We start from the raw sequence: 71,085 nt of genomic DNA, 5'->3' as shown, positions 1-71,085 counted from the left end.
CCTTAGCTTCTTTAGTTAGTCAAGTCAACCTGATGTCAATTACACATAGAACCTATGCCTATAGCATAACCCTAACCTATGAATCACTTGGTGATTATAAGTAGAGCCCATGCTTATGTTTCCAATTGTTGAATATAAGAAAAACCTAGTGCTAAACTATATACTTAAACCCATGTGTGGTGATCAACCACTTATCCTCGGAAACCAAAACCAAACCATGATGAGAATAACATCCACTCTAGGTATTTCAAAGATAGAATTAATATAATAATAGTAGTAAACTTAGAATATATTTAACCTGAGTCACAATTCGTTAACCAATAGACGAGCACATAAAATAATAAGCAAGTGACCACATTATCAAAGAAGAAATTAAGTAATAAGGTCAACTCTAAGTTGTTTTCTCATAAAAAAGGAATACATGTAAATACCCTTATATGTTAATAAGAAATCTTATAAACCTTAATAAAATATTCTTAGAGCCAAGTGAGTAATAGATTGAATTATCATCATTAAGAAACCTATTTGAAAAGTTAACTATATTTAAATGCAAGTGTACAACCAATATGGTTAAGCACATAATCAAGACCTACTCATACTTCTACCATGAAAAAGAAAGCAAGTTAGAATTAATTCTACAAGAATAGGGGAATTAAAATAAGTACATAAAATCATGTCTAATTGAAAATTAAAATAAAGCTTAAATATATTAAATACTTGTTCTGAACAACAAAACCATGTAATTATCATTACTATTAAGTCCTAATTAAAATAGGTAAAAACATCTGCAAGCAGAATTGAATTCAAATTTGAATCCAAAAATGAAATTGAAAACAGAAAATAAAAATAGAAAAAGAAAAGAGAGGAGAGAGGACTTACCAGACTTACCTGGCCATGCAGCCCACGGAGCAGCCACCGATCAGCCCACCAGCAGCCCAGCATCCAAGCCCAGCACCACCTCCATTGCAGCCTGGCCCAGCCCACCATACCCCTTCATTGAAATATCAATGAGAGGAGGTCGTCCTCATCCCCTTCCTCGCGCATGGACGACAGCACGACGCCGTGGCCAGCTTCTCCTCGTCGCTGTCGACATCTCCTCGCTCGGCTGTGTGACGAGGCGTGCTCCCGAGCCATATAAAGACCCTGGACGAACCCTAGCCTCGATTTCCTTCCCTCTCTGCTCCAATTTCTCCCCATGCCGAAACCCTAGCTGAGCCGGTCATCCCCTATCGTCGTTGATTGGAGCAACCCCAAGCCTCGCCGTGGCCACCATGAGCATCGCCGTCCTCGACTTGCTCTCCCTGCAAGAGGAATCGAGCCGTCGCGCTCGGAATCGTCTCCATTGAGCTCGTCCTCCCCGACGCCGGGAGCGACCAATTCCGGTGATGCCGACCACCATTGACCTCACCGTCAAGCCCTACGTGCTCCTGGTGAGCCCCTGATTCTCGTAGCATGCCTATCCTGCTCGATTGCATCCCGTAGCCTTGCCGCACCGATCACCTGCGAGCTCCGCCGCTCGGCCTCGCCGTCGACCAAGCTCTGTCGACCATTAGGAAGCGATGCCACCACCATTAGGTTCACCTCGCTGCCCTCTTTCGATTGAGCACACGCGCACGCTCGCGGGAGCACCCCAACGCCGGCACCGTCCTTGTCTGGCCGCCGGTGGAGCACATGGTTGCCACGTTGGCAATTTTGACCTTGGTCAAAGCCACGTGGTAGCCAACGTGGCTACTGGCCCACCAGTCAGTCACTGTAGTTAGGTCTGTACCGGGTACATTTAGCATTTTGATTTTAATTCAAATTCCATAAATTGCTGAAACTTTGCAAGAATAAATAAAATTCATTTCAATTCATAAAAATATAAATGAGATATCAAAATGCTCCTAAAAATAAACTCTACACAATAAAAATATAATATAATTTTTTTATTTTAAATAAAAATTTAATTGTTTAACCTTTATTATTTAAGCCTTTTCTTTTATCCTAAATTCAATTAAAATTCAATAATTAGGAAAACTTTCTAAAATAAATAAAAACTAGTAAGTAAATAAAGAAAATACTAAAACTAATTTTCTTTTATCATTATTTTATTAAATCCTAATTAGAAGGATTTAAACCTGAATAATATTTATCTTAAATATTAATCTTCTGAAAATAATAAAATGCCAAGTCCACTATTATTTTTATTTCAAAGTTATTAATAAACTCAACTTTATAATCAAGTTATTAACTTAAAAACTATATGAAAAATAGGAAACCCTAATTCCGTATTGAATAAAACCATAATCTTATCATTTCATGTGAGAACTCTAAAACCTTAAATCCTATCAAGAACCCCAACTCTATGTGAACCTAAAATTGCTTCTAAACCTAAACCCTAGGTTATAAAATGTAATCATGTTACTTCCTTTTGACTTATAGATCCATAATTAGCAACTAAATACATGTTCATGTCCTCATAAAATAATAGAGGCCCTATCACTAATAAGTTGGTATTCCATGTATGCATATCAATAAAACCTAAATAATCAAGTAGGACCAACTAAATGTAAACCCTAGTTCCTATACTCAAAGTTATCACCCTTAACTATCCATATATAGCATCACACCATTGTGATTAACTCTAATAGAAACCATGTCCAAAATTTTGCATTACATATCCATATTCCACTAAAACCTACAAGTACTAAAGAATTATGAACTATCCTATTTATGAACCAACTATTCTTTACTTAGTGGATCAAATAGGAAACCCTAGACACCATAAGACCTAATTGAAATACTTATTATTACTTCAGTAATATGTTCTTCAAAAGTTATTCTTTTGAATTAGATTAAGAGTAGTCATCAACCCTGCCTAATAGGACCTATAGACAATAGTCGGCTATCACCAGTAAGATATACCAACCATGGTAGTAACCATGTATAATTGATTACTTAAGATGCTTATGCTTAACTAACACCATACAAACTCTAAATGCTGATGAATCCAACTTTGTTGTGATCCATCTAATCTTTACTCCAGAAACTAATTGGAACCATAGTAAACCATAGAACCCCACAAACCTAATTATCATACTTGTTCTTAATTAAAGAACATGTTCTTCAAAAGTTATTATTTTGAAGTATATAATAAGTAATCATCAACCATGCACTAAAGGACTTAAAATTAACAACTGCTCTTTACTTACAATGCAACTACCATATCCTATAGTACCAAAACCAACAATTGTTCTTTACATGTTAAGATTATGCCAACTACTTTTCCTTGTGTGCTAAATTGATTACTGTGTCTTATTATACCACTTGTTTATGATACTAAGATAACCAAACCCTAATAAGAACCTTGTTTGTGGAACCACTCTAAAAGTGAAACACACCCTAAAGAAATCATTCCAACTCACTAATCCTAAATCATCGGGGTTAGGTTACACTTAGAATGATTGCATCTCATACTTATGCATTATAGCATATTTGCCAATCTTTTAAATATTGTCCTTACCGGACGATGATGCTATTTCAGAATTTGGAGTTATTGCATATCGAAGACCTTGCCTACATAATCTTGCAGTCAAGAAAGGCAAGTTCATCGCTTGCTCATGTCACTTTGAGTATTTTTATCAAATTACTTGCAAAGTACTATACTTATCACTCTTGCATGAAAAGCAAAAATACTATTTTCATAACTATGAATATGACTATGTGGTGGGCAATGGAACCATGGTATGACTATGGTGGAGGTTCCATTGCAAAGGGTTTATATCCATCTAGGATTAACAACCAATGTCGTCCAGTGATTCTTGTGCCGTAAGACCCGTGTTAACCATAAGATCTGGAGTGGGATGGAGTAGTCAGTTGTGTTTCTTCCTCTCGTACATCAACGGATGCGCTTACCGTAGCAGTTGTATCTTGCGAGAACAACCGGAGGGGTGGGGAACCTTTAAGTCTCCACGGTAATGCGGTCTATGATGGGTTACAGCAGACCGGCAAAGGTATCGAGGTGGTGATACCTGATATTAGTCGAGGTCGGATGGTATCCAATGGATACGCTGACCGGCGAGGACCCAAGATCGGAACTGCAACAAAGGGTGGGTGTGCGAGGTCGCGGAGAAACGCAATGATTGGCTAGGACCTTATACCGGGCCTCACACCACGGAAGTGTGGACAGGTTGCGCGCCCGGTTCGCACCAAGGTTAAGATCTCTTATGGGTAAAGCAACACACCTCTGCAGAGTGTATCAAATCGTGACCTGTCACTCCCTGTTCCGGGTTATGGAACTGCGAACGCGGCCGAAAAGGAACTCCATGAAGTTCTAGACACCCGGTGAAGGCCGACGGACATAGTTCTTCAGAATAAAAGCAACCTTTTGAAGAAATGATTACAAAAACCTGCATTGCCTTGGACTTTCTGGTCTATGGTTGTAGCTAGTGCATTAAACACCTCTTTCCTATAATGAACTTGTTGAGTACGCTCGTACTCATCCCTCTTTAAATTCCCTGCTTAGATATGGAGGCATCGAAGGAGGATCTACAGTGTAACTCAAAGGCTGAGGAGTCAACAACTACTTCAAGAGACAGGATTCTGCCAGACGAGTCAAACACCACATCCACCATGGAGAAAACCTAGATTAGCAGTAGAAGAGAACTAGCTCCATAATCCTAGCTCCTAATTAGCTAGAACCTAATCTTAGCCTCTATAGCTAGTCAAATCCTCTATAGATAGAGTTAGTAACAAGTTAGGCTACGTGTTATTCTTCTGGAGTTTATTTGCAAGTTTGACCTCATTGTAAAGTAGGAGGCTGTGCTGATCTTCTGTAAAAGAGTCTGTGTGTAATTCTATAGACATGCCTTGGACCCGCAAATGTTTCTGTTGTACCACTCTGAGGGATGTAATACTAGTGGAACGGTGTTTCATTGGTGTTATGTCAGCGACTTGCATACTACACCATGCAGTAGTATTCTGGGTCACCACAGCTATTCGGTTTAACGTACACCTGGGACAATCAACAATCTGGTGCCAATGTGAAAGCAAGACTGGATAGAGCCTTTGGCAATCAAGCCCTGGCACAGTTATTTTATGTGATCAAAGTGCATCATATTAGTGTAGTCGAATCTGATCATAGTCTTTTGATGACGGGGTTGAGGCAGCGACAGTTGCCACGTAAGCCAAACCATAGTTTCAAGTACAAAATGTGTGGCAAACGCATAGTGATCACTGGTAGAAAAACAGGCTTCCGGTGAGCCCCATAAGTCACGAAGCTATAGGAACCGCGACTAATGGGACCTTTAGTCGCGGTTCGGGAGGCGAACCGCGACCAAAGGCCTGGGCCCAGGGCGCTCGGTGGCCTGCTGGTGCACGTGGGGGGCTTTAGTCGCGGTTGGCCTGGCCAACCGCGACTAAAGGTGCCCGAAGGCCTTTAGTCGCGGTTGGCCAGGACAACCGGGACTAAAGCCCCTCCCCTATATATACCCATCCAGCAGCCAACACTTAGCCATTTGGAGCCATTCTCTTTACAAACTTCACAAGTGGGTGTTAGGTTTGCTTTTGGTTCCTCTTATGCACATAAGGTGTTTGATGAAATGCCCCAAGAGCATGAAACAAACATGATATGAAGTGTTGGAGCCACACTTGAGCTTTCTCATTTATTTTTTCCTCCTCGATCGCGGTTAGCAACTTGAACCTTTGATGTGTCATTGATAAAATATGCATGTGTGTAGTTCATTGTTTAATTTATATTGTTTGTAGCTAGTTAGTTTAACAAATGCATGATGGTTAATTATATATTTTATATTATAATAATGCAGATGAATCGACAATGGATGTACGGTAACCGACTCTTCGGCGAGTTCAGTACGGGTTTGAAAGATTTCCTCGTAGTGGCTAATGCGAACAAGCAGGGGGGTTTTGTTATCTGTCCATGTGTTAACTGTAAGAATCAGAAGGGTTACTCTTCCTCAAGAGATGTTCACATGCACCTGCTTCGGCACGGTTTCATGCCAAGCTATAATTGTTGGACCAAGCATGGAGAAAGAGGGGTTATAATGGAAGAAGATGAAGAAGGGGATGATTTCATCGATGAATGCTATCTTGCTCATTTCGGTGATACTTTCATGGAGGATGCTGAAGGTGAAGGGGAAGGTGAAGGGGAAGGTGAAGAAGAGGCACGTGATGATCCCGTTGATGATCTTGGTCGGACCATTGCTGATGCACGGAGACGCTGCGAAACTGAAAAAGAGAGGGAGAATTTGGATCGCATGTTAGAGGATCACGGAAGGCGCCTGTACCGGATGCGATGATGGTCTGAAAAAGCTGGGCTGCACACTGGATTTGCTGAAATGGAAGGCACAGCAGGTGTAGCTGACTCGGCATTTGAAAACTTGCTGAAAATGTTGAAGAATATGTTTCCAAAGAATAACGAGTTGCCCGCCGATGCGTACGAAGCAAAGAAGGTTGTCTGCCCTCTAGGTTTAGAGGTTACGAAGATACATGCATGCATCAACGATCGCATCCTCTACCGCGGTGAATACGAGAATTTGAATGAATGCCCGGTATGCACCGCATTGCGTTATAAGATCGAGGCGATGACCCTGGTGACGATGTTGAGGGCCGAAACCCAGAAGAGGGTTCCCGCCAAGGTGATGTGGTATGCTCCTATAATACCACGGTTGAAACGTCTGTTCAGGAACAAAGAGCATGCCAAGTTGTTGCGATGGCACAAAGAGGACCGTAAGTCGGACGGGGAGTTGAGACACCCCGCAGATGGAATGCAATGGAGAAAGATCGACAGAGAGTTCAAAGATTTTGCAGCTGACGCAAGGAACATAAGATTTGGTCTAAGTACGGATGGCATGAATCCTTTTGGCGAGCGAGCTCCAGCCATAGTACTGGCCCGTGACTCTATGCATCTACAACCTTCCTCCTTGGTTGTGCATGAAGCGGAAGTTCATTATGATGCCAGTGCTCATCCAAGGTCCGAAGCAACCCGGCAACGACATCGATGTGTACCTAAGGCCATTAGTTGATGAACTTTTCCAGGTGTGGGGCAGACCTGGTGTCCGTGTGTGGGATGAGCACAAAGAAGAGGAATTAGACCTACGAGCCTTGCTTTGCGTAACCATCAACGATGGGCCTGCACTGAGGAACCATGCGGGACTGTCAAATAAGGGATACAATGCATGCACGCACCGCTTACATGAGACCTGAAAGTGTACATTTACCAAATTGTAAGAAGAACGTGTACCTTGGGCATCGTCGATTTCTTCCAAAAGGTCATCCAAGAAGAAAGAAAGGCAAGCATTACAACGGCAAGGCAGATCACCGGCCGAAGCCTGCGGAACACACCTGGTGCTGAGGTATTTGATATGGTCAAGGATTTGAAAGTCATCTTTGGAAAGGGTCTGGCGGACAATCGGTTCCGAAGGGAGCCGACGGGCACGCAGCCATGTGGAAGAAGAAATCTATATTCTGGGAGCTAGAATATTGGAAAGTCCTAGAAGTCCGCTCTGCAATCGATGTGATGCACGTTACGAAGAATATTTGCGTGAACATCCTAAGCTTCTTGGGCGTGTATGGGAAGTCAAATGATACAAAGGAAGCACGGCAGGACCAGCAAAGTTTGAAAGGCCCTGATGACCGGCATCCGGAACGGTTTCAAGGTCGTGCCGCCTACGCTCGACCAAAGAAGAGAAGGTCATCTTTTTTGAATGCCCGAGCGGTATGAAGGTCCCGTCAGATTCTCGTCCAATATAAAGGGAATAATAAACATGGCGGAGAAAAAGTTCCAAAACCTGAAGTCTCACGACCGCCACGTGATTATGACGCAATTGCTTCCGATTGCTTTGAGGGGCTCCTGCCGGAAAATGTTCGAGTAGCCATTGTGAAGCTATGTGCATTCCTCAATGCAATCTCTCGTAAGGTAATCAATCCGAGAAGTTCTACCACGGTTACGAACGATGTGATCCAATGTCTTGTCAGTTTCGAGTTGGTGTTCCCGCCATCCTTCTTCAATATTATGACGCACCTCCTGGTTCACCTAGTCGATGAGATTTCCATTCTCGGTCCTGTATTTCTACACAATATGTTCCCCTTCGAGAGGTTCATGGGAATATTAAAGAAATATGTTCGTAACCGTGCTAGGCCAGAAGGAAGCATCGCCAAGGGCTATGGAAATGAGGAGGTAATTGAGTTTTGTGTTGACTTTGTTCCTGACCTTAAGCCGATTGGTCTTCCTCAATCGCGGCACGAGGGGAGACTAAGTGGAAAAGGCACGATCGGAAGGAAATCAACGATATGTATGGACGGCCATTCTCTGACTGAAGCACACCACACAGTTCTGACCAATTCCAGCTTGGTGGCTCCGTACTTTGAGAAACACAAGAATAGTTTACGCTCGGACAACCCTGGGAAGCCTGAATCCTGGATTAGGAAGGCCCGCATGGAGACTTTCGGCAGTTGGTTGAGAAAACATTTAATGAGTGACGATCATGTTGTAGATCAGCTGTACATGTTGGCCAAGACACCATCTTCGACTATAACGACTTTCCAAGGGTAGGAGATAAATGGGAATACATTTTACACGATCGCCCAAGATAAAAAGAGCACCAACCAAAACAGCCGCTTTGATGCAGCAACCGAGAATGGGCAAAAGGTCACATATTATGGTTACATAGAGGAGATATGGGAACTTGACTATGGACCCTCCTTTAGGGTCCCTTTGTTCCGGTGCAAATGGTTCAAGCTAACAGGAGGTGGGGTAAAGGTGGACCAGCAATACGGAATGACAATGGTGGATTTCAACAATCTTGGTTACCTTGACGAACCATTCGTCCTAGCAAAAGATGTCGCTCAGGTTTTCTATGTGAAGGACATGAGTAGCAAACCGAGGAAACGGAAAGATAAGAAAACGATCAGTACATCATGCGATGATCCAAAGCGCCACATTGTTCTTTCAGGGAAAAGAAACATCGTGGGAGTGGAGGACAAGACAGACATGTCAGAAGATTATAATATGTTTGCTAAAATTCCGCCCTTCAAAGTGAACACCGACCCAAGCATTAAGTTAAATGGATACGGCACAATCGTAAGCAAGCAGGGACACAAGGGAAGAAATGATGTGTAATAATTTATTGTACCAAACTTTGTTGAATGAATCATGTGAATTATATTACCCGTGATGTGTTTGGTGTCCATTTTCGAATGATTCAATTGACTCGAGATAGCACTGATGATACATGAAATTTGGAGTGATTCAGTCATACTCCTGCATACAGGAAATTTGGAGTGACTACTAAGTCATACTCCTGCATTCATGAAATTTGGAGTGACTAAGTCATACTCCTGCATACAGGAAATTTGGAGTGACTAAGTCATACTCCTGCATACATGAAATTTGGAGTGATTTAGTCATACTCCTGCCTAGGCGTATAATATGCATACTCGTAGTCTTCATAGCCGCCGCCGTTGTACTGGTAGTCGTCGCCTTCTAAGTTGCCGGCGTCGTCGTCATTCTTGTCGTCGGCTGTCGTCGGGCGGCGCTCGTGGCTCGAATCGAGGGTAGCGCGGGCGGGGATATCACCGGCCGTGATGTAGTCCATGACGCTCTGCGAGTCCGGCCGTACCACCATAGCCGACGGCCGGCCTCGTGGAAGTTTCCGGGAGGCGGACCGTCCTCCTCATACACGGCGAGCGCCCCCTCACGCCCCTTGATGAAGAAGGCGTCCCAAGTATGCTGGTTATCGGGATGCCGGCGGGATTCATCCGCTGCTCCGGCGTGAGGTCGAGGTAGTAGTGGTTCGTGATGGCCGCCGGCGCGCGGTACTCGAGGGACGGGAGGGACCGGCACGCCGCCGGCGCTTAGGCTCCAGCCGGCAGGGACGCGGTAGCCCGGTGGGCAAGGGTAGTTCGAGGCGCAAAGCTCCTCCACCTGCTGGTAGGTTAGAGTGGGTGCGGTGGAAGCCATGAGAGAGTGATGAGAGATTGTAGAGATGTGATAATGCTGGCCAAGCCGGACTACCTATATGTAGTGACAAATGGCGGGAAAAATGGGAGCGGGAAGACAGGAGGCGGGAAGAAAGAGGCGGGAAGAAAGTGGCGGGAAGAAAGAGGCGGGAAGAAAGTGGCGGGAAGAAAGTGGCGGGAAGAAAGAGGCGGGAAGAAAGTGGCGGGAAGAAAGTGGCGGGAAGAAAGAATTTTTTGATATATTATTTTTCTGATTTTTTTTGATATATTATTTGTATTTTTAAGAATTTGAATTGAATTAGTTTTATTTTTTTTGATTTTTTTGATATATTATTTGTATTTTTAAGAATTTGAATTGAATAAGTTTTATTTTTCTGATTTTTTTGATATATTATTTGTATTTTTAAGAATTTGAATTGTATTAGTTTTATTTTTCTGATTTTTTTGATATATTATTTGTATTTTTAACATTTAGAAATGAATTAGTTTTATTTTCCTGATTTTTTTGATATATTATTTGTATTTTTAAGAATTTGAATTGAATTAGTTTTATTTTCCTGAATTTTTTGATATATTACTTGTATTTTTAAGATTTTTAAATGAATTAGTTTTATTTTTCTGATTTTTGTGATTTTGAAAAAGAAAAGTATTTTCAAAAATACCTTTAGTCGCGGTTGGCCGCTGCGCGCGGGAACTGAAAAACCCGCCGAAATACCCTTTACCCTTTAGTCGCGGGTCGCCTCCCCAACCGCGACTAATGGGGGGGGGGGGCTATAAATAATTGCGCCCGAACCGTCGCCTCCATTCTCGTCTTCTCCGCTCGATTTCTCTGCCAGACGACGCCGCCGATCGACGCCGCCGCCCCACCCCGCCGCCAACGACGACGCCGCGCCGCGCGCTCCCGCCGCCCTCTTCTCTTCTCGCGTCGACGTCCTGTCTCGCACCGCGTGTACGTCTCGACGACGCCGTCGTCCTTCTCTCTCGCGCGCGCGCGCGCCGCCGCCCGGCTGTCGCGCGTTCTTCGATCTCTCCGACGTATACGTGTAGACCGCCGCCCGCACGCGCCGCACACGCCCGCCGGCCGCGCGCCGTTGTTTTTTGACCGCGCGCCGCCGCCTTCTGGCCGCCGGCCGGTCGACCGCCGGCCGCACGCCGCACGCGCCGTACGGATCGAAGAGGGAAGGAAGAAGGAGAAAAGGGCGCGCCAGGGGCACCTGGCCGTCCCTTTTTTTGTTTTTTTTTTGTTTTTTTAATTTTTAACTAAGTACACATAACAAAAAAAGTACTTAACAAAATAAAGTACCGCAATTAAAAAGAAGTACTTAACAAAAAAAAAATTACTTAACAAAAAAAGTCCCTTTTATTTTCTTGTTAATTTTAACTTAATTCACTTAATTACCAATAAAATTAACTTAATGAACTTAATTAACCTAAAAATTAACTTAATGATTCTTAGTTAACTTAGTGAACAAAAATAAATAAAAGTTACCGCAACTTAGTGAACAAAAATAATTAACTTAATGAACTCACCGCAACGATGACGACCGCCACCGCCACCATGTGGCGTATACGTTGTTCCCAAAAATAGTATAACAAACGAACCACCGACAGAGAGAGAGAAACGTGCGCACACCGACGCGCCGCGCGTATACGGAGGGTGGCGAGGGGCGGCGCACAACTTTGTGCGCCGCCCCCTCGCCGCCCCCTCCGTATATGCGTGGGGTAGTCGGTGTTTCTCTTTGATCTCCTCTCTCTTGCCTTTTCGCCACCGCCCCTTTCGCCACCGCCACCGCCACCGTCCTTTCGCCACCGCAGCCCCGTTTCGCCACTGCCGCCCCCCTTTCGCCACCGCCCCCTTCTTCACTTAATTAATTTGTTTTGACTACATGTTTTCAGGACTGACATATGGCGGACGATAGAGCTGACCCGATTCTGGACAACTATGATCCGGACCTTGAAGACCATATGTTCGGCATCATAAAAGGCGATATTCTATATGTGCCGACCGGACAAGAAGAAGATGATATCTCTTCTTATCTGAACCTTGAGGGTGAAGATGAAGGGCGCCGTCAGCAAGATGATGCCGAAGAAACGTCGATAAACGACGATCTTCAATTGGAAGTAGCAACCACCTCCGGCGCCGAGGTATATATATACATTGAGCCTACGGTGATACAAACTAAGCGATTTGAATAAATATGTGTGTACTAACGCGCGCGACTCTCTTTCTTATTTTAGCCCTCGGCCGGATCGTCGAAAAAATCGAGTACGTCGTCAAAGCGTGGCGCAACCAAGACGATGAAACCAAACGAAACATGCACCATCGAGGTTGTCGAGGAAGCAACCGGCAGGCCGCTGGAGCCCAGCAAGAACGCCACCAAGTTTATCAGCCAATGCGGAGCCGTTGTTAGAGACAACGTCTCGATCACCGTCCAGGAGTGGAATGAGCCAAAGAAGGCACGTCTTGGTTTCACTTTTGTCGATAAGAGAACAAAAAAAGATTGCTTCAACAAGCTTATGGAACATTTTGTTCTACCTCCGGAATACCGCAAATACGATGAGAAGGGTAACAAGATTCAGGAAAACAAGGAGAGGTGCAAGCTAGTCAAACAGTTCGCTCTTTCTAAGATGTCCAACGCATTCCGGAAATACAAGCAAAATCTAGCCCATGACTTTGTCAAGCAGGGCAAGACTCCGGATTTCAAAGGACAATATGAGAAACTGCAACATGATTGGCCAGAAATTGTGAAGCAAAAGAAATCGGAGCAGTTCCTTGAAATATCGAAAAAAATAAGGATAATGCGGCCAAGAAGGAGTACAATCATATTATGGGGCCAGGAGGGTATCGCTTTTGGCAGCCTAGGTGGGAGAAGATGGAGAACGAGCTGAGGGCGCGAGGAATCCGTCGGACTACGGTGGCAGGGGACCCAAGGGCCAAAAGTGGTGGTACGGGCATGGGGGATCGGCGAACCCGGAGACAGGGGAGTGTGTTTATCGGGGCAAAATAATTAAACCCACCCAAAAGCTTATTGAGGCAATGAGGGATGCTCAAGAGGGGAGGATCAAGTTCAACAGAGAGAACGACGCCCTGACAAAAGCCCTCGGGAATCCTGAACACGGAGGACGTGTACGAGGCATGGGGCCCATTCCGTGGAAAGTAGGGTTCCCCAGACGATGACCCGTACGGTTACGAAGCCGTAAGAGAAAGATGGATCGGGATGCGAGATGTTGTGGCGCGATTGGTAACGGAAATGGATGTGATGAAGAAAACCGTGAGTGTACTAGTAGCCGAAAGAGATGCAGCTCGGGCGCAGCATGAAGATCATCCAATGGATCTCGGAAACCAGCAGCAGAGAAGAAGCAGCGTGGCTTCCACGGAGGCCTCACCGGCTGGTGCACCGACGATCGAAATTACTGCACCGGAGCCTCTGGTGGTCGAAATTACTGCACCGGAGACTCCTCTCTACCCCGTGGACGATATAAATGAGATGAAAGCATGTCATCTGTATTATCCTATCGGGAACATGTCCATGAAGGTAGCCATCGGCAGTGCTTTACCACCTGGAGCACTCCACCACAACAACCCCATTCAAGATGGCTATGCTCGTGTCACGGTGGAGGAGATAGTCCAAGGGTTTGAGGACCTGGACATTGACATTGCTACACCTGAAGGGGCGAAAAGACTTGGAGATGTCAAGCGCCGATTCATTCTATGGCGAGAAGAAGTTTATCAAGTTTCCGGGCGAGGCGCCAACAAGTCCACCCCCTACGGTGGTGGTGGTGGCGGCGGTGGCGGTGGTGGTGGTGGTGCTTCACCTACACCTCCTTCACGTCGCCCGACGCCGCCCCCAATTCACCTCCGGCGGGTAGCAGCCGCCCCCTAGTCCGCCCGGGCGGGTGCGAACGCCGCCCCCAATCCACCTACGGCGAAGAAGCAGAAGCAGCAGTCCTAGATTATTAACCCGGACCCTTACGTACCTAAGAAAACAAAGGTACCGGAGCCATCACTGAAGCCTCTCCCCACGAGGCCTTGGGAACGTAGTGCTGAGGAAGTCGACGCACACGCGGCTGCTGATTTAGAGAAATGGAAGGCGGCCTGCAAGAAGAAAAGAGAGCCCGAGCCCAAGCCGCATTTTCGATGAGCAAAAGAAGTGGGCTAAGTCATTTTTGAACGCACCGTCCCAAGCCGCGAAGAATCGCTCGACGACTATGCACGTGAACTAAAGAATCGACACGCATATTCAAGGAGAAGAATGAGGAGGCCGATAAAGCGGAATTACAAAGTGCACAAAGCGGGAAACGAGTTGTTGCCCAGCTCGGGGAACAAAGTAAACAATCGATTGCCCCGCTTATAGTGACAGCCGCCGGTCCGGATGCCCCCGAAATCATAGAAGCTGCGGCAGCACAGGGATTGACTGTAACGAGTGCCAGAGAACAAGCGGCCAACTTAGGTATTACTCTTCGTGAACTGTTAGGCCTTGATGAGGCGCCAGTGAAGGAGGTAGTACTTACATATGTGAAGAATGGGCCTCTCGTCGAGCCTGCGCAGGAAGAGGATCTACCTCCACAAATGAAAGGTCTGCTGAACTGGTACAAGGGTTACATAAAACATAAAAACGCCAAAGATTATATTTATGCGGAAGTTGGATATGAGCATCACTTCAAACAATACCGTGTACAAATTCATCTGAGTGAATTGTTCCAGCTTTTCAATCTGCGCGAGCTCGACAAATCTATCATCAGTTGCTACGTTCTGTAAGTGATTTATTTCTACCCCATCTCGTTCATATTGCCTGCACTATATATATATATATGTCCTAACTATATTGTTGTGTCCGCTATTATACATGCAGATTGAAGATTAAGGAATGCAGAGTAAGGAGCATCCATGATGTTGGGTTCATTGACCCACACATCGTTAATGGATATACGTTAAAGCATCACCCCGCCGACGTGGAGAAAGACCTGTGGCGGTTTCTTGATAAGCAGGAACTCAAAAGTGATATTCTATTTCCTTACCATTTTGGGTGAGTGTTTATGTCTTGAGCACATTCTCTTTTGTTTACTCCATGCATGGTATGTGGCCGGCTAATCGATGAGTTATGCATGACGTACTGTGCATGTATCGTGTCCGCAGGTTCCACTGGATTCTGCTAGTAATTAAAGTTGACAAATCAGAATGTCTCATCCACGACTCTCTGGATATGGATAAGGCGGAGTGGGCCGACATGAGACAAATGATTCAAAAGTAATTGTTTTCATTCATTTGCGCTCTATATCGATTGGCCTATTTCGTTCATTTCCTAATTAAGCTTCAAGTAATTAACTAATAACTCTCTTGTTCATTTAATTTTCTTTGCCTCGTAGGGTTTGGAGACGGTTCGCAGATACAAAGGTCGGTGAATTCAAGAAAGAGCTAAATTTCATGCGGTCAAAGGCTAAGAATGGTAGCGATATGCAGCCACCGGGAACCAATCTGTGTGGATACTATGTCTGTGAGATGATCCGGAGATACACCTCTGAGCGCGTTCCGAGTGATCTCAATGCTCAGAGGAATAACCTCCGGTCGATGCTTAGTCCAGAAGCTCGCTTCCGACCACTTCAAGAGGAACTAGCTGGATGGTTCAGGAGGGAAGTCCTCCATCCTAAAGGAGAACACCATTGCGACGACGTAGAACTATACATGCATTAAATTATGTATGGAAACTTGTTCAAACTTGTATATGGTCATAAAATGATATTGAATATATATTGTATATTCCTCTTGAATTCTTTTTGGTTCTAATTTCAAATTTGTTTGAAATTGTACATTCATATGCATGTATATATGTAGTACCGTAGAATATGTGAAACTCCTTCAAAATTACAATAAAGCACAAAAGAAATAAAACAATATACAAATTAAACAGAAAATATGTTTAGGGGGGGGGGGGCAGGTTTAGGGGGGGCCTAAAACCCTAAACCTGCGGCGGCCTTTAGTCGCGGTTGGCCAGAAGAACCGCGACTAAAGGTCCTCCGCCCGGACGGCCGCCTGGCGCCCACGTGGACGGGCCTTTAGTCGCGGTTCCTTACTTTGGTCGCGGTTGCGCAACCGCGACTAATGGCAGTTGCGAACCGCGACCAAAGGCCCTTTTTCCACCAGTGATTATGATCGAGTGGTGGCTGACATGTGGAGAGTGGAGGAAGTGAGTCTAGGCATGCAGGGTTTTGCGGCTAATCTTCACCGTGTGCAAACTGGTTTGCAAGCCTGGGGTTCGAAGACATTCGGAAATTTCAAAAAGAAATTGGCCGATCTAAGAAAGAACTTGGAGAGAGTTAGGTGCGGTTCTTTGGGCCGCAGCCCATCGGACGAGATGCAACGCCTCGCGAGCGAATTAAGGAGGTTTTGTATCGCAAGGAGGTCTGGATTAATCAGCGTTCACGGGTGACGTGCTTGAAGGTAGGAGATCGCAACACGGGGTTTTTCCATGCACGAGTGGCGCAGCTTAAACGAATGAATAGAATTACCACCTTAGAGCGAAGTGATGGAAGTATGTGTGACGATGAAGAATCAGTTAATGCTGAAATACAAGGATTCTATGATAACTTGTATACTTCACAAGGTGCGCCAGTTATGGAGAAATTACTAAACATTGTCCCTGAAAAACTAAATGAACCGGCCAGGGAACTATTGCAGGAGGAGTACAAGGAAGAGGAGGTGCGGTGTGCACTATTCCAAGTGCACCCGTCAAAAGCCTCGGGCGTAGATGGTTTTACTACTGGGTTTTTCCAACGGCATTGGAATATAGTTCGAGTTGTTTTGGGTGTACTGAATGGCGGGGAATGGCTACCTTACATGAATGACACGGTGATTGTTTTGATACCAAAGGTACGACACCCCCAGTCCATAAAACAGTTCCGGCCAATTTCTCTATGTATTATTATCTATAAGCTTCGTGCAAAGGTGGTGGCTAATCGGATTCGTCATTGATTGGAGGAGATTATCAGTAAAGAGCAAAGTGCATTTGTTCCGGGACGTCTAATCACGGACAATGCACTCGTTGCCTTGGAGTGTGTTCATACAATGAAGAGGAACAAGCGAGTGAAGAGAGGTCTCTGTGCAATTAAGCTAGATATGATGAAGGCTTATGATCGGGATGAGTGACCGTTTTTGGAGGCTATGATGTTGAAGCTTGGCTTTCCAGTTCGTATGGTGCAGTTGATCATGAGTTGCATTAGATCTGTTAAGTTTTCAGTGAAGGTTAATGGTGAGCTACTGCCACAATTTACACCGTCGAGGGGCCTCCGTCAGGGAGATCCAATGTCACCTTACCTATTTTTGTTGTGTTCAGAGGGTCTGTCAATTTTGTTGAATCATTTTCAGTGGGGTCCCATCAACAAAGGTATCCGTGTGTGTCACAGGGCACCTTGGATCACACATCTTTTATTCGCTGATGATAGCTTGATATTCATCAATGCGACAGTTGGAAGTGCCCAAAGGCTAAATGAGATCTTGCGCATCTATAATGCAGCGTCAGGGTAGCTGGATAACAGGGAGAAAAGTTCCATTTTTCTTTACCCCATGTACAGGTGATGCACAGAAGGAAGCAGTGAAGCAAGAGATGATATTCTTGTTGAAGCTTTGTGTGAACGATATCTAGGCTTACCAACAGCAGTGGGACGGTTGTCAAGTGGAGAATTTGAATTTATAACAGAGGGAATGAAGAGTAATATGAATGGCTGTGCCAGGATGCTCTCATATCCAGGAAAGGAGGTCTGGTTAAAATCTGTGGTACAAGCTAAATCCACGTATTGTATGAGTATTTTTAAGATGTCCAAGGGTACGAGCAAAAAGTTTTCCTCGCTGTTATCAAGGTTTTGGTGGAGTGGGAACTTGGATAAGAGGTCGATGCACTGGATTGCTTGGGATAAAATGTCTATTCCAAAAGGCCGAGGTGGGACGGGCTTTCGCGATTTTGAGTTGTTTAATCTCGCTCTTCTGGGGAAGCAAGGTTGGAGATTAATGGCAGAGCCGGGCTTGTTATGTGCTCAGGTGCTGCGGAGTAGATATTTTCATGACAGGGATTTCTTGTCGGCTACGGTTCCAAGAACGGCCTCTCGTACATGGCGTTCGATAGTGGTAGGCAAAGAGGCTTTGAAGACTAGAATTATTAAAAGGAATGGCTCGGGTACTTCAGTGTAAATTTGGAATGATATCTGGATGCCAGGAGTGCAACATATGAAATCTATCGGCCATAAAAGTGATAGCACAACCGAGATGGTCAGTGATCTGATAGATCATTTGAACCATTCATGGAATTTGGAGGAGATCGAGAAGAATCTCTTCCCCATTGATGCGGAGATAGTTCGTCAAATTCCGTTGAGAAATATCGAGGATGAGGATTGGATGGCTTGGGCCTTGGAAAAATCAGGAGTCTACTCGGTACGGTCGGCTTACCAAGCACTAGTGGATGAACGGATGATCAGGGACGAGACTTTGTCGTCTGATGATAGAGCTCAAGTTGGAGGAAACTTTGGAGGCTTTCGGTGACACCCAAGGTTAGCGCGTTTTGGTGGATAGTTTTACGAGGCATTGTACCAGATTATACGACTCTTACCCAGCGGCATGTCAAAGAAATAGCAACCCGTGGGATATGCAAAGCAGCTCTGTTACATGCACTAGTTGAATGTGCTCAAGCTCGTCAATTTCTGTTGGCAGAAAAGAAGGTGTTTCACCTTCAATTTCCGAGGATCCATCCTCAGTCGTGAGCGTCTGACATTTTATGTGAAAGTTGGTTCTCGTCGAAGGAGCAAGCCCAACTGACTCAGTACTAGCAGTGATCTGGGATTCCAGGAACAAGATAGTGCATGTGACTGCTGGTTATGACCCATGCAAGTGTGTGGAGAGCATCGAGAAGGATCTACTCGAGATTGCATTACCAAAACAGAAGGCAAAAGTGGTGTCGCCGAAACCATTGTGTCAGTGGCAACCGCCGGCTGTAGGTGTGATAAAGCTTAACTCTGATGGTGCCATCAGTGAAAAAGAAGGACGAGCAGGAAGTGGGGGAGTAGCTCGTGATACTCTGATCGTATGTAATTCTGGGTGTTTTAAGCTATAATATAATAAAGGTTGTGTTCTCCAAAAAATAAAAGCTCCTTATTCGGTTGGAATTGCTCTCCGCGTACCTCTTCGGGCGAGCGAGGATAGAACTCGATCTTCCACAACCGTGAGCGAGCGCCCGCCCGCTCGACCTCAGCAAGCCGGCGGCGGCAGCAGCAGTGAGTCCTCCCCACCCTCCTCTTCATCTCCCCTACCCCACCCTCCTCCCCTTTTTTTCCCGGCGTCCTCGTAGGAGAGCTTCACAGACGGCGTTCGCCCCTTCATGACCCCGCCCCAAACCCTAGGTCGACCAGGCAGGATTGGAACGGCGGCGAGAGGGCAAGCGGTTGCGATAGGTGCAGCAGCGCCGGGAGGTTAATGGCCTCTCCCCTGGACCTCGCCAACCCGGCCTCTGCCCTGGCGCTCGCTCGCCCGACCGGCCTCTCCCTCTCTGTTCTCTTTATTTTCTGCCAATGCCCTTGCTATTCTCTATCGAAGGCGGAACAGGAACGTCAACATTGGAATAATCTGCTCTTCGGCATAGGCTTGCTGGCGTACGCGACGACATCAACGTGGATCGTAAAGTAATACTCAGTCAGTCTAATGGAGTGATGGTCTGTAGTATATGTCAGAGGATTACACAACAGAGCACCGATTTTAGTATGTAGTGATGGTGTGTAAATTTTAATGTTCGGACAGTATAAACATTCTAATTTTTCATACTTGTACACAAGTTTATATTGTCCAAAATCAACAAAACATTCAATTCCACGGTTTGTACATCCATACATGAATTAGAATTGGGTGCCAACATTTGATTCCAACAACAAATACCTTGCACACCCAAACAACATAGTAATTTGAATTGGAGGCATTTCCTGTCCATCTTGGATTTGGTATTCCATTTTGATTCAATTCCGAGTCTCATTCTGTGCATCCAAACACAGCGATATAGATTTGAGGTTTAGCCTGTGTGAGGCCCATCAACGTATTAAATTTCTATCTCAACAAAGCCCACAAGAGCCCCACGAAGAAACGACCCTGCCAGCTTCGGTACCTCTCTTCTCTCTGAGCAGCTGAGCGCTCGCCGCCGGGCCATCGCCGCCGACGGCGACTCGCCGCCCTCTCCTCCGCCCCCCGCCCCCTCTCGCGCATGTCCACCGCTCCCCGCCTCTACCCCGCGTAATCGCCTCCGCGTCTTCCTCTCCTCCTCCTCAGCTGGCCTGCGTCGCCTCCCGGGCTCCCGCCACGCCGCCGCCGCCTGCTGACTGCCAGCTGCGCGCCCGCGCCGCCACACCGGTGCCCCGTCTCCGCGCCGGAACCTGAACGCAGCGGGCCAGCAGCTGCGCCCCTCCAGTCCTGCCGCCCGCCGACGACTGACCAAGCCCTAGAGTAATTTCTAACACACATCCACACCATTTGTTCCTCTTGCAATCTGTATGCCTTGAAGACTTGGGCTGGACTACATTTCGTTATCAATTCCATGCTATACAAATAGAATGAAGGTGTAGTTCAATCCACCAGTGCCACAGTAACCAGCCAGTCACCGGCTCCACAACATGGACGAATTTCACAACTCCACAAACAGAGCAACCGCTAACAAGATCGCCTACATAGGAGCTTCGATCTACATTCATTAAGCATCGAGTTTAAGCTCTGCGTTTATTTTATTTTACGCTTCGACGAGAGGGTTTTTTCGGGGTAGTTTGCAGGCGCTTAGTTTTTGGCCCGGGGCTTAATCCTGGTTCCACCTTCTAGAGTCCTAGTTCAAGTTTGCGGGGTGGGTTTCTAGTTGTTCCGTAGATGATATCAGTCCAGCACATCTTAACATCTTTTGTTTGTGATTTATAAGTAACGCGGACTTGTGGCTCTCGGGTGCAACGCACCCCCATAGACCAAAAAAATTATAGTAATTTGAAAAAGTCAAAAAAAAATTTAAATCTTCCTGAAAATCAAAGATGATCAAGTTTGTACTCGTAAAAAAATGTTTGGACACGAAATGATTCCCATGGACTCCAGGGCAAAAAAGACAAAATTATGACGAATATAAAGTGAATAGTACCTGGTCATGGGGCGTTTCAAGTTTGTTTTTTTTATCCAGGATACAATAAAAGTAATTTCCTAGGAAAATATTTTGTTTCAAGTACAATACCTGATCATCTTTGATTTCCAAAAAAAAAACTAAAATTTTTAAAACTTTTTTTAATATATATTTTTATTTTTCCAAGTATGGGGGTGCGTTGCACCCGAGAGCTCCTTTGTATTTCCCATTTATAAGGTACTTTCATGTAGTGCAGCTTGCTGATCTAGTAAGGGCCACTTCTTTTGGGCTTCTAGAGCTGCTTCTAAGTGCCAAACCGGAGAAGCCCAGAAGCTTTTGTTCTAGCTTTTGGAGGCTTTCCACCAAAATAAGCAGCCCAAACAAGCCAAAGGGCTCAGCTGCGCGTTGGGCTTCTACAAAAACCAACCAGACGTTTTCCTTCAGATGGGGAAAAGCACCGTTTTTGTGCTTCCCGAGCTTCCCGAACCGAGCAGTTCTCTTCTTTTTCCCCAGTCGCGACCCAGCAGCGACCAGAGCTCGCTAGGGTTGCCCCAGCCGCCGCACCCATTGCCGCCGCACCACGTCGCCGCCGCCGCCGCACCACCGTGCCTCCCCCTCGCCTCCCTAGCCGCCTCCCGTCGCCTCTGCTCGCCTCCTCGACGCCCCCCCTCTCCGCTCCCATCCGCGACCCCCTGTCGTTCCCATCCCGTCGCCGCCGCTCCCATCCGCGACTGCCCCGTCGACGACCACCTCGCCTCCGCTCCCGTCCTCCACGGCCACGACCGGCCCGTCCTCGACCGCGCAGCAGCAGCACCCCACAGCCCCGCCGCTGGTCAGCTAGGTGAGGACAAATCCAGGCCGAGGCTGCCGTTTTCTGCCATGATTTGTTGTTTCAATTCGTGATTCGATTTGTACAGTGTGTATGAATGAAGTTAGTGGATGATCTGCTGCTAGATATTGCTTCCATATAGATGAAGTCAGTGCAAGAATTTTTGGTGTGTGTTACAGTGTTAGTGCTAGATGATATGCTAGCAGTCAGTACATATTTTTGTGTGTGTCTGCTTGTTTGCTTACCACATTATGATTAGGTAGATTGTATTTCGTATAGTAATTGTGTAGTTTCTTGTGTGTTATAGCTTGTGTCCCTCATTTCCATGGAGAAGGCAATTTGGGATGCACACTACCTTGGCTTTTTTTGCGACATTTGTATGGAGGAAGTCAATGCAAACAATTACCTTGCCTAGTGATCATGTGTCGGGTGAACTACACACAAGAGGCATGAACGGAACACGTGACGACATTGCCAACACGTTGTTCATTTCTAGACAACGGAGGAATTAGCTAGTATAATGTAGTGGAAATGTATTTTGGACAAATATATTCCCAATGGTTATGTATGACAATTGTATGGCGACTTGAATTTTAGATGCATATTCTATTTATTACACGTGAAGCATCGACAGTACAACTTTTTATAAATGTAAGGGTGTTTCAGACAATTCAACAGGTTTATACAGACAGATAATTCTGGTTTGCCAAAGACTTCCACTCAGAAAGCAGCTTCCTAAACAAAGCCTTTCTCAAGACAAAGACCCACAAACGTACCACAGCCAGCCACAACAAACAGGCCATGAGCCCTTTGGCTCGTTTGGGCTGCTTATTTTGGTGGAAAGCCTCCAAAAGCTAGAACAAAAGCCTCCAAACACACTCTAGAAGGTGGAACCAGGATTAAGCCCCGGGCCTGCAGGGAACAAGCAAGGTAGGCGAAAAGACTAGGTTTATTTCGCGCCACCACCATCACCGGCGTACCCAGCGGGTGGGCCGGGGGGCCGTGGCCCACCCAGAAATCTGGCAAAAAAAAATTAGATACCCCTAATCTGGCCCAAGGAAGAAACGATGGAACAACCCAAAAGGCCAAAAAACGTCCAGGGCTCGAGGTCGAGTGACGGAGGCACGGAGCGACCGAGCGAAACCTACCTACGTGCTCTGCGGCGGCGCGGCCTCCGGCCTCCGCGGCTCCGGCGCTCCGCCCCTTGCGTCGTTGCCTCCGGCCTCCGCGGGCCGCGGCTCCACCCTCCGCTCTCCAGACTCCGTCCCTCTCCTGGCTGGCTGGCTCCTCTTCCTCTCCCCTGGCCCTGGTCCCTCATCTCGCCGTCACCGGATTCGCGGCGGTCGGCCAGCCACTGTCCGCCGCCGCAGCCAGGAAGACACCAACCCTCCACCACCGTACAGCATCCAGGCTCCAGCAGCAGGTAGCAGCATCACTGTTTGGCTCTTTGGGGAAGAATCAAGAATATGTGACTATATTTTGTTAAATTTCTGTCCATAGTGTCAATCTATAAATATTTATGTCCATAGTTTGTTAAATTCAATTTGTTATATCTCTGTCCATGATTTGTTAAATAAATTTGTTAAATCTCTGTCCTTAGACCATAGTTATAGTTTGGCACTTGTGCACATTTGATATATGTATTGAACTTCAATGTTGACGTCTTATATATTGTTCATTTCGCAAACGTTTTTCGCAATTTGGATGGTGCAATTTTTTTTTTTGAGGTGTGCCCCCCCCTCCAATTTTTTCCTGCGTCCGCCACTGCCTCCAACCTCGAAACAAGCAGTGAACTTTCCTATCAGTTATCAGAACCACGCCCTAGCACACAACAATAAGTGTACCGCAAAAAGTAGGTGCTCGAAGACACTCCATCGCTGTACAATTCTGGCCGAGAAGGGACCAGTTTCCCGAGCTTCTCCGAAAGTTAGCCGTCCCCCTCGAGTTGAGTTCATTTTACAGGAAATGCCACCCCGAAGGGGCTTGGTCACCGAACGAAAAGGAAAAAAAGAAAAAGAAAACGGAACCATCCCAAATCGTGGACGAGCCCGTGCTCGCTAGGGTTCCACCACCGCTGGTCGCGCCGTCGGCCCCGCCGCTCCACCAGCGCCGGCCCCGCCGCTGTCCTCCACGGTCGCAGCCGGCCCCGCCCTAGCCGCTACCGGACCCGCCGCTCCACCAGCGCCGGCCCCGCCATCGCCACCAGCGCCTGCCCCGCCGCTGTCCTCTACGGTCGCAGTCGGCCCCGCCCTATCCGCTACAGCCCCCGCCCGCTCGCGGCCGCATCTACACCTGCAGCACGGACTGGTGTCGCTGGCGAGGGCAAGTTCCATCCGCCGCCTCTGCCGCTGGCCAATCCATCTTTGGAGCTCCGCCCTCCAGTAAGCGCGACCACACAAGCTGCATCCCTCCACCTGCTAGTACCTCGTCACTCCGACTTTGATTTTGTGAAATTTGTGGTGCGTGGAGTGCAAACTTTGGGCCGGTGCCTCACTGCATTGATGATGTGATCAATAATTTGGCAGGGAAACCACAAACTACAGTGTAAGCATTGCAACTTTCTTCTGTTATAACCATTTTACATAGAATGGCATCACAGGAATGGCCTGGTTCTCATTTTCATGCTTACATATGTGTAGAACAAGCAACAATACAATATTAAGTATTGACAAAGTCACAATTGAATCTTAGGGGCTTTATAGTCTTTACGCAGCACAACACAAAAAGATAGCTCAATTTTTATAAGCCGAAAACAAGTGTCCAAGACAGTTTCTCAGAGCTTCTCCCCACCGGTGTTCATAAGCCGGCTTCTCTATAAGCATAAGCTCAAAAGAAGTGTCCCTAATTCTAGTGCTGAATCTGACGGGTAGTTTCATCTACTTCTTATGCCAAGTTAGGCACTAGCTGATCTAGCAAGTTCCAGTTTCGGAACATTAAGATGCCTCAGTCAGGTGATGGTGGTGGCGCGAAATAACCTAGTCTTTTCGCCTACCTTGCTTGTTCCCTGCAGGCGCTGCAAAGATGCCTCAGGTGATGGTGGTGGCGCGAAACTTCATGGACATGGTGGCTGCGCTGCCTGCCTCCAAACTCGACATGCTATATGATTCCGCCTTCATCTGCGAGGCCGTGCTCAGGTCTCCGATCCACCAGCTATGCATCGCATTTTTCAGGTCTTGTTGCTGTCATTGGGACTTTTCACACCTTCACTTCTGCAGGTCGTTCCCACCGCTGGCAAAGAAGTATGTGCTTCGAATCTTTGTACGATGTCGTGTGCCGTGCTGCTGCAGCTATTGAGGAGTGGGTGCTGGATGAGTATGCCTCGAAGCACAAGGTTGCCATCGATAGGCTGGTCCAGCTTAGGGTCTTTGTCGAAGTACGTGATAGGTAAGATCTCATCCGCCTCCATCCAGTGCTGGGTATTGATGACTGAAACTTTCGAGCAGACCATTTAATCATCCTGGATTTGACCAACTAGCAGTGCACCGGATAATTAGACTCAAAAGCTAGGTAGAACTATGTTGTTTGTTTTACCCTAGTGAGAGAGTGGCTGCGATGGCACATGTTGTATTTTTTTGGCAGACAGGGCGATTTGATCTGTCATGCATACCAAGTTTCTGAAACATTTTCAGAACATCGATTCTTCATTTGCCTCTATTGAAATAAAATCTAATTAGAGGTAGTAAACGATTTCTTGCCCCGTATTTTTTCAATCTCCAGTGTTTTCCCTTGATATTTTAGGTCTCTATTAGTATGTATGTTTATAGGCATACTTACTAATAGGAATTCTTTTGTTTACAAAGTTTTTTGTTAAACTATGTATTTTTAGCTCACCTGCTGTTGTACTATTCGTTTGGTCTACACAATGAACTATGTAATTACTAATTCACTTGGTTTTGCTGTGGATACAGAAGAAAGGAGGTGAGCTACAGGATGAACAATAAGTTCCAGGCGAACATGCAGAAGTATTTGGTCAGCGGGTAAGCTTTCTAAAATACTTTTTCGAGAACATCGACATGGTTGTTTGTTTAGTCGGAAAATATCTACCATGGTATTACGAGGCCGGTGATCTTGTTCAAGGTTTACTACTATGGCTTTTGTCTGTAAGTTCCTCCTATTGAGCATATGAAGTTATGATACGATTGATCAAATTACTTTTTTATTTTTCTTTGCGGTGGAAGTTTACCAAGGGAACCGGTACCATCGAGTATTACTTCCGGATTGCCTACGATATGAGAACTAGAAAACTATGCTCTTGAGCAATGGGAGGTTAGAACAACATAGCTTAACTCAAAATCATGTTATCGATGTATGTTCACATTGTAATTTTCCTTTTTGCTCATGGGATCACACTCTTCGAACAGTTGGAAGACTTTTTGTGTCTAGTTACCCTTGTAAAGACTTATACTCTTTGATCTATTTTATGGCAAAACAGTGTTTTTTGCTGCAATTGATCAACTCATCGCAAGTTGAGAAAGGAACAAGTTTCAGCTCGTCTATGATGAGAACGTTCCAGAGAGGTCTTCTGAGTTCAAGGTTGAATCTAATTACCTCCTTGCTTTGACCATGAATTATTGAGTTATGTATAAACTAGTGATAGTCAGGTTTCCTTTCAATAACATGGCATCCAAGTTTAGCTCTTTCCCTTGCTAGTACAGTTCGGTATTATATCCAGTGGCAGTGTCGACATAGTACTGCCCTAACAAAAATTAGAAAGTAAATGTAAGACAGCAAAATGTTGTTGGTTTAGTTTGGTTGTGTTCATTTTTTCTTGTTGAAAATGGTATTAACTACTGTTCCTAACAACCGATTGGTTTCAGCATCTTGAGATTTTGGTTTTTTAGTTCCATGTGGAACTTCTAAAAGCTAATACTTCTTTTTTCTGCTGCATATTGCCATATTCTCTTGACTGGTTCTATATCTCTCACTTTTTTGGTATATTTATTTCACTGAATCCACAAGAAAGAATTCAGTATCATGAGTTCCTAATTTGAATATATTTTGCAGGGATAATGAAGCTCCCAAGTTATCTGAGAATGGCTTCCAGTTTCTGGTGTGTGTTTGGCTCTCAGTAGATCCAGTTATATGACAGACTTTCATCTTTGGTTCTCATTCTTTTCTATTTAACCAGCTAATGGAGACAAATGCACAACTTTGGTACATGATGCGGGAATACATTTCATCAGCAGAGGTATTGGTATCATGCACTTTATATAACTCTTTTGATTGGAACGAGTTTTATTTTGTACTGACTGTTTCTATTATTTAATAGGAACGTGGTGTGGACCCCACAGAGTTGATATCGTTTCTCTTGGAACTTAGTTTCCATACACTGGGAGATGTAAGAACCATTCGAAAGAAACGTTACCAACCTTTATCTGCAATTACCATGACTTCCTATTTTATAGCACCATTTTCTTCGACAACAGTAGTTTATATCTATGACATATAAAGTGAACCATCTCAAAGATACAACAAATTTGTTGTATTTGTGTTTGTCTATCTAGCAGGATAGGGACAAAAAGACCATCAATTTTTTATTCTGACTAAAATGTTTAATTGAATATCATACATAATTTAGCGGTTGAAAGAAGTTCAGGGCTGTAGGACAATAATAATCAGATTAGATTGGTTCTTGTGTTCATACTTTGCTGCCTGGTAAGTTTGGGTATAAATTAACAACCTATTTCATGTGTCCCATCTGGTTCATGCTTCAGGCTTATAGCTTGAATACTCTGACCGATGTCCAAAGAATTGCCATTAGGGATCTGGCGGAGCTGGGGCTAGTCAAATTGCAGCAGGTAAGAATTTTGATTTCCCTGTTCAACATGGTGAGTATTAATTTCAACAGTTAATCAATAACAGGGTCGAAAAGATAGCTGGTTCATACCAACAAAATTGGCTACAAACCTTTCGTCGAGCTTGTCGGATTCATCTGCCAGCAAAGAGGTTTCATTACATCCCATGGCCTTTGCTATTCCTGTTTTATGCTCTTCAGATCATCATAAGTTCCATCTGCTTGTTTATCTAAGCAACATTTGATGAAGAGGATCTACTTTCTACGTCAGAGTTCATACTGTATGTTGTTGTGGCAGGGTATCGTGGTGGTGGAGACAAACTTCAGGCTGTATGCCTACTCTGCTTCCAGATTGCACTGTGAAATTCTACGGCTTTTTTCGAGGTACATTACATGTCAGATGAGTGAACCTAGCTCACCCCTTATTTTGGCTACTGCTTAGTAGTTTCTGTTGACCGTGTCTCCTTGCTCTTGTTTGTGGAATGCCTTAACGGTTACGTGTTCCTAGGGTGGAGTATCAACTTCCGAACCTCATCGTGGGAGCTATTACAAAAGAAAGTCTTTATGGTGCTTTTGACAACGGGATCACTGCTGAACAGGTATCAGCTGAATTATACACTTGTACAGTACTCATTACATAGACAGACAAAGTTACGCTTCTATTGTTTTCTGTTAGATAATCGCGTTCCTCCAGCAAAATGCCCACCCTCGTGTTATCGACAAGATACCTATAGTCCCAGAGAATGTCACAGATCAGGTAAGCAGCGACCCATCCCCCTCGTACATAGACCAGATACCATCTGTTCAAAAGATCACAAAGTGAAGAACGCCAATTCTCCGGTGCAGATTAGGTTGTGGGAGAACGACCGTAACAGGGTCGAGATGGTCCTGTCACATGCGTATGAAGATTTCCCGAGCAAGGTAAACCCTTAATTTATCAAATTTGGGCAGTCCCATCCTCCAAGTTAAAAACACCAAGCATGTTCCCAAAAAATACGCTCAGCATATATATATATCTGGGTGCCGCTTCATCGCGCAGGACATGTTTGAGCAGTGCTGCGACTACGCAAGGGATAACGGGTTCTTGCTGTGGGAGGACGCCAAGAGGATGAGACTGATAGTGCGGGGAGAGTTTCACGAAGAAATGCGGGTGTTCCTTCGTAGGCAGAGATGATGAATGCCTTGTTGATCCAAGGAATTAAAGAGACCGTTTGGAGAGAAGAAGTTGCATCTCTGTCTGTACAACGCTTGACGGCTTGAATTCATCAGACAACTCTTGAACGATACTCAGTTGCAGCAGGCAGATGCAGATGTGGAAAGCACTGAGCTCAAGAGTCTTAAACCAGCGTGATCTTGTAGTGAGCTGTTGTTAGGCTTAGTTTTTGCTTTCTCTGTGCTTAGTTTGAAAGCTGGGATTAGTAGAAGAAATATTGTTGTTGTGTTGGCTGAATCGAATTAAACACGGAGCAGCTGTTAGTCTAGAGTACTCTTCCTATGCTTTATAGCAAAATGTTGCAATGATTTTTTCAACTTGGAATAATCCCGAAATATATTTCTTGTGTGATTTGATCAACTGAAAAACTGCCTGATTATTATAAAAAAAAAAACTGCCTGATTTGATGAAAGAAAACGAAAGAGAATCCAGCAGAAAGAAGAAAACCCGTAAAAAACGGAAGAAAACCAGCTGCGCCGGTCGCAGCCGTCTCCGACCCAGCCCCCCCACTCGCCGACGCCATGGCCGGGAAGAAGCGCAAGTCCTCGGAGAAGCCGCCCAAGGGAAGCGCCGCCGCTCGGGCGCCGCCAAGCGGCACCAGGCCGAGGAGGAGGCCTCCTCCTCCATCAGCGCCAAGATCCTCCGCGAGGCGCTCAAGCAGCAGCACGAGGAGGAGGGCCTCCCCGAGCAGCTCCCCTCCGACGCCCCAGCAGCCGCGTCCTTCGTCCCCATCCCCGTCGACGACGAGGAGGACGTCGACGAGTTCGACGGCTTCGACGCGCAGAGCGAGTACGACGGCGGCGTGGTGCGTGCTGTTGCTTCACCGTCACAGTAAAAAAAAAATGGGGCAGTGTTTCGGGTGACGCGACTCTGATCGTTTTGTTGTATTTGCAGCCGGAGATTGACGAGGAGGACGAGAAGGCCCTCGCCGCCTTCATGTCCAAGGACGACACCTCTTCCAAGCAGTCTCTCGGCGACATCATTCTCCAGAAGATCAGAGACAAGGACGCCACCGTCTCAACAGGTGGGCATCAATCAACTCTTAATAACATTCCTCATTCTTACCTGATGCTTGTGAACAGTAGTAGTATGTCGATCATGGCACCAACATGAACCAGTTAAACGCATTACTCACCGAAAAAAATATAGAGCCAAGTTGATCATCCGATTACTGAGCCCGTGTATCCTAAGGTGTCGAGGGTGAGGCGAGCGCCGTCAGCGCGGATCTCCGCGTAGAACGTGCCGCTTGAAAATCTCCGCGTAGAACGAAATCGGATGAGTTGCGTCGAGGGGCCATGGCGGCGGCCTGGTCTCGGTGGTGGTGGTGCGCGTGGAAGGGGAAGTGGCGCGTGGCAGGCGAGAGGGTGGCGCTTGGCGCGAGGGACTTTTCAACGGCGGTTGAGGACGCGTCGCCAAATCTCCCGCGCGCGCAGCCGCTTTATCCCCCGCGCACGCTATTTTTGTGGGTCAGTTTTTTTACCGCGGGCGCCTTTTGGCGTGTCTGTTGGAGATGCTCTAAGTAGCATAACTGAATTTTGCATACATAAACCATTATATATCTGAATTTTGCCTAGCAGTATAAACCAGCGGTCAAAAGGTATAATCTAGAAACAACATCAATTCATAAAAAGAAAGTCCCGTCAACTTTCTGTAGGCTGAAAGTAGAGCGAAACGGTACGAGAGGTCAAGGATAGCATGATCTCGTGATCCCTAGGCAGCGTCTAGGGTTCTTGTGCCCTTCGCGGGTAGAGCTGCCGGCCCTCGCTTCTGATGGCCTTTTAGGCCTTGGAGGTGTGGCGGCCCTCAGTCTCTCTCCGGTGGAACAGTTCCCGTTTTCTGTTTTAGGTTTTGAAGTGTCTTCTTTGGGATGGTGAGGCGGCAGCTACATCCTGATGGCATAATAAGATCCTCCCCGTCCTATCCTGGCTCCGGTGGTGCGTCTAGCACTGACGGAGGGCGTGTAGAGTTTTGTGTTTGGTGGATCTCATGGGATCCGGTCCGTCTTCGTGTTCATCAGTGTGGTCACAGGTTTGGATCTTCCGATCTATGGTTCTCATCTTTGTCATTGGTTGCTGCTCTGCTGCGTTGGTCCTTCGGGGCTTTAGCACGACGGCTTTTCATCTATCTACTGCAACAAGATCTACTCTAATAAGCTTGTCCGGCTCCGGTGATGGAGGGGTGAGGACGGCGGCGCGCCTTCGTCTCTCTCTAGTGCTTGTAGTCTTCGCTAGGTGATCCAAAGGCCTATTTGGAAGTTTTTACCTATTTTTGATGGTGATTAATAGATCGCCCCTCAGACCTCAGTAGCTATTTGAATTTCTTTTAGGGATGATAAAATTTATTTCTTCTCATACTCTTAAACTAAGAAGGAATTCCAAATCGAGGATGTCTGAGTTATTAAACCAGAGAAATTCGACACGGACTGGGAAGAAACCTAAAAGCCCACGTCTGGCCCAGCCCAGCCCATCCCGTCCTGGCCTCTTCTTGTCATCTTCTTCTCCGCGAAGAAAGAGAAGAAAACAAATCCCGTCCACAAGAAACAAAGTTCATCTGCTCAACCGCGGCGAGCTCAGGATCCGCCGAGATGCCTTCCGCTTCGTCGGCGGTGGAGTGGCTGCAGAAGGCGGCGCAGGACGCCGCCAACTCCTCCTCTTCCTCCTCGTCTAGCTCCGCCACCTCCGCCTTCCCCGACCAGGTCATCGTGTCCCGGGCCGCAGGGTACGTTCGACCACCTCGTTCCCTCCTCCTCCTCCTGCTATAACTCGACCGACGCACTCTGTTTGACCTCGCTCGCTCGGTACATGGTTCGATTTGGTCAGATTGGGGCGGGTTTCGCCGTGTGCTGCTCCCACTCCGATTCTTGCGGCTACTAGTTTGGGATTCAGATGTTTATGTTGTGCTTTGCACGAACGCTTAGGGAAAGAAATCCCGTACTTGTTTCTCCAGCTATGTCAGCAGAGCTGAAAGCTTGACTAAAGGAGTTAAAAGCGTTGCAGTCTCTAACTAATATTTCGCAAGTAAAAGCTTCAGTAAATTCTATATGGTAGCGCAACCAACTAAGTTTGCTCCTGTTACTTTTTGTCTCCCATACCATATCTCTGATTGAGCAAGCTCGCTTGCAGACTTGCAGTAGGCTGCTCTGGTTTGGCGGCGAGTGCTGAAAGTTTCGAGTAGCAGTTTGAGTGGGATTAAGTTGTTTGTACTGCACAATGTAGCAGTAGGCGATGAGCGCTTAGGGAATTCTGTGTAGCACCTGCGCTGCATGTTTCTCCGCCAGAGCTGAAAGTTTGATGAACCGAGCTGAAGCGATGTAGTCTGCAATGATGGTTAGATTAGGCAGGGGTAAAGCTTGAGTGCTTCAGTAAATTGTCTATGGTAGCACAACCACAAAATCTGCTTCTGTTAATTTTGCTACCCCTGCTTGCTATATGATGCTTGCAAAATTTTGTTTGTCCCCCTTTTGCCGTCGTAGCCTCTGACGGTCCCTTTACCTCCCCAAAGGAACCCCTATGCAGGAGGGTGGGATCGTCACCCTCGACTTGCAGCTCCCCTGGTGAAATTAGCCCCCACAATCTGTGGTACCTTATCTAGTTGAATTATTTAGGATCCTAATTGCAAGTTTGATGTTGTTTCTTTAGGCTTGTGGTTGATTCGAAGTTTCTTGTTCTTCCTAGACTGAAACTGTATATTTTTAATCCTAATTGAAGTTTGGTTGATTCGTTAGGCCTGAGTTGATTGAAAGTTGCTTGATCTTCCTAGGCTAAAGTTGGACCCATACAACACATGTACAAACAAAATAAATGGGTAAAGCTCCACTGCTTCAGTATAATCTGTACTGTAGAACAGTGCCTTCTCTTCGGTATTTGCATGCCAAATCTCCAGGGTCTGTTGGATCTTTTCCCGATTCACGCCAGATTATGCTACCCCTATATACTACTACCTCCGTTCCTAATATAAAGTGTTTTTGTAGGCTAACATAGCCTACCAAAACTTCCTATATTGCGGAACAGCGGTAATACATGATTACTGCAAAATTTACCCTGCCCCTTACACACTCACCGCGCCGCTTCCCTGCGCCACCTCACTGTGCACCATCCTCATGTGCCCTGTCTTGCTGCTACTATGCACTGTGTGCTGTGCTGCTTAATTCCTGCTTCAATGAGGACGGTGGGATTTACACCCAGGTGAAGCTGACCCCCAAAACTTGTGGACTAGCTCAGCATTTTTTAATCATAGCGGAAACTATGATCTGCTTTTTGTGGGGCTCCTACTTGATTGAAAGTTGCTCGACTTTCCTAGGTGAAAGTTTGGTTTATACTGGGTTTTTTCCTTACAAATCCGAGGCTGAACATCTGTACTCCTGATTTGAAATTATTGATTCACACTAGTTTGAAGTTTTATCAAAATTCCCTAGTCGGAGCAGTGTGAAACAATCCACCTGAAAGTTCAAACATCCATTTGAAATCTGGGGAAGGAGCAGAGGCGACGTGGAGGGTAGTCCTGCATCTGCTTAACAAATTAGCTGCATACGTACACATTGTACTCGTACATCTGTGTTAAAGAGTTGAATTCTGCTCTGTTTTCCACCTCTGTCATCAACTTTTAGTCTTATTTTCTATATTTATGCTGCAGCTGAAGTTTTTTCCTCCCACATAATCCTATAACACGCTGCAGTTGATTTGATGCTTATTATGCTCCTTGTAATAATAACTAACTAACATTTGGTGATCTGTACTGCAGCCGGGTGGTGTCTCTGTCTACCTGCACGAAGGTCGGCGCCATCAGCTTCGTGGTGGGCGTCGCTGTGGGCTTCACGCTGAAGAGAAGGCTGCGTCTGTGGGCTGCCAGGCTGCTCAAGAGGATCAAGGATGACTAGCCTAGCCAGTTAGCTAGTGCGACGTCTCTTCAGTTTTGTTTGCAAGCGCACTCTATTTACTCTCTAGCCCCATGCTGAACCTACCTGATTGCTTGGATTAACTGTGATGGATCGTGCAAGATAGTGACTTCTTCATAGAACTGTGTAATCGTGATTACTTTTTAGGGAATTTGTACTGGCAATTGTGGTTATGAGCATCTCCTATCTCCTACTGTTGATCTCTTCTCGCCGATCGTAGATGTGTGGCCCTGCTATGTGCCCTCCCTTGGCAGACACCATAGTTTCGCTCTGTTCGGTATTGGTTTTTGTCCTTGGTTGCTGAAAACATGCTGAGCTAATGTTGTTTGGGTATCCAGTTTCATACTCTGCTTTGCTATTGCTTTGCTTAGGCAAGGCATCAGGTTCAATCATCACATCAAAAAAAGAATGGCTGGTTTTTTTCGTTGGTTGCTGAAAATTGTGGAGCTTATGTTGTTTGGGTATCCAATTCTATCCTCTGCTTTGCTCAGGCAAGAGGCATGAGGTTCAGTCATCACATCAAAAAAAGAATGGCTGGTTTTTTCGTTGGTTGCTCAAAATTGTGGAGCTTATGTTGTTTGGGTATCCAATTCCATCCTCTGCTTTGCTTTCTCTCTTTGCTCAGGCAAGAAGCATCAGGTTCAATCATCACATCAAAAAAAGAATGGCTGGAAGGAAGGAATCTATAGTTGGGAGCATATATCCCTCTTCCTGCTAGTAGAAAAAGCAGCCACCACCATCTAATTCTTGCTTCAAACCTCAGATAAATAATCCACAGTCTGCCGAGTTCCATATCCCAGCCTCTTCGAACCGCCTCTCGCACACGCTAGCTTTTGAAAATTAAGATAGATCTGAAGAGTTTTCTCGTTCAATGCTCCAAACACACACTCGCTTCTCACCGGACCAGAGAGAACACACCTGCCACAAAGTGCCAGCAGCGCTGTAGTAATAGCAGTACCCCATGCCTGCCTCCATCAATGTCAACTAGCGGCAGCTCTCTAGCCAAGACGCCGTTCTGCGGTGGAGAGGGCACTCCTTGACGGATGGGGATTCAGTGACTGACATAGCATCAGCCGGACATTCTCCATCAAAATAAAAAATCTACATATTGCCAACGAATCATGTTGTAAGTACGAAAAATTTTCAATCAAAAATACTTTATATTTTGGATGCAGCAAAAAAGACAAATTTGACAAATTTTTTGAATCACCTGATTAGAACCATTGGATGAAGAATGTCCGGCTGAGACGAAGTCCAGTTACGTCGTCAGTGGCCTACAGCCAGTCACTGAATCCCCATCCCTCCTTGACATGCCCCATCCATGGCAGCGGGTCCTTAGCTGGAGCGCTGGAGCGCCGTTTGGATTTTGGGCCGTCCGATTGAGGTGACGTGGCGCGATCTCGGCCGGCCGTTTCGTCCAGGGCTCCCGCAGACCCGCTTTTTATCCATGGGTCATGTGAAGCCCGCCCGGCCCGGCGTCTCGCGGGGAGAGAGCACGCAACTTCGTCCGCCCAATCCCCTTCCTTCCCCTCCTCCCCAATGGCCTTCTTCCTCCTCACAGCCGCCGCCTCTCCCTTTCCCTCGTGCCTCCAGCGCCGCCGTCGGGCGTCCTGGCTCCTCCACACACACCCTCCCCTCCACCATGCTTGCAAGCCTGCTCCTTGGCCGATTTCCCTAGCGCTGCGGCTGGAAGGCCTCCTCATCATCGGGTTTCTGCGCCGCGGCGCCTCACAAAGTCGGCCATGTGGAGGAGCACACATGGAAGCAGCAGGCCGATGCGGGGATCTGCGGGCGGAGCTCCGCCGTCTCCGGACCCTCTCCATCTCGTGCTTCAGTGGGTCAAGGTCGGGGAGCAGCACACAGGGACCCTCCCCACTCGTTCTTCTCCTCTCTCCCAACAATATCCCCCAATCCCGTGTTGTTCCTCGTTTTTCACCGGCGGCTGGATGCCTAGGAGGAAGGAGGACGGGCGGCCTGGCTTCAACGGGATTAGAAGGAGGCGGATTTTGGCATGGCCCGTACAACTGCCAAGATGGCGCCCCGCCGGAGTTGCTGTTCGTTCTATCTCCCCAGGTGAGCTCTTCCTCTCGTTCCTTCCTCCCTATTTTAGTTCCTCTTCCCATAGAGAAGAAGGAGGCTCTGCCAAGCCATGGACTTGCTGCCACCAACCCTCACCGGCCTCCTCCCTCCTCTCCCTACACCCTCGTGAGCTTTCCCTTTTTATTTTGATTTACTCTCGTGGTCACCTCCCTTTCAGTTTGTTGCCTGCCAACTGTTTGTTGTTATGCCTGTCCAAGCAGCCTTTTCATATATTTGTTGGTATACCCATGTAGGCCTGTATACTCCTGGTGTTGAGGGTTTGTGTAGCTTCTAGGCCAAGAAGCTGAGAGGGGTTTTCTTCTTTGAGTCGCCGGAACCAAGCGACGACAACGTGCTGCAGACTTTCTGGTCTTCTATACAAGAGAAATCAAATTAATATGTTTAGTTTCTAAACTTTTCTTCATTTTTAATTAGAACTGCTTACTTAGACGCCGATATATTTCTTTACATGAATCGGCACTATGCTCTTATGCTTTTAGTTATACATATATTTTTTTGTTGGTCAGGTTTTCAAGTTTCAACCATTCTTACTTTCAAATGATTCTTTAGTTAGTTATAAATATAGAAAATTTGATGCCTGGGATACATATTTTTTATGGTATATTGTGTCAGCTAAGGGATCTCTTATTTTTCTAGGTGTGCTACATAGGTATATGTAGATTTACTTTGTTCCAGTACCTGCTTTTGATCACAGGAAACTAAAAAAATAAAAGATACTTCACATGCAACATCTTATACTATTTGAAGTTATTTTGCAGACATCGTTAGATATTTTTCTTCACTGTTCTGTTTAGCTAAATAACCAATTAAATAATTTAATATACATTTTTGTTTTTTGAACTAGGTAAAGAAAGTACGTTGCACTTTCTTATAGTCTATTGGCTGGCACTGGAATTTTGTTTGTCTTCTAGAGCGACATAGAACATGATATGCTTCTTTAACTGTACATGTTGTCTATATTTTGCCTCTTTAACACCCTCTTTTTCTATCGATACTCAGATAATTCAGCTTCAAAAGCACCAAAAATTTATGTCAATACATGGGTGAGTGGAGATACTGCATGTAATACTCATTTTCCCATCTTTATACAGCGATGTACCTGTAGCAACTGTCATTTTACTCTCCCACTTAGAAGGACTTCTCTGTATTTTGTCGACCCTTCCGGTCTTATGGTGATTTTTTTTTCCTGAAGCACTTCTTATGTCTTGCCTGCGTTTGAAGTGTTGGAGTTCTTAAATTCTTGATGAAGAGGATTTTGGAGGTACGTGCCGCCGGTGCTCGTGGCGCTTAATTAACTGCAGCAGCAGAATTTGGATTATTAATGGTATGCAATCTAGCTTGGTTACAAAGCCTCTTAATTCCTGGTCCTATGTTTCAAAGCACAGTGCTTAAATTTTGATTAGTGTGAGTGGCTGAATTCTTGTGGTCATGCATAATGCAGCTGAAGTTTTTGAAATGTGGTGGAAAAATTATTTGTATTTTTATCGATGTAGTTTATTACTGCTCAATTAGACATGTGAATTCAGACGGAATACCCCCACAAGGAACAATTCGTTTAATTACTTTACTATGAACAAGCTTCCATGGGCACGTTTTGATTCATTTCTTTGTCCACTTGCTCCTCTACTTTCACCTATAATTGCTTAGCACATCTCTTTTTGTGAGGAAAGCTTTTAGAATTATCTTTTTATGCTATATGATTCAATGTTCAGTTTGCATTGCCAAGCTTCTATATAAATGACCTTGCAGCTTCTCTACATCAATTTTCATTAGAAAGATACCCTTAGCTTTCCTGTTTAGGATCTTTCATTTCTTTTTTGCATTTTTCATTTCAATCTTTGCTACATTTAACCTTAATAAAAGAGAAGGGAAACTCGTGAGAAAACCTCACTATAAATTTCTCATTAGATAATATTCTTTATTCAGCAGATGAACCCTCTGTTTCAGAAAGCTATGGTTGGCTTCGGACTGGAAGGACATGTCTAGCAGCGGCTATTTATCGGAGAGGCTATCGTTCCTTTATGGTCATAAGACAGGCTTCTCTTTGGAAGTGGAAATGGAATCAGCACATGAAGGCTTGCCCCTGACTTTGCAAGTGCCCCACGAAGCCGGTAATCCAGAAGATTAAATCTCTTTATTCTTTTAAAAGAAATCTACATACGAAGTTCCATCCATTATTTACCATATAGCAATTTGTTTCCTGAGAAGAGAAAATCATACCTGATCGTTCGCATGGAACATTACAACAATATTACAATGTATTCTTTTTGTCTTGCAAGTAACAAATATATTTGAGTGCCAGACTTGATCCACTTACTATTTAACATTGTAGTTAACTCAACAACCAGTAAGTTCTACAAATCTTCGCTCTCTTTGTTTGGGCTATAGCTGCCTATTTTGATGTACAGTACTATAAATGTGATCATGTATACTGTACATCATGGTTAATTTATTTTTGAAATATTCTTATTTGCAAACCTTTGTTAGAGAACAGATAGTCCAACTCAATGAGCCATTAATACTTTCATTTCTAGGGAAGATGTCATTGATAGATTGAACTGTTTTTGGGCTACTTTATCAATTTCATAATAGACAACGGCTGTTATGTCTTCTTGGGCTGCGTTTTGAAATCTTTGAGAGCAGGGTAGCAATTGTTTGTTTTCCGATTGAAACTAATCAACCTGCAATTTAATTATGTTTAATCTTTGATCGCATTATTTTCCCAAAAAAAGATGGCAATAGCATACTGTACATGTATTTTGACAGTATAAATCTCAATTCTTCTCCCTCCACCTAGGTACAAGCAGGAACTTCATGTGTTAGTTCATTTACATGCATGGTTGCTTAGATTCATTGTTTAACATCCTCTCACAGGTCGTGCAGTGATGGTAACAGTGAGACTGATACACAGCCCTAGAGGACCATGTTCGCCGAATCATCGCATGAACATGGGTTGGGAGCTACACTAGAGTTGGCTCCTAGGTTTGGTCTGAAGAGGTGGGGTTGCGTGCATGTTAGCGATATGTGTTTGTGTTCTTACATTAGGCTTGTTTCCTTACGAGTTATTCGTCTTCTATGTTAGGTTGGTTTACCTGTGCTTGATGCTCCAGATTCTCCGCCTGCCCTGTCCACTGCTCCTCCAACAGACAAAACATCAACCACGTTGGTTTCTGCCTCGTGGTATCTTTCTATATGATGTATCTATAGTTCTTTGTTGCTACATGCTGCCTTACTAATAAACAATAGTTACAGCAGTTTGCTTTTTTCAAAGGAAAATTTTACCTAAAGTGTCAAAATAATCACTACTCTCCCAATGCACATAAGAGAATGAGCAGACTGTGCATCACTTCAAAATATACAATAAGTCAGACTCATGATTATTTTTGAGAACACAAGGAATATTGAATTTTTATGTTTTCCATGTTTCAACCATTTCGACATATACAAATCCAGATAGAGTAAACGGTGATCATTTGTGTCCCACAGTTTCGGGAAAAGGTGGAAATAAATGAAAAAATATATATAGAGAAAATCAAAAGAACCTCTACATAACATAATTTATAGTGGTATAATATAGAGGGGAGCTCATGGAGCCACCCGGTAAATCAGAATTTACTGATTGTAGGTCTCGCTTCCAAGTTCCAACAGAGGAGAGCTCATGTGATTTGACAATGCCCAAAAACGTTTTAACATTTTCCACAAGTATTTTACTGCATAAAGTGTAAATCGGCGTGAATTTCACGGGATTGTGCGCCAAGGCGCAAATCTATCTCTATGACATTCTTTACAAGCAGTTTATTGCATATTTTTGAATTCAGAGTGTATCTGTCCATGGTTTTGAACCAGCAAGATGTTATTAGTGTTGCTTTTGGACCTGAAGCTTGCTCTGTAATCTGTAGTAATAAGGCATTGCCAAATTTAGCACTGTTTTTACTGTAGAGTTTTTCTTAACTTGGCTATCAAGTTTCAGTGTGTTTCCGTAAGTAACAATTAACAGTAGTAGTACCACTGTGTAAGTCACCATATTCTATTGTAGGATTAGTGTTCTTAGACCGTCATTTTATCCATGCATCGGAACTTGGCTTTAAGCGGTTTCGGTCACAGAGTACTCGAAGCCAAGATCCGATGCGGATATTTGTGGTGGCCTGAAGATCCCCGTTGCAAGAAAAACCACATCCTGTGGAAGTAAAGAATCCGATCAAATCACTGTTTCAATTCTTTTAGTAGCCTTTCATAGTTTTAAGAAACTCTTCCATTTGGAAAAGCAAATGTTATGTAAATGAACTGGGACAGTTTTCTATAGCAAACATTATGGGACCAAGTGCCAGATTTTACACTAGAGGTCAACCAATTTAATAAGTATGCATCTCAAAACTTCATAGCAGTTGCTTTTGTATCTTCTGTTATCCTTCATTGTGCATGCTAGATATTCTCCTTTGTTATTTCTATCAGATGGTTCTGTTGTATTGTGCATGCCAGATTATTTGTTATGTATGCCCGAGGTGATGAGAAAAAAAATCCAAGTAGGATGCATGGGAAATGAATTTATTTGTGTGCTTTGTTGTCTACATACTAATTCATTTATTTCTGAAATTTAGCTCTGTTTTGTGACCTGTCCATGCATGGTATCATCGATAGTATATGAGTAAACTCCAAGGAAAATATGTTTGTGTTGGATTGTTTTGAAGCTCATGTTTCTGTTAATTTTGTGAACATTCAGACTTTTGTCCGATGTTATATCTGAATGTGTTTATTTCATAAGGTCTTGCTATTTTCTGAAATCATTTGTCAGATTTTAAGTCAGTGGTCTATTTTCATATATGTTTATTGAAGAGAGAAAAGTAAAAAGAGCCAAGGAGAGATGCCACCGATTCGCACGTGTTGGAGCATTTCACGGATGGCTTGACTATGAAGTCCACATTGTAGTGATTTTCCCTTCATGTATTATTGAAAATTGACCTTAGTGAATTGTAGCTTTGCAGATGTGCTTACCAAATCTGCAACAGGTAATGAATTTTACTTGGCATATAGATTCTGCTTATAGTAAGTATTCTCCTCATGATTTTCTTAGTATTTGACATGAAGTTCATGTTGAAAGAACTAAAGTGGTGATTTTAAATCCCTTCAAAAAGTGGTGATTTTAAAGCATAAGCTTTAATTTTCATCTGATGCACTCAAACTGTGTTTGGTTCTCTACATAGTTGTCAAAGCATATGAGGGGTGTGGTTATATATATAAGAAATTGATAGCATAGTTTATAGTTTTTTGCTTCTATTGTTTGTTCTTTTTATTTGAGGTAATCTCTCCCTTTCCTCTCCTTGTTTTGTCATGCTAGGTCTCCTAGGTCAGAGCCACGGTGCAGGAGCTCAGGTTTCGGTGGAGAGATGATACAGTGATGAGAAGATGTGCCCAGCAGCTAGCTATAGTGGAGAATTGATTCGTCCGATCCCCCCACCCCTGGCCTTCTACAGAGAAGGTGAGAAGTCCTATGGGTGTTGCTCTATATTCTCCTCAGCCGGCCAACTGCTACCTAATCTTAGAACGATGGGTTGGGCTCGGTTGAAAGGTAGCACACAATTGGTGGTGCTACCGTGTATGGTAATTAGGACAGCCTATTTCTATGCATCAAGTAGTTGGTACATGGATCCCAACAATTGAATTCCTAGCTTCGCCAAACGAGATGATATAAATATTGATCTCGGTTCTAAAATTTATATTGGGAACAAATTAATTTTACAAGGAAGTTTCCATCACATATTATCTATATAGATTCTTCTGAATTCAATTATTATGGTTCCTGATTTCGTGTCCATTTTCCCTCGCGACTATCTTTTCTCATAATTGTTATCCTATGAAAATTAAGATTTCAGTGAACCGTGTGGTCCTATTCAGGCGCTCTCGCTAACCCGCTGTTCCCTACCAAGGAAGCTCTCGGGGGGATTGGTCGTGGTGCCATTCGGATTCCTACTTTTTAAGTTCCTATTTTTTTATCTTAAGTTCGTATTAGATGGTGTTTCTCACATCTACCATATAGTGTCTGTTATTCTGCAAGTACTCTGTACACATAAATATCAGCAGACACAACCATCCTCTTGATATGAATTGCTCTGATGAGCATCTTATGTGGCGGATAAGACTCAGTACAGTAGTACATTTGTACTACATTATTGGTATGGTATATAAGTTCAGTTGAATGCTCCTTTCTAGGCCTTAACGACAACAATCAAATACCTGCAAAATAGTTTTTCCATATGTGCATTATTCCGTGTAGAAAGAAGATTGTACAGCTTTGTTGTAAATCTTAACAATTAAAGCCATTTGTTATATAAATGTAGAGAGCATATTTATTACTGCAACAGGAAAACTATACTGCTAACCTCTTGGTTTTAGCTGCATAAGGTGTGAACTCATTTTAGTCCTCAAAATACATGCTCTTATAAAGAAAACAATCAGTTTATAGCCTACCAATTTCTGACGCTGTTTGATTTCTTAGCTGAGACTCGTGTACGAAGTCGGTGCCCTACCGACAAAGGTGGTACAACTCTCACCAGATGACCTCAGAGACGAGAGCACAATAACATACTGGAAGATATGACGCTAGAAGCACACAAATAAGGTGAACATCAGGCAGCCCTTGTTTTCTGAGCTCTATGCACTCTGATTTACCTACGTGATTTGCCTTTTGCTCAGCTACTTAACGGGTTTTCTCTTGTGTTTTCTTTCTGTATGTCTGTTTTATAGTGCTGCATAGTACTATTGCCCAGCCATTTATAATCTGACCACATGCAGAACTCGCAATCCGGCCTAACCTACAGAGACACTATCATTTTTTTCAATTGGATTTGATTGGACAAATCTAATGTTTTTTTTTCGTGTGCATGTTCTAACTGATAAACTTGGAACAGCTAACCTGGTGCAAGCTGTGATTCCATGACCCATCCCCGCTGTGACCCTGTTCCTGGAATTGGCAAGGTCAGCCCTGTTTTTTGCGCGATTTAGAATTGGTAAGGAATTTTCCCTAGAATGTATCCATCATTCTGATTTTGTTTCTGTATTGCAGGTGTTTTTGAAGTATGCAGATGCCAAGAGCTCGGCCAGGGCAACAATGGATGCACATGAGGAGATTCGACAGGAAAAAGACGGTTGCCGTGTTCGCCGATGGAGACTACGACGAATAGATTAAAACAAATCTTGCATATTTGTTCTTTTTAGACTTTGAATACATTTAGCAGTAAGTTTTCATGAAATGTACTTAAATCTCATGTTATTCTAATAGTGGTGCATACAGGATTGCATTCCGAAGTTATCAGAATACAAATCTTTAAAACCGAACCGCAGTGAGTTTATGTAGATTTTTTTTTTGCCTTGTGCGGTGGCGCGAGATTAGGGATAAGGAGGCAGTAGGCGTGTAGGACTGCAGGAAAGCGACTGACTCATACAAGACATATGATATGTTGTGTTCCTTTGCTCCTCTTCGTCAACTAATAATTTTTCAAACGGATAATTATTCAATTTTTATTTAATACTTGCTGATGTTTCCAAATGTCTATAAAATAAATATTGACACAACCTTTACGGGTCCGTGCGCCAAGGCGCACATCAAAATCTAGTCTAAAGGTATAAACGATGCCCCCCATAGGGGGCCTCACAGCGATATGCGCTTGTGAGCCGTTGGATCTTCACATCTTGTGAGCCGTTGGATCTTCACATCTGGGAAATCTCGTCCATTGATTGTGGGCTCAGAGCAATGCTGCTGGTTGGCTGGGCATTCTCCCGTTGGTCCTCCCGCTAGAGAAAACCATGCAACGGCATTGTGCTACCCGCCTAAGGCTGCTCGTGGGTCCCACATTGGGCCAGGCCCGCTCGTCGGTGGCTCTAGGTGGATTCTGGTTCGGTGGAGTGTGGAGTCAGCCCGTGAAAAAGATCTCCACCCGCGGGGTAGAATAGGCCTTTCCTCACGCGCCGTTTCGGCCGGTCAGTACGCTACCCTAGCAGCCAGTCCCCAGTCCCCAATCGCATCACGATCCATCCTCCCCAATCCCCTGCTCTCCTCATCCTCCCACACGCCATCTCGTCTCCCTCCGCCGCCGCGTTCGCGCTGCCGGCGGGAGCAGCGCCCGTCGCCGCGCGCTATGCGGTCAGGAGTGGCTGGTGGAGCTCAGCCTGTTCTGCGCGTTCACGCATCATCGAGCCAGCCATCGAAGGGAAGATTCAGGCCGCCACCATTGGAGATACTCGCCCAGGAAGACCCCTTCTCCTCCCGCTCCCATCATGCTCCATCCCCGCCACCAAGCACACACACTGTATCGACTTTCGGCAAGAGCATCATAACCGCCGCGGGGTCGAGCAGCTGCAGCCGGCAGTCAAGGCAGGGGCCTGTAGATCCGCCGTCGTCCGCGTCTTGCGCGCGCTCCGCCTGCGGTCGGGGTCGAGCAGCTACAGCCAGCGATCAACGCGGGGCCCTGTAGATCCGCCGTCGTCTGCATCTTCCACGCGCTCTACCTGCGGCCGTAGATCAATGGGCCATCATCTTGCATCCGTGAGAGCAGGTCCTGCCCGTTGTATGTCACCTGCTATTTATTTTGTTTTTTTGCGTGATTTGCTCAATTCCTGGATGCTTTTGTGTGTCTTGACTTTGCAGATTGGCTCCTCTCTCAAGCTCTCCATCGCACCACCATCTTGACCAGGCAGGAGGACCACGGACAGAGACCTTGCTGCAAACGGTGGTCCATTATTTGGGATTTGGGGCCTCTGATGTGAGGTGCTTGGACCTGGTTCCGCAGAGAGAACGCCACTGATTCGTCCATCCTCACCCCCAGAAGGCAGCCACAGATCTAGGTTTTTTCTCTCTTTCTATCGATGTGTGTGCTGCTGCAGCTAGTGTTAAGCGAAATATTTTCGTAAACAATTCTGTTCTTGCAGCTCGGTTTTGCATCACTGATCCATGATATGAGCAATTATGTTCTTAGAGAAATGATGGACCTGTGACTATGTACCAGATTTTTCACATTAGAGAGATATGTTAAAGGTCCATTTAAATTCTCATGTAGTTTAGTATGTGTTTGAGGTTTCACTGTTGTCACCTAATTATGTGTCTTAGATCTGCTTCTCTTAGCGCCACACTTCTATATTCTTCTTGGTTAGGAAATATTTCCAAATGATATGTATTTCCACAATTTTATAGTTATATAGGGCCAGGTATTTTTTCCTCCATGCTTCAGGTTTGAGGTAATGGTCTTGGTTATATGATTTATTTCAGTCCATTTAAAGGAACAAAGTTAGCATTTCCTGTTTGATTTTCTAGAAATCTTATAGTATAACTTACGGTATGATTTGTCTCCTTTATTTCTCTTGATCTGTTCCATGTCTTACAATCTGCTCTGCCATAGGTTTGGAGTTTCCTCCAACAAAATCCGGTGCCCCGCTCAAGGCTCAAGGAGGTTGAGGCACCGGCGACGTCCTCATAGGAGCTGCTCAACTGAGCCTGAACCCAACGATGGTATCTAGGTAAGGTACCAAACTCTGCCTTACTGCTTGTGTTACCAGCTTCTACTTTGGTATCTAGGTAAGGTACCCAATATTAGATGATATGATTCTTTTCTTTATTCGTGACTGAAGCTAAACTATATCTATATCCTCTTAAGTTGTAATCATTATATTATTTACTCACCTTCGTCAATTTAATTCTAGCGTTTTGCGAAGGAGAAGGATCATCTGAACAATGGATGTAATGAAGCTATCGCTGCTCAAACCATGGGAAAGGAGAAAAGAGCAACGCCAACATGCATGTTTGCCCACACTTGATTGTACTTGCCTCAAGAGGATTCTCTTGTTCCAGTCTCAAACATTGGTGCAATCTCAAACATGTATGCTGTGAATAATTTATCATGTCTAGGTATAATCTCAAACATTGGTTTATAAAGGGATTAAAACCCCAAATCTAATATCAAATTTTTTGTTAGTTTATTCCCAGTACCCGTGTTGCAATGCTCTTTCTTTCCCGCATAGTTTGTGATACTTTTTTTTTCTTGCGGAGTGATGCCTTGAAGCAAGATGATATCTGGTCTACATCTATTTTCCAGATTACTCAAGCTATTGCTTTTATCCTCCAACTTGACTTAAAGTTAATTCAGTTGGAAGAAGAAAATGGCCAGGGACAAACAGTATAAAGGTATATTTACTTTGCCACTCTTATCTATTTTCAGCTACAATTGTTTTGTTTTCAAAGGGGACATTTATGTAGCACTATTTCAGTTTGAGTAAATGGCCAGGGAAAATGACTCTTTGATCTCCATATGGGTAAAATCATTCAGCTACGAGTTTGAGTATGTAGCACTATTCAAGTTTGAGTAGTTTGGCCAAATAGAACAGTCAGTTTACGTTGTTGTAACTATTTCAATTTGAGTATGCAATTTTGCTGATAGCCAAGCGGACAAGCACCTAACTGTTTCTGGATGGCCACACCTGATTGGTTCCTCTCCGTCAGCACCGCCCCTTTTAGAGGTGAGATACTCATCTTTAGATCTTTAGATCAGAGAAAGGGTAAAATACCGAAACAAATCAAAGCATGATTAATACATGTGAATCAAACCGTCGCTGAGCAGTTGGGGGGAGGGAGAGAGTTTCTTACATGTTATGTCGTTTCTCATGCAGTTTGTGTTGGGCAACCTTGGACTAAAAATGGTTTGGTCGGAATAAGGAAAACTGAGGTATCTATTTCTATTAAACCATGGATAATCTTTTTGTTCATAGTTTGTCATAGTGCAAGAATCTTTTTAGAATTATTTTGGTAGTCGAACATACATGGAAAAATACACCATATGGAGCGTCATATTATCAAGGTCTGAATAGTAAATGTTATATGCATTGTAAATCAATACGTGGTAAGGATTGTTTTAGGTAACGAGGCATACTCCATGATTGTTTGTTGTTGTTACAGCTTGTAATTATGCTTCCTGGACTGCTGGGGCATCCAGCCTGTACCTGCTTTTCGCGTGTGTGTGCTGCTGCAGCTAGTGTTAAGCGAAATATTTTCGTAAACAATTCTGTTCTTGCAGCTTGGTTTTGCATCACTGATCCATGATATGAGCAATTATGTTCTTAGAGAAATGATGGACCTGTGACTATGTACCGGATTTTTCACATTAGAGAGATATGTTAAAGGTCCATTTAAATTCTCATGTAGTTTAGTATGTGTTTGAGGTTTCACTGCTGTCACCTAATTATGTGTCTTAGATCTGCTTCTCTTAGCGCCACACTTCTATATTCTTCTTGGTTAGGAAATATTTCCAAATGATTGTATTTCCACAATTTTATAGTTATATAGGGCTTATTTTTTGTATGTGTTGTCACATGCTTATGTCTCTTCTGGTTTGGATGGTCAAAAATGAATATGATGGATTTACTACTTGATGTTTGATTTTATTGGGACATGTAATTTGTTAGCTGGGTTGCGTTTAATCAACATTTTTTTGGCTTTATCCTTACATTTATCCTTACATGGTTACCAATTTTGTGATTGCTCAACGTTTATTTTTAGATAATGTTTACTGGTTTCATGACATCCCCTCCAGGGATCAATCAGAGGGAAAACTTGAAGACGCTTTAGGTTATATCGAGGATGATTCATGTTGTCAAGTGTATGGTGAGGTATTTAAGTCTATTTAGAACTTGGATTATATTTTATTATTATCTCTGGGTGCTTCTTTTTTCTTGCCTAATTAGGTTAGCAAAACGATAAATATTCATATTTTTTAAATGATGGCATGATGGTTAAGCGTTGTGTTTTTCTTCGATACTCTTTTGATCTTGAACTTTCAATTCATAATTCAGTACACTTCTTCTGATCCATGTGCTCACTGCCTCTTTTGTATTTTGTTCATATTTTGTCTCGCAGATTGTGATGATGAATTGATGACTTCATGTATTGATCTGCTCTCATGTGTGAGTTCTTTCTTTTCACATAGTGATTGCTATTAGATTACAAGTTCATGTGGCATTTGAGTTCAAGTTATTGCTCTCTACTGATTAATATTTAGTGGCTTCCCAAACATGTATTTTCCAACTTTGCTATACAAGAGGATACCAGTAAGCAAGTATTCAGATTTGGTGTGTCTCTGAAAGTAGGTTATCGTGCATAAAATGATCTGTTGGCCTGTTTTTTTTGGTTTGAATTCTTGGTCTCATAGAATCTGTATCTGCTGTTTATGTTGTTTTTCATATTCAACCATCTTCAAAAAGCAAACTCGTATACCACATGTTCTTGATGGTTCACTAGGTTGTCCCATCCTTCAGGAGCATCACGGCTCAAGCGAACGACAACAAAACTTATCTCTTGTCTTCTCTTTGTCCCGTCTTCCGTAGGGCAGGCCATCGTGCCCGCCATCTCCATCCACCTTGTCTCGTTCTCCATTAGTATGTTTGTTTGGTTCGTTTTCTTTCTCTATTTGGTTTTACAAAGGGTCATGCTAGGCGGGTTGAAAAGCTAATGCTAAAGTACGCTAATGAGATCGCTAAAATATAGGTTGATGCATGCCAATGTAATTTATTTAGTTGTAGATCTGTGTGGCCTGCACTTCTCTTCCAGTTCACAAGAGGATATTTTCTGAAATCTATATGATGTTTCATTCAGATTGCATCTTTTAAACATATTGAAGTCTTTGAATTAAACTAATATACTCATGACATGCATCTTATTGTGTTTCGTTTGATTTATGCAGGGTTCATTCATGACATCCAGTTCACAAGCTACAAATATATGGTGACCATGGCTCTGTGGGGAACCTGAGCAAATATTTCTCAGGTTCACACCTCTGTTTCTGTAATTAGAAACTTCTGTGTTATTCATTTGGTGTTGATGATTAAGATTCATGAGCAAGAACATATTCCGTGGAGATTATCTTAGTTAGTCCTGATTACACATGAGTGTGGAATTGTGCACTTACATCAGTTAGGTTCTTTATCGGAAAAAAACATCAGTTAGGTTGTTTAGTAAGAAATGTAGCGATGCTCTTGCAGCAAAATACTTATATCAGTAAATGATTCCTGAAACTTGTTTGAGTCACTGCCACTATTAATAATTTACTGAAACAATTCATCCTTGCGTTTTTGGTTCAGATAGTGCTAGGAATTATTTAGCCAGCTCTAGATTTAGCGTGTTCAATCGTTCTGAATTATTTACTGTCAAGCACATGGGTTGACAGAAGGTAAAATGATTTTGTACATGAAAAATAATTAAATCCTACTTATGAAAACGATGCATGAAAACAATACCAGTGGAGGAGATCCCAGCAGTTGACTTGAAGCAGTGTGGAAGAAGGGCATGAAGATCAAGGAAGGGACCTGCTGGATACAATCGTGCCAGACCTGGTGTTCATCATCGATGATAAGTCGCACCAGGTGTTCACCCGGTGCGGAAACTACTTGGTGGCCATGCATACTCACAAAGCAAAATATTTCCTATGTGGTTATGTTATTTCCCCTTTTGGCTAACGACAACTTTTGTGTTCTTTTAATTTTGTTTGCTGCTCAACTTGTGCGGGTAAATTACTGTCAGGTGACCAACCTGGATGTTATTATTCTTATTTTTAGCATATGGTAAATCTATTTTCTCTTGCTATGTGCTATTGTGGAATTATACACGATATGCGTGTGTGTGTAGTCACCACTCTTGAGTTAAATTTTCAGTTCCTTTATTCAGAACCATTGCTTCATGTGGTTTACGAATTCTTTGAAACAATGTAACGTGCTTCATTTTCCTTCTGTATGCACTTATTATCATTTTCTTGAGCTATTGGATGATTATTCATACTAAGTTATTGTCTCATCACGACTTAGTTTACAGTTTGATCTTACTATATACTTCTTGCATTCACTTGCCCTGTATTTTGTGGGCCACGGCACGCGAGGAGATTGGTAAGGCGTGAATGGAGATACAGGTTCTGGATTCTTTTACATAGTGCTAGGAATTATTTAGCAGCTCTACATTTTAGTATGCTCCTTCATTCTAAATTATCTACTGTCATGCACATGTGTTGACAGAAGAAAAACAAATAATTTTGTACAGGAACATAATACTAACAATCACAGCTACTCTCAATTTCACTGCCGATCTGCTCTTTTAGGTTCTGCCGAATTGGCTCAATTCTTCTCCACACGTCGTTGGAAGGCTTCATTGCGCCTCTCCGAAAGGTTATCAGGTCAGCTTCTATTTCCCTCTAGATTGCTGGCCGCATTGGTATCACGTAGAGATTCATACCTTGAGCTTTTCCTCGGGCCTCGGTTCTTAGGCAAGCGTAAATATAATGTAAATATCGATAGGCTGCTGAGGAACTATACCCTAAGCTGGATTAGTTGTGCATGGAACTAATGATTCTCCACTCTATTGATTGGCTACCAAAAAAAGCAAATTACACTACCCCTATTGAGTATCGTTGTCAATAGATTGTTGTCGAGGACAAGTGTGTTCCCTTGAGCACATGTAACAAAAATAACTAGGGTACTTTTTCTTCTTCGAGCATAGTTAGTATACGTCATCTGCAAGTAAGAACCCGGGTACTTTCCTTCTGACTATTAGGTGGCATCATCTATTTATATTGATATCATTTTGAGAACATATACTTATCGATTTCTTGGTCTCGCTAGGACACACAAAATATTTGTCATTTGTCAAACTGTTATAAAACTAATTATATATTTTGTAATGATAGATCACCTAATCCCTGTCCAAAACTACCTAAAATTTAATTTATTCACCAATGGAGGCAAATCTTGAGGCTTGGGTTTCTTATGCTATATCCAAGTGCAAATAATACTCCTGGTTTACAAATACTTTCATCTGATTACAGTATTAGTATAACATTCCCTTTATTCTTGAACATATTTTGTTTCTGCGGTGTTCTTAATGTTGCTTTACTTACATTTTTTGTTACAGCCTAATGGAGGTTTTTTGAGATCAAGACTATCAAGATCCTGCCCGGTGTCATGCTGGAAGCTATGTTGCAGAAGCTGCACCTATTGGTGGTGCAGCAACCTATTAGAATTAGTTTTTTTGTGTGTGCAGTGGCCTCTAAAGATTGTATTGCAGCGATCTTATTTAGATGATACTTTTGCTATTTTTAGCTTTATTTCTATTCGTCTTTGAAAAACTATAAGAGTGTTAATATATTTCGCTATTTTCCTAATTGTGTGTAAGCATTCTTGTTCTGTTCAGATTTTGTGTGTTCAAACTTATTGACTTTGTTTTCTAAATCCTATAAAACGTATTTTCATTTACGCGTAGATCGGTTTGATCTTCACAGGATCGTGCGCCAAGGCGCACATTATTTGGCCATCGAATTTGAATGTTATTGCAATGTTGTCTTTCGGTGTTTATCATTCTTTCGTGCTCGGTTATTTATGCACTTCTTTTTTAAACGCCTTAGTCCAATGTGTTCATCTATAAGAAATGAACATGAGCTCTACGGGGTCGTGCGCCAAGGCGCACATCTAAATCTAGTTGACATTGATGGAGGCATACACTCGGGAGTCAGGACACATCCATTTCCTCTCATGCTGCACCATCACCATCTCTGTCTCTCTGACCAAGTGCTCATGCATCCCAGGTCGTCAGGGTATGTAATTCGATCGATGCTGTGTCTTGGGTCTCTTATTGAGATCACTCAATTTCTTGTTAAATTGTGTTGATCTGGGGTTGATTTTATGATATGCTGCTTGTATTGTGCTGGGGTGCTACTTCTAATCTGATTATACCTTCTAGGATGATGCGAATCATGGTTTACTTGGGCGCATGCAGTGGTGTACAGATGCAGCAATCCTAGTGCACTTACACTAGCCTGAAACTTTCGAAATTCAGAATTTGAGTTGCCCACTTGAAGGTGACGAGTCTCTCTACTTTCAATTTATGTCGAAGGTCCCATGATGAAAAGTTCATAAACATTCTAGTGGAAACATCTAGTTAAAATTACACTTTTAAAGTTCAACGATGTAGTTGAATGTCTGGTAAGAAACAACGAAGGATGGTGTTCACTGCTTAAGAAACATCACATACCGCCAACTAGATGTTCATATATCTGTATATAGATGATTTAATCGTATACTGCTTATGAAATTTGTATGCATAGTCATGCTTTCCATGATTCCATCTATGCCATTATTGTGAACCTCAAAGCTGGCTAAAAGCAAGTGTCCTTAGAGGCTGCTTCATTCTATTACGCCAATGGCCACTCGACGCCTATTCTTATACCATGGTATTTTTGGGTTCTCTTCTCTAGGGTGGTGTCTGGGTGTGTTTTGGGTGAGCTTGTGTTCAATTAATCTGGATCATAGGAAGTATATAAAAAGGAAAGAAAGAGTATCCACAATACTTTTGTAGCTTTCGGATAATAGCAATCCTAACACTAGAGACTAAAACGAATCTACATTAGGGCCGACATGTCAGATGATCATCACTTTTCATTTTCTTTTCTCCTATGTCTTCATCCCCATGAATATGAGCCTCCTGCGAGCATGGCAACGAGACTGGCGGCCATGAGACGGGTCAATCCGGCCTGATTCTGGCGCCGGTGGTGGTCAATCCAACCATAATGTCCATGGAGGTGGAATCGACCGCGTGCGGCACATGCTGGAGGCTTTGACGGAGCCGGTGCGGAAGGATCGCGCGGTGACCTCCTCGGCTTGCCACCTGGGGTGGCAGACGCACAGAGACGGCGGAGAACGTGCGTAGGCAGCGGAGAGCGCGCGGGTACGGCGGACACGCGTGGGATGTTGGGTGTGCCCTCCATGGGCGTTGCAGCGGCGGGAGAAGACGGCGATGAGGTCACGGGTCAACGCCTACACGGAAGGATCGCGGGCGGAATAGTCCATCACAGGTGGTTGGTCCATGCAGGTTTTGAACATATAGCAAGTTTTTTTAGACTTTGTATATATGCAAAGTGGAGGTGCAAGGATAGCGAGCTTGCTATAACTTTGTGTGGGGGACCACCTATACAAATGTTGTTGGAATAATATTTTAAAGCAAATTACTATATTTGTAGTTTTTAACAATCCTAATCAATTATACAAAGGCTATTAGAAATGCTCTAATCTTGGCTGTGAGGATAGATTAGGAAACAGCAGTTTGTACTTCCTGATTCAAACATAGTTCATCTGGGCCGCAACTGAGGAAGTCACCTAGCTAATGTCGTAACAAATGCCGTATGCCCTATTGACAACTAATTATCACAGTCCTTTTTCGTTTTTTTTTTTGCAGTGGAAACCGCAGTTTCTGAGATAAGAAGCGTGAGCTACGAAGGGCAAGCTCTGTAGCTACAAAGCCTTACGAAATTGTGAAAACTAACTGCTAACTACACCATTTACCATATATAAATAGTTCACTGCAATGCAACCATCTCAGGGTTTCTAAGAGCATCTCAAGCCCATTCCTCAAAATTTAGAGAAGTATCCAGCCCCTTATCCTTTAGATCAGTATATTTGCTACTATAAGAAAAGTTGTTTTTATAGAATCCTTATAATTAATTCTTTAAACTGGAATTCATATCAATTTAAAATAAATCCATGCAAATTTGACTCAAACTAGTACACTGAGACAGCTTAAACTACTCGGATAAACTACACTAACCTAAATCTGAACTAAATTTGATGTCGGTGTTACTATCACTTTCTTCGCCAAGTGGTCGCTATCGGAGGTGAGGTCGGTGACGGGCACACCAGCCGGTCCGGCACCGTTGGTCTTCCACGCCTTATAGAGCTCAAAGGCTCGGCACTACTTCTCGACATGTTGTGGATACATCGAGCAGAGCATCTCCATATAGTCCTCATCGACGCGCTGCGCCTCGAGGCGCTCGGGGGGCTCTTGGTCTTGCCGTGCCAACAACGCGGCAGTCGACTGCATCATCCTCTGGAAAATTGGGGTTGCCGAACAAATGTTCAGCCTCCTCATCGGGAGCGCCTATATGCCGCCTTTAGCGGCAGTTCCGCGAGTCACCGCGTACCCCTGCGACAAATGAGCTCGGCCCATATTACTGTGTTTCACTGTTTCGGTGCTGTTTGAGGTATTGTACATTTACACTCCACAATAACGCGCCGCTGCCTCTGCATGTTCCGACATTTTCTCTAGAAACACGTGAGCTTTGTTGACTACAATGACGGGCGCAAGGCCTTGCTGTGCCTCCTGCTGCCACAAGCTCTAGTCAATCCAATTTACAGTAAACGGATCTCCCACGGACTTGCATGCCACACTCTGCCTAATGAAGCCACCCGTTCCCTGATTTTTTTGGCTTCTCAAATGGAGCAGTACAAATAATACATTATTGAACATAAAATTTGAATCTCCAATTTTTTCTTAAAACACATGAACACTTTTTCAAAACTCGTGAACATGTTTCGGAACCTTTGGACTTTTTGTTTAATCCATGAATATAACTTTTTTTATCCATGTGAAGATTTTTATCCAGATGTGTAAACATTTTTTTTTGAATCCTTAAACATTTAAGAGTTCATGAACATATTTTTCAAACCCATGAACAATTTTTGAATCTCGTGAACGTTATAGAAACTACCTGAACATATTTTAAGTATGAAAAACATTTGTTTGAATCCATAAACAAATATTTTGATATATTAAACAATTTATCGAACACATGAACATTTTTCAAAATTATAGACTCTTATTTTAAAATTAATGAATGTATATTTTGAACGTATGAATATTTTAAACACCGTGAACATTTTTTCGTATACATATGAACTTTTTTTATGATTCCGCGAACATTTTTCCATTTTACGAATGTATTTCATGCAACAATATTTTTACCCCATGAATATTAGTTCATATACATTAACTTCTTTTTGATTCCGTGAAAATTTAAATTTCGTGAACTATCTATAAAATAACTTTTAACCTCATGAACATTATTTTAATTACATGAACAAAATTTAAACTAAAAAATATAGTGTATTTTTTAAATTTGTGAACGTTATTTTTGAACACATGAACATTTTTTGAAACTGGTCAATTTTGAAAACTGTTTAAACTTTAAAAATTAAATTCGAAAAAATATCAAATTTGGAAAATTTGAAAACTAAAAAATGTTCAAAAAATGGTTCAAAATCGAAAAGAGTGCAAGAGTAAAAAAATTTCAAATTTTAAAGATGTTAAAAAATGGTTTATTTTTTTAAGAAAAATCGCCCGAAAATTATTGAAAAATGAAAACCGAACGAAAAACCCAGCAGAAACAGACATAGAAAGAAGGGATTTCTATTTTCGTGCCCTCGGGTCCTTAGTTGTACTCAGTTTTCCCCAGCTCCTTAGTTTTTCCTCAGTTTTCCCCAAGCCCTTGTCTGTAATCCGCAGAAAGAGCTCAGACGGAAGGAATCCCGTTTAGTTGACGTTGGTTGGTGCTGGCAAGTGGGGCCGCTGTTGGTGCCCCGCAGTGGACACATCTCCACTTATCCAGATCATCGTGGGACCCACAACTTGTCCACGTTAGCGCGCCGGACCCACAGCTTACCCAGGTGACCGTTGCAAAATGGGAGCCCGAGCCAGCCCCGCGCCCGTGCCCGTGCCATTGCTTCCCCTTTCTTTCTCCGCGCCCCATTGTTCTTCTTCTCCGCCAGCGGCAGCCCTTCTCTGGTAGGCGGGTGATGTCTAGTTTCTCTTCGACCTCCCGTTCTTCATGGCCGCAGTATGGACCCGTGCCTTTGACAAGATGCCCTGACTGCCCACGCCAGGAGCCTCTGAAGCGGTCGATCTGTAAGACGGACGAGAACGGCAACCGTGGACGTGAGTTCGTTGCATGCGAGAGCTTGCCATATAGAGAGGGGGATAAGGTTAGATCTCGCTCCAATTTCTCTGTTTTCTCTCGATTTTCTTGTTATTCCCTCGAATTTGGGATTTAGGGTTCACGCTGTTGTTTTCAAATCTTGAAGAAATGCAGGCATTTCGAGTGGATCGATGTGTACGTTCAGAGGCTTCAGTTGCAGGAATCAATTGGCGCTATTGGGGGGCGCAATTTGGGAGGGGGGACTTGCTGTAGAGAATGCGGCGGAGAGACGAGTCGTTCCGATTATGCCTAATGCTCCCAATGCAGAACTGGTGGAAGTGAAGGGAGAACTGAAGAAAATGAACAAGCGATTAAGGCAGCTGATCGAGTTGAAGAAGCAAGCTAACCGATGGCTGGTTTTTTGTTGTATAATTATGATCGGATTCTTATCATTGCTCACCAGGCGCTAGAAGTTGTTACAAGGGATACCTTACAAATCCATTATTCAGTTACATGTACTTGTAGTTGTTTTCAAAGTTAATGTGTGCATTCACCGAAATTACCAACTATATTCCCTAAAAGAAAAGGAAAGCTAAAGATAGTTGATAATTGTTAGAGGGGTGACAAATAATGCAATCACCGAAATCCGCAAATATGTATGCCTCATGTTTATACCAAAATTATACCACTTTTAGGCCGTTTCAAAATACCAATACCATATCCCAAACTATATTCCCTAAAAGAAAAGGACAGCTAAAGATAGTTGATAATTGTTAGAGGGGTGACAAATAATGCAATCACCGAAATCCGCAAATATGTATGCCTCATGTTTATAACAAAATTATACCACTTTTAGGCCGTTTCAAAATGGGATCCCTTTCAAAATAGGGTCCCTTCAAAATACCAATACAATATCCCAAACTATATTCCCTAAAAGAAAAGGACAGCTAAAGATAGTTGATAATTGTTAGAGGGGTGACAAATAATGCAATCACCGAAATCCGCAAATATGTATGCCTCATGTTTATAACAAAATTATACCACTTTTAGGCCGTTTCAAAATACCAATACTATATCCCAAACTATATTCCCTAAAAGAAAAGGACAGCTAAAGATAGTTGATAGCAATCACCAAAATCCGCAAATATGTATGCCTCATGTTTATAACAAAATTATACCACTTTTAGGCTGTTTCAAAATACCAATACTATATCCCAAACTATATTCCCTAAAAGAAAAGGACAGCTAAAGATAGTTGATAATTGTTAGAGGGGTGACAAATAATGCAATCACCGAAATCCGCAAATATGTATGCCTCATGTTTATACCAATACTATATCCCAAACTATATTAAGTGGCAAACTCATTATTGCACATAAATAGAGGGGTGGCCACGAAGAGAGAGAGAGAGAGAGAGAGAGAGAGAGAGAGAGGTTGCCACGAAGAGACGGATAGGGGTATACTGCCCGTTAGATCAGTGGATCAACGGTTCGTGGAGTCGATCCGTGTGACAACGGCTCAACCAATCAGGATAAGTTTGGGCTTCTCAGAGTATTTGTGACAGCACTTGAGGGCAAAACTGAGTAGTTGTTATCACCAGGATTTGACCGAGTCAGAGGTGGGCCGTGATCAAGATGGATTTAAAGAGTATACATAGAAGAATTACGTGAATCGGCCTGTTATGCAAAGTTGGGCTAGTTTGCCCTTGTATCTGTAACATAGTAGATTACGTGTCGGTTAGTTAGAGTTTGCCTCGTGCACGGTTGGGATTATTCCCACGTTAGAAAGTCCCCTGGACTATAAATATGTATCTAGGGTTTATGAAATAAACAACAACCAACGTTCAACCAACAAATCAATCTCGGCGCATCGCCAACTCCTTCGTCTCGAGGGTTTCTACCGGTAAGCATCATGCTGCCTAGATCGCATCTTGCGATCTAGGCAGCAGAGGCTTTATGTTGTTCATGCGTTGCTCGTACTGAAGCCTTTTTGATGGCGAGCAACGTAGTTATCTTAGATATGTTAGGGTTAGCATTGTTCTTCGTATTATATGCTATAGTAGTGCAACCCTTGCATATCTAGCCGCCCTCACACCTATCTTAGGTGTGGGGGCGGCACCCCGCTTGATCATAATTTAGTAGATCCGATCCGTTACGGTTGCTCCTTGTTCTACAAGGATTAGTTTAACATCTGCAATAGTTAGGCCTTACAAAGGGTTGGAGGATCCAGCGGCACGTAGGGTGTCGTTTGCTAGTCCTAGACAGGATGTTCCGGGGATCAACCTCGTGTTGGTTTTTAGGCCCTATCTAGGATCGGCTTACGATCACTGTGCGTGGCCGCGAGGCCCAATCGTGAGTAGGATGATCCGATTATGCGGTGAAAACCCCAGATCGTCGTAGATCGTTTTAGCTTTATCTTGATCAAGCAGGACCACCATATATTCATGCACCTCGTGCGAATCATGGTTGGATCGGCTCTTTGAGCCGATTCACAGGACAACCCGAGAGCCGATCGAGGCTCGTATTTAATGTTTACGTGTATGCCATGCAGGAAACTAAGCGCGGCATCTCCATCACCTTCCTGACCAGGTATAGGTCAGGTGGCACGCCCTTGCATCAGCATCGGACGTGTGTACCAGAGGCTTTGCGGGCCGTCGCTCGGAGGGACCAGGGCCAGCCGCAGCCCTAAGTTGTTCCCGGCTCTACTATGTTGCCCGTCGCTGCCCGCCGGTGGGTTTTGACCGCAACACATTCTGGCACGCTCGGTGGGACAATCGTCTACATCAACCACATCGCCATCTACATCTGAGATGGCGGACGGCACGCCAGTCACGTACGAGGATCTGACCGACGAGCTCAAGAAGAAGTATGACGAGGTCAAAGCCATCCTCGAAGCCGACCTTATCGGCTCTTTCCACAGAACCCGTTCACATGGCATCAGGTGGAAGGGGTTCACGCCTGATGGTGCACTCGATGGGATAGACCTCTCTGCCCCGTCAGAAGAACGCACCAGGTCCCTGCGGCAGGAGATCAACTACTTGGTGGCTCACTCGCTACACCGCCACTCTGAGAACCTGGTAAACACGTTGGAGCGTGTCGCTCTTCGCGTGATCCAGGAGATCATGAGGCACCAGTACTCGCCGTCAGGACCAGCTCTCGGGACGCATCAAGGAGAGTTGCCACTCCAGTCCCGTCCACCGCTGTCATTTGCGTTGGCAGCACCAGAAGTGCCGAATTCACCGGCATTCGTCGTCTACAAGATCGGTGGTGACCCTAGTGACTGCCAGTTCTTGCATGAGGCGCCTAAGGAGATCCCTCACGGGTACATGTGCACGTATGTGCCCAGTTGCGATAGCGGCGCTCACAAACCAGGCCGCGACATCAGGGACTTCTGGGAAAGTAGGAGGAACGTCAGCAACAGATCTTGAGAAGCAGACGTGGCTAAGTAAATATGCCACCCCGACGAACCTCCGGAGCTCAGCTCCTGCAGTTGGCTCAGAGCTGGAAAAGCAAGCATGGCTGGCTAAATACGCCACCCCGGTGAATCTTCAGAGTTCGACTCCTGCAGCCAGCACAGCGGATCAGATCAATGCTATACTGAGAGACCAGTTCGGCATGGTACCGAAAAGGAGGGCAATCGGCTATTTCAAGCCGTACCCCGACGAGTACGAGTTGATCCCGCTACCACCTAAATATCGGCTCCCTGATTTCTCCAAATTCAGTGGATTAGATGGTTCCAGCTCCATCGAGCATGTGAGCCGATATTTGGCACAGCTAGGAACGGCCTCAGTGTCGGATCCACTACGCGTGAGGCTCTTCTCGCAGTCCCTCACGGGATCGGCTTTCGGGTGGTACACCTCGTTGCCACCAGACTCGATCCGGACTTGGAAGCAGTTGGAAGAACAGTTCCATACGCAGTACCACTCAGAGGCTTCCGAGTCTGGCCTTGCCGATCTAGCACAAATACGTCAGAAGCGTGGAGAAACCGTGACAGAATACATCCAGCGCTTCAGGAATCTTAGGAACCGATGTTATTCGGTTCGTGTGACTGAAAAAGAAGCAGTCGAGTTGGCAGTAGCGGGCCTTGCAGCACCGCTCAATGACATGGCCTCCCAAGCAGACTACCCCTCACTGGCGCACATGGTTCAGAAACTGTCGGCATATGAACAGCGCCACCCGGACTTGTACCAGGACAAATTCAAGCGTGCAGTAGTCCTGGTCGAGGCAAAGGAAGGCAAAGTTTCTGCGGGAGATCAAGAGGTAGCAGTGGCTGAATGGACTCGGGGGGCAACCCCCGTGTCCTGCAAATGGGTTAAGCCACCAGGTCCACCCAGGGGTTTTGATTTTGACGTGACCAAAACTGAGCAAATCTTCGACCTCCTGCTCAAGGAGAAGCAGTTGAAGATACCCGAAGGTCTCAAATTCCCCACGGTTCAAGAGCTGAATGGAAAGCCATACTGCAAATGGCATAACTCGCTCTCCCATGCCACCAACGACTGCAGGGTGTGGCGTCAGCAGATCCAAATAGCGATAGAACAAGGACGTCTGATTTTCAACCAGTACGCCATGAAGGTCGACACCCAACCCTTTCCCGCCGTTAACATGGTGGAATGCACTTACCCTGAAGGTTGCCAGCCAGGATCCTCGTTCAGCATCAACATGGTAGGACTTGGAAACCACGCTGGCAAGGATGGAGACGAGGGCAGCTGCTCTCGTAGCAAGGACACAGAGGAGGCCGCTCCACGTGATCGGCTCCGTCATGATGGCAAGCGCTACGTCACAGAGGGAGAAGTGAAGAACATAAGATATCAGCGACCCCTCTCTGATCACCTCCTCAACAAGTACGTGAGTCAGTATGACCAACGCCGACGATCCAGCGATGATGATGAAAGAGATCGTCTGGCTAGAGAAGCCAGAAGACATCGTCGGCATGATCGCGATGAGGAGGAGCACGAGCGCCGTGCCAAAGGAAAATCAAGGGAGCAAGACGACAACGATAGGCACTGGGACTGCCCCTTCTTCAGACACTGCTGGGATTCAGGAATGAGCCGATTACCCACAATCGGCAATTGCCCAGAATGCAACCAGAAGAAGAAGGAGGCAGCCAACGTGTCCGTGTTCAAGCGCTTAGGGCCTCTCCCGCCACAAAGCAAACGCGCTGAATCCCCTCGGTGGGAAGATCTCGAGAATTCAGAAGACGAGGGACAAGAACAAGAAGAAGACAGGTACCACCGGCCAAGGTGGTGCCCTGATGGACTCAGTCGTTCACAAAAGCGTAGGGTTCAGCGATTGCGCGGCCTGGAGGAAGCCGAAAGGTTGTACTTGCATACGCTGAGGAAGGCACGACCTGATCTGGCTGCGAAAGTTCAGCGAACCCTAGATGAAGAAGGTCGTCCACGGAAAATGGAGTGGCGCCCCAAGCAAAGGAAAGCCGATGATGAAACATCGGCTGGCACAAACATGGTGCTCGTCCTTCCGACGGAGCTTAGTGCTCCACGATTACACGATGCACTCGAGGTGGACGACAGCAAGCACATCAACATGATAAAGTCAGAGGTTGGGCTGGTTTTATCCACTGGCCTAACCATGTAGCAGGAGCAAACCGATGAGCAAACGTGGCGAGGCTGATCCTTGTGATCGGCCCTAAAAAAAAATATAAAAAAAAATCTGTGAGGGAAAACTACAAGACCTTCATTGAGCGTTTCGATCAATATGGAGGCCGATTGTCAACAATCGGCCAAAATTATCTTCACCACAGGATCTGCTTACGTTCAACGGCAGCGGTCACGTCGGCGGATGAGAGTCACCACGAACCCTAGCGGAGCCGACGTGCAAAGACGTGCAAAGCCGGTATCTGCAGTCACCTGGCAGATTCGGCTCGGGGGGCATCTAATCAGATGAACCTGTGTGCAGTGAAACATTGGGGGCCGATTAGAGAAAATCGGCCAGTAAAAATTTTTTTTACAGCCGATGCACAGTCATCGACTCTAGTACAGTTACACAAGACCAAGACCTACCGGCTACAATATCGACGTTCAGCGGCTATCTCGGATTGCCAGATTGCCTAAGGTCAAAGCCTTTTGGTTTGACCTGTGCATCCTTGCTGGTATTCTCGCCTTGATTAAGGCTCGGGGGGCAGCTAACTTGGTAGATGCTCTGTTTTTGGAGCCGATTGGAGTCGCATCGGCTGACCCTGCATCGTGGTCTTCTCTGAAAGCAGTGAGGTGTGGCAGAAGAAGACTGCTAAAGCTATGGAGAGGAGCCGGAAAAGGAGGCCGTCGGCGTTTACAGGTTTTGGATCGTCCTGTTGCTACGAGAAGAGGAAAGGGACTGGATTCTAAAAATAGCCGATGAATAGTCATCGGCTATGAGGTTGCGAAATTTTATGATCAGGCACCAAATCGCAGCCGGAGAGCTGACGGTCTAATCGATATCTGATTACGGCTTCAGGGGCGTCTACGGAAAAGGAATCCGATACGTTGCTATCGGTCTCGGTGTGGCGAGCGGAAGGATTGAAATTGGATTAATTGAAAGATAAATTTTCATTAATTCAAAGGAGCGGCTTTACAAGAAAGAGCCGATGGCTCTCAAAGGAAGGATCTGGTGCCTAGTGCACTGCTACTACTAGTCCTACTCTACTAGTTGTCGATGTCCTCGTCGTCGCCGTCGTCGATATCGTCGGCGCTGCTCCCAGGAAGCTCCTCGTCGCTGCTATCCCAGCCCTTGGCCGGAGCTTCGTCTTCCTCGTCATCATCATCATCCTCGCTGTCCGCCCAGGAGCGGAAGCGCTTGGTCGGCGGATACCCGATGGAGGAGGAGGATTCATCCTCCTCCTCTTCCTCCTCGTCATCATCATCGTCTTCGCTGTCCGCCCAAGCGCGGAATCGCTTGGCCGACAGAAGCTTAGTGGGGGAGGAGGGGCCGCCCTTCTCTTTTCCTTCTTCTTCCTCTACTTCTTCCCCCTTCCCGTCGGGGGAGGTGGGTTTCACCCAGGGATGGAGGTCGTCTTCACTTTCGCTTATCAGCTCCCCTTCGATGAGGAATTTGAGGTCCTCTTCCCCATCGGTCAGAGGCAGGTCGCTCTCTGGCGCATAATCGGAGTTCCACTCCGGCTCGCTCGAGGAGAAGGATTGGAGGGAGAGGCCGGAGGAGACAGAGGAAGAGGAAGACATTGCTACGGGGGAAGAGGGTATTTTTTTGGTGCCGATAGCTAGAACAGAGGAAGGGGATGAAGAGGGCTAATCGATCGGCACGGATAAATAATGAGAAGCCTGGTGGAAATTTAATGCCATTACAGTTTCCGAGGAGGTGATGCTAAAGCTATCGAATTTTGCAGAAGAGCTGAGAAGACAGGGCATCATGATGAAGGATGCTGCAACGGTTCTGCTCTGCCACGACATGACCCTTCGTAGAAAAACAGAGTGGTTTTGAAATTATCATTCTCAAAACCAGGGGGCATGTGTTATCACCAGGATTTGACCGAGTCAGAGGTGGGCCGTGATCAAGATGGATTTAAAGAGTATACATAGAAGAATTACGTGAATCGGCCTGTTATGCAAAGTTGGGCTAGTTTGCCCTTGTATCTGTAACATAGTAGATTACGTGTCGGTTAGTTAGAGTTTGCCTCGTGCACGGTTGGGATTATTCCCACGTTAGAAAGTCCCCTGGACTATAAATATGTATCTAGGGTTTATGAAATAAACAACAACCAACGTTCAACCAACAAATCAATCTCGGCGCATCGCCAACTCCTTCGTCTCGAGGGTTTCTACCGGTAAGCATCATGCTGCCTAGATCGCATCTTGCGATCTAGGCAGCAGAGGCTTTATGTTGTTCATGCGTTGCTCGTACTGAAGCCTTTTTGATGGCGAGCAACGTAGTTATCTTAGATATGTTAGGGTTAGCATTGTTCTTCGTATTATATGCTATAGTAGTGCAACCCTTGCATATCTAGCCGCCCTCACACCTATCTTAGGTGTGGGGGCGGCACCCCGCTTGATCATAATTTAGTAGATCCGATCCGTTACGGTTGCTCCTTGTTCTACAAGGATTAGTTTAACATCTGCAATAGTTAGGCCTTACAAAGGGTTGGAGGATCCAGCGGCACGTAGGGTGTCGTTTGCTAGTCCTAGACAGGATGTTCCGGGGATCAACCTCGTGTTGGTTTTTAGGCCCTATCTAGGATCGGCTTACGATCACCGTGCGTGGCCGCGAGGCCCAATCGTGAGTAGGATGATCCGATTATGCGGTGAAAACCCCAGATCATCGTAGATCGTTTTAGCTTTATCTTGATCAAGCAGGACCACCATATATTCGTGCACCTCGTGCGAATCATGGTTGGATCGGCTCTTTGAGCCGATTCACAGGACAACCTGAGAGCCGATCGAGGCTCGTATTTAATGTTTACGTGTATGCCTTGCAGGAAACTAAGCGCGGCATCTCCATCACCTTCCTGACCAGGTATAGGTCAGGTGGCACGCCCTTGCATCAGCATCGGACGTGTGTACCAGAGGCTTTGCGGGCCGTCGCTCGGAGGGACCAGGGCCAGCCGCAGCCCTAAGTTGTTCCCGGCTCTACTGTGTTGCCCGTCGCTGCCCGCCGGTGGGTTTTGACCGCAACAGTAGTACTAAGAATCCAAGGGCACATAAATAGTAAATAGACTAAGGGATTCAAACAAAAGAATTACAAAATGAAAAATGTGTGTTTTGTACAATATAATTCATATTGGGCTACATCAAATTATTTGCAATTCAAATATACATGAGTGTGACAATTATGGCATCATTTAGACAAACTATGTTTTGGGAAAGATGTTTTGCAAAGGGGTTTGGGTGGAAAACCAATCATCTTCATAGCTACACTAGTGATTCTGAGAAGTGGCAATTTGTGGTAAAACTTAATTTATATATGTTTGTTAAGGTTTTCTAGGTGGCAGGTTGCGTAGGAAGACTCCATGAGTAGTTGCCACTATGTTTTTATTTTTTTGGATATTTTTGCGCATGAAATGACTCAATTAGCTATGTTAATCTCATTTGTTGACTCTCTGTTGACCAGCTACTTGAGGGTAAAACTGAGTATATTGCACTTGCCGGTCTAAGTCCTCGAGGGGAAAACTGAGTACAGATAAAATTTCTGTATAAGGCCTGAGGTTATAACTGAGTACACCAAACGTCCCAGGGTTAGACTCGTGTAGCGGTGCACGCTGCAGCCGTGCATAGCGGACGCGTGTTGCGGTACACGCCACCTTCGTCTTTATAGAGCCCCTCTTTCTCTCCCTCGACGCACGTTCTCACTGGCTCACTGCAACCGCCTCTCCTGTCCCATCATCTTCTCCACAACCGAAGAAAAAACCGCGAAGAAAACCGCCGGCGATGGAGAAGAATGAGATGCCCATTGTCGGCACATCAGCCGCCACCCCTGTCCAGGCCCCTGTCGTTGCTTCCAACGTAGCAGCCGGTGCATCGGCCGCCGCCCCCGTCCAGGCCCCTGTCGCTGCTTCCAACGTAGCAGCCGGCGGATCGGCCGCCGCCCCCGTCCAGGCCCCTGTCCCTGCTTCCAACGTAGCAGCCGGCGGATCGGCCGCCGCCCCCGTCCAGGCCCCTGTCGCTGCTTCCAACGTAGCAGCCGGCGCATCGGCCGCCGCCACCGTCCAGTCCCCCGTCGCTTGGGACCCGTACGAACCAGTGCAATACGACGCGCCGGAGAACCCCTACGACACCAGCATCGTCGACAACGAGCCGGAGGTAACCCTTTGTTCCCTTGATCTTATCTCATTTCAATCATTTTGTGTTAGATCTAGCGTTATTACGGTTCGTCTGTTCCTAGTTCAATCCTTTTGTGTTAGATCTTGCGTTATTACTGTTCGTCTGTTCCTAGTTCGATACTTTTGTGTTAGATCTTGCGTTATTAGTATTTGTGATTTGCTTTTGTTTAAGATTTGTGCCGATGATGATGAATATTTGGGCATAAATTGATTCAGGGTTTGGTCAGTAAACAATTGATGTGTACAAATTTGTTGTGCATGATCTTTGGTTTGCTGACTCAAATCCTGGATATAAGTGTGTCCAATGTAACTGAGGCTACCTCTTTTTTTCGAGCCCATATTATCATGCATGATTTTTTGTTCACTCTCTGTTCCATCATCGTTGCAATTGACTCCGTTTTTTTTGCACGATCTTTGGTGCTACGTGACAGGTGCAGAGCAGCGACGTCGACAACGACGACGAGTCCTTCCACACCAAGACTCGTCACGTCCTCAGGAGGCTGCAGTCCGGCCATTACGATGGCCCCTTTGCTCGAGGCATTTACAAGTGCCCCTTCTGCAACAGGAAGCTCCGCGCCACCGACTTCAACTCCCTGGTGAACCATGCTGAATCCAGTGGCAGATGTGGCGCTAGAGTTGGAAGGACCGTGAACGTGCATGCGTACATGGCCAAACACAAAGCACTTGGGATTCACCTGCGCAACCTCCAAGCGAGCCACACGCGCTACCTGGAGGCGTTGAACGTGCCTCTTTGCACTCTGTATGTGACTGCTCTATCTGTAGAGCAGCTTAAATTCATGTAAAATGTAGCTTATGTTGGATCTATCGGTACTACTTTTGGATCTGTCCTGAATATATCTATGCTATGTTGGTTGCTGTATGCAGCTTATCCTATATTTTCTCTCTGGATTTGTGCCCTAGATTTCCTACCTGATTGGGTAAAAACGAAGGCATAAAGAAATGAATGGCGTTAAAAAACAGAAGGACAAGCTGCTCTAGATTTGCTACCAATTTGGGCTATCAAATATGAATGAGATCGAGCGAGAGAGAGGAAAAAGGTACATTGAAAACTGCTAATCTGGGCGAAAGAGACAGAAACCACTCGTGCTCCCGTCCCGGACCCACACGGCTCCACACGCTACGACCCCACAAACATGGTCTCGTCCTGTCCCACGCGGTCCCTTCCTACCAGCCCCACACGACGCGGTCCCACACGACGCGACCCCACAAACGACACGACCCCACTCGTCAGCACGGAACGGTCAACTTAACGGATTCCTTCCGTCCGAGCTCCTTCTGCGGGTTCAGACAAGGGCTTGGGGAAAACTGAGGAAAAAACTAAGGAGCTGGGGAAAACTGAGTACAACTAAGGACCCGAGGGCACGAAAATAGAAATCCCTAGAAAGAAACCGGAAAGGAAAAAAACTAAAAAACAAACTGATACAGGAAGCAAGAAAACCTGCAGCGCATGCGTAACAGCTCGCCCCTATGCGGCGCCCCAGTTACATCCCGCAATAAGCGGTGAATAGGGATCGGGCTCCTCATCCACGCTCGTGGCTCCAACTATTTCCTGACGCCGCCGCCGTTGGGCCTCCAGCCCAACGGAAGCCTAATGTCTAGAGGTGCGTGCGAGGTACCTGTTGTGGTACGAGGCACACACGTAGTCGACAATAAGGTTCCACTTCGCGAAGCCGTTTGCGACCGTGCCTCCATGATGACAATTTATCGCCATTGCAACGGGATTCAAAAGAACTGGGAATTGGAGGTGCTTGGCCGTTATGGAAAATGGTAGAAGTAGGTGACGGACTGTGCCACCGCGTCTATTTATGCAAGCAAGGAGGTCGGTGGCGGATTAATGTTTATGTGTGGGATTCCCGCACTAGTAGAAAAAGGGGCATTAGTCCTGGTTGGTAACGGGCATTAATCCCGGATTCGCAACCTAAATATGCGAGATTAAAAGCTCCCCTTTAGCCACGATTGCTTACGAACCACGACTAAAGGCCCATCCACGTGGGATGCAGATGTGCGTCGGGGCATAGTACCTTTAGTTTTGGTTGGTGTGACCAACCGGGATTAAAGGTCTCTACAGGTTTAGGGTTTAAACCCATAAACATGGTTTTATTTTGTTGTGTTTTTATTTTTTATATATTTTATTTTGTGTTTTATTTTAGTTTCAAAGAAGTTTCAGTACACATATTCTATGCTATTATATACATGTTACACGTTGATGCATATGAATATACAATTTCAAACAAGAAAAATTCAAGATGAATATATAATATTCAATCTCGGGCCAGTGACTATATACAACTTCAAACAAGTTTTCATATACAATTTTCAAGTGGATGTTGTATGCATTAGAAGTTCTTCGTCCTCGTAATAGTGTTGTCCATTAGGATGGATGCCCTCCCTCATCAAAATCCTGCTAATTTTTCTTGAATTGGTCGGAAGCGAGCTTCTGGATCAAGCTTCTCCCGCAAGTCACTTCTCCGCAAGTTGATATCCCGAGCCCTCCGCTCAGAGGTGTGTCCTTGAATTCACCGGTTATGTTATCTTTGAACCGTTTCCAAACCCTGCAGGGCAAAGAAATTAAATGAACAAGGGAGTTATTAGTTACTTGATATCAGGAAATGAACGAAAGAAGCCGATATAGTGCGCAAATGATTAAAAATAATTACTTTTGCATCATTAATCTTATGCTGGTCCAATGCTTTGGATCCATATTCAGAGAGTTCATGACTTCAACTCTGAAGTTGTCAAATTGAATTATTAGCAGAATCCAGTGGAACCTGCGAACACGTTACATGCACAGTCATGCATAACTCATCGATTAGACATAACATGGAGTAAACAAAAGAGAATGTGCACAAGACAAAAACATGCACTCACCCAAAATGGTAAGGAAATAGAATTTCACTTTTGAGTTCCTGCTTTGTAAGAAACTTGTACAGATCTCTCTCCACGTCTTGGGGTGATTTTCTAACACATATCCATTAATGATATGTGGGTCAATGAATCCAACATCATGGATGTTCCTTCTTTTGCATTTCCCAAGCTTCATTCTGCATAATAGCGTACACAAGAATTAATATAGTTACGATAATATAGTGCAGACAATGAACGAGATGAGGTAAAGATTTAATTATAGATATAAAATCACACTTACAGAACATAGCAACTTAGGAGAGATTTGTTGAGCTCTCACAGATTGAAAAACTGGAAAAACTCACTCATATGAACTTGTACAAAGTAATGTTTGAAGTGATGCTCCTCTCTAACTTCCGCATAAATATATTCTTTGCCGGTCTTATTTTTTATGAAATCCTTGTACTAATATAGCAGATTTCGCATTTGTCTTGGTAGACTCGCTTCCTGCGCAGGCTCGACAAGAGGCCCATTCAGCTTATATGTAAATGATATCTCGCTTATTGGCACATCCTCAAGGCCTAACAATGCACGAAGAGTCATACCGAACTCGGCCGCTCTTTCTTTGGCCGCCATTACAGTCATTTCCTATGCGCTAGCAGCTGCTAGGATAGCGGGGTCTAATAGTTCCATGTCCTTATCCATATCGGCTCTGAAGGACGCCGTAACGGAAGGACCGGCTTCCACTTTGAGCGGGGGATCGATTGTTTTGTATGTTCCTCGAGCTGGGAAACGTGTTTCCCGCATTTTTTACTTGCTGCTTTCTTCTCTGCCAAGGCTTTTTTCCCGTAATGATTTTTGCCTAAGAAATTCACGTTCATAGTTGTTTGACAGATTCTGCAGGATTTGGGATGGTGTCGTCGAAAAATTCTTAGCCCACTTCTTTTGCTTCTCAGTATATACCGGCTTGGGCTCAGGCTCTTTTTTCGACTTGACTTCCGCCTTCCATTTCTCATGGTGAGCAGCCGCGGCCACGTCGGTTTTCTCGACACTAAGTTCCCAAGGTCTCGGGAGGAGAGGCTTCAGTGATGGCATTGGTACCCTTGTGGTCTTAGGTACATAAGGCTCCGGGTTAATAGTCCAGGAGGGGGTTGCCTTGCTGTCCCCTCTAACCCCCTGCTGCTGCTTCTTCGTCGGAGGTGGACTGGGTGGCGGCTCAGAGGTGGATTGGGGGCGGCGTATGCTTACCCGCCGGAGGTGGATTGGGGGGCGGCGTCGGATAACATGAAGGAGGTGTAGGTGGACTTGTTGGGTGATTCCTTGGGGTCGCTGGCCTTGGCGCCTCGCCTAGAAACTTGATGTACTTCTTTTTCCATAGAACGATTTGGCGCTTGACATCTCGAAGTATCACATCCCCTTCGGGTGTAGCATAGTCAATCTCCAGGTCCTCACACCCTTGGACTATGTAATCCACCGTGACACGAGCATAGCCATCTTCAATGGGATTGTTATGGTGGAGTGCTCCAGGTTTACAAGGTAAAGCCGTGCCGATCGCCACCTTCAAGGAAATGTTCGCCCTTGGATAATGCAGCTCACATTCTTTCATAATGTCCTGTACATCGTCCAGGGGGTAGCGAGGCTCCGGTACACCATCGATCATCGGTGCATTAGCACCAGCTGGGGCGAAGGGTGCATTAGCACCAGCCGGGGCCTCTGTGGAAGCCATGCTGCTTCTCCGCTGCTGGCTTCCGACATCTAGTGCATGATCTCCATGCGGCCCTTCCAGTCTATATTTTGATAGTGCTTCACGCACCATCTGCTTCACCTCAAATAGTCCCCTTTCCATCCTCCCCAGACGATCTGCATCCCGGTCCGTATTTCTCTTACGGCTTTTGTAACTGTACGGGTCATTGTCCTGGGGAAACCCTACTTTCCACGGAATGGCGCATTTGCCTCGTACACGTCCTGGGTGTTCAGGATTCCCGAGGGCTACTGTCAGCGCGTCGTTCTCTCTGTTGACCTTGATCTTCCCCGCTTGAGCTTGGGCCATTGCGTCAATAAGGGCGGCGGTGGGAGTAAACACTTTCTTCCGGTGAACACACCTCACTCTCTCTGGGTCTAGCGATCCCCCATGCCCGTACCACCAGCTTTTGGCCCTTGGGTCCCATCCCTCTGTACCTAGAGGGATTCCTCGCTCCCTCAGGCTTTTCTCCATCTTCTCCCACTTAGGCTCCGAAGTGCGGTATCCTCCTGGCCCCATAACATAATTGTACTCCTTTTTAGCCGCATTTGCCTTATTTTTTCCGATATGGCCTTGGCATGCTCCGATTGCTTCTGCTTCACAAATTCGGGCCACACATCTTTCAATCTCTCATACTGTCCTTTGAAATCTGGAGTCTTCTTCTGCGGGACATAGTGTTCGCACACGAACACGTCAAAGTGTACCCTCGATGCCGAGTGCGATGCGCGGCAGCACGCGCTGAGGGAGGCTCGCCGGAAGCGCGATACGCAAGACAATCCGGCGGGCTCTTTTGAGACCCGAAACCCCGCTCGCCCGGTGATGAGGACATCCCTCCTACACCACTACCTCCATCATTGATGAATGAAGATGAACCTGCTGTGAAGCTCAAGTCCAATGAAGTTCGGATTGGACCAATTACAAGGGCTCGTGCGAAGCTACTTAAGCAACAGGTGAACTTGTTTCTAAACGATACTTTGATTGATGAGAACTTTATACTGCCTAAGTCCTATTACTTATGTATCGTCAGGTATCAAGAGGAGACGAGCATCG

At 45.0% G+C, this 71,085-nt stretch overlaps 3 protein-coding genes, 1 long non-coding RNA gene and 1 pseudogene across 43 annotated transcripts; all 5 read left to right on the top strand.

Moving 5' to 3' along the window:
• Positions 1–22,995: 22,995 nt before the first annotated feature.
• LOC127340641 (general transcription and DNA repair factor IIH subunit TFB2-like) lies at positions 22,996–29,248 on the top strand (annotated as a pseudogene).
• Positions 29,249–29,304: 56 nt separating this feature from the next.
• On the top strand, positions 29,305–30,026 carry LOC127339024 (uncharacterized). The gene is made up of 2 exons (XM_051364929.1): positions 29,305–29,718; positions 29,808–30,026. Exons 1-2 carry the CDS (start codon positions 29,320–29,322, stop codon positions 30,024–30,026), a joined length of 618 nt encoding a protein of 205 aa, XP_051220889.1. The 5' UTR covers positions 29,305–29,319.
• Positions 30,027–31,425: 1,399 nt separating this feature from the next.
• On the top strand, positions 31,426–34,001 carry LOC127340640 (uncharacterized). The gene is made up of 2 exons (XM_051366384.2): positions 31,426–31,631; positions 33,654–34,001. Exons 1-2 carry the CDS (start codon positions 31,498–31,500, stop codon positions 33,787–33,789), a joined length of 270 nt encoding a protein of 89 aa, XP_051222344.1. The 5' UTR covers positions 31,426–31,497; the 3' UTR covers positions 33,790–34,001.
• A 557-nt stretch (positions 34,002–34,558) lies between these two features.
• Positions 34,559–43,239, top strand: LOC127340638 (uncharacterized). 36 transcript variants are annotated; one of them, XR_007874649.2, is made up of 11 exons: positions 35,264–35,880; positions 36,141–36,286; positions 36,907–36,950; positions 37,137–37,231; positions 37,855–38,018; positions 38,782–38,904; positions 38,990–39,087; positions 41,243–41,383; positions 42,401–42,523; positions 42,813–42,879; positions 42,968–43,239. XR_007874649.2 is itself a non-coding variant. In XM_071827766.1 (10 exons), the coding sequence occupies exons 1-4, from the start codon at positions 35,347–35,349 to the stop codon at positions 37,891–37,893; spliced, it is 657 nt and encodes a 218-aa protein (XP_071683867.1). In that variant the 5' UTR covers positions 34,559–35,346; the 3' UTR covers positions 37,894–38,018; positions 38,782–38,904; positions 38,990–39,087; positions 41,243–41,383; positions 42,401–42,523; positions 42,813–42,879; positions 42,968–43,239. The 36 variants fall into 36 exon arrangements, 7 of the variants coding, with proteins under 7 accessions (XP_071683867.1, XP_071683864.1, XP_071683866.1 ...); XR_007874639.2 differs by having other exon boundaries at positions 37,834–38,018; XR_007874646.2 differs by having other exon boundaries at positions 37,129–37,231.
• Positions 43,240–43,808: 569 nt separating this feature from the next.
• LOC127340636 (uncharacterized) lies at positions 43,809–51,089 on the top strand. 5 transcript variants are annotated; one of them, XR_011754470.1, is made up of 11 exons: positions 43,809–44,456; positions 44,549–44,745; positions 45,297–45,414; positions 45,598–45,802; positions 45,990–46,232; positions 46,332–46,410; positions 46,561–46,616; positions 47,481–47,556; positions 47,804–47,850; positions 48,627–50,105; positions 50,840–51,089. It is a non-coding gene; the product is annotated as an uncharacterized lncRNA (long non-coding RNA). The 5 variants fall into 5 exon arrangements; XR_011754468.1 differs by having other exon boundaries at positions 43,811–44,456; positions 45,990–46,078; positions 46,162–46,410; XR_011754469.1 differs by having other exon boundaries at positions 43,813–44,456; positions 45,990–46,410; positions 48,627–48,709; positions 49,183–50,105.
• The last annotated feature ends 19,996 nt before the right edge of the window (positions 51,090–71,085 follow it).

This window comes from Lolium perenne, chromosome 3 (genome assembly GCF_019359855.2).
Source record: "Lolium perenne isolate Kyuss_39 chromosome 3, Kyuss_2.0, whole genome shotgun sequence".
Classification (NCBI taxonomy): domain Eukaryota; kingdom Viridiplantae; phylum Streptophyta; class Magnoliopsida; order Poales; family Poaceae; genus Lolium; species Lolium perenne.
Note: the sequence above shows the minus strand (reverse complement) of the source record. Positions and strands in the feature narration are given on the sequence as shown.

Coding starts and splice junctions, on each gene's coding strand:
- LOC127339024 (XM_051364929.1), top strand. CDS start 29,320: ATGAAAGAAAACGAAAGAGAATCCAGCAGAAAGAAGAAAACCCGTAAA. Junction 29,719..29,807: donor GCGAGTACGACGGCGGCGTG/GTGCGTGCTGTT, acceptor TTGTATTTGCAG/CCGGAGATTGACGAGGAGGA.
- LOC127340640 (XM_051366384.2), top strand. CDS start 31,498: ATGCCTTCCGCTTCGTCGGCGGTGGAGTGGCTGCAGAAGGCGGCGCAG. Junction 31,632..33,653: donor ATCGTGTCCCGGGCCGCAGG/GTACGTTCGACC, acceptor TCTGTACTGCAG/CCGGGTGGTGTCTCTGTCTA.
- LOC127340638 (XM_071827765.1), top strand. CDS start 35,347: ATGGCCTTCTTCCTCCTCACAGCCGCCGCCTCTCCCTTTCCCTCGTGC. Junction 36,951..37,128: donor AAATTTATGTCAATACATGG/GTGAGTGGAGAT, acceptor CTGCGTTTGAAG/TGTTGGAGTTCTTAAATTCT. Junction 37,169..37,836: donor TGATGAAGAGGATTTTGGAG/GTACGTGCCGCC, acceptor TTTATTCAGCAG/ATGAACCCTCTGTTTCAGAA.